This window comes from Mobula hypostoma, chromosome 29 (genome assembly GCF_963921235.1).
Source record: "Mobula hypostoma chromosome 29, sMobHyp1.1, whole genome shotgun sequence".
In the NCBI taxonomy this organism is placed as follows: Eukaryota; Metazoa; Chordata; class Chondrichthyes; order Myliobatiformes; family Myliobatidae; genus Mobula; species Mobula hypostoma.
The window spans coordinates 23056024-23128112 of record NC_086125.1 but is presented as its reverse complement, the minus strand read 5'-3'; the positions used below and the strand labels follow the sequence as shown (position 1 = coordinate 23128112).

The 72089-nt window shown below is 45.1% G+C and overlaps 1 protein-coding gene across 1 annotated transcript; it reads left to right on the top strand.

Annotated features, from left to right (window-relative positions):
- The first annotated feature begins 13281 nt into the window (after positions 1 to 13281).
- LOC134339348 (adhesion G protein-coupled receptor E1-like) lies at positions 13282 to 67026 on the top strand. Its single transcript, XM_063035764.1, has 17 exons — positions 13282 to 13321; positions 18457 to 18549; positions 19061 to 19192; positions 21146 to 21277; positions 26839 to 26921; positions 28337 to 28423; positions 34481 to 34655; positions 36569 to 36670; positions 37344 to 37531; positions 38260 to 38430; positions 43099 to 43293; positions 44611 to 44846; positions 46369 to 46435; positions 51202 to 51293; positions 61448 to 61616; positions 63602 to 63688; positions 66020 to 67026. Exons 1-17 carry the CDS (start codon positions 13282 to 13284, stop codon positions 66035 to 66037), a joined length of 2067 nt encoding a protein of 688 aa, XP_062891834.1. The 3' UTR covers positions 66038 to 67026.
- Positions 67027 to 72089: the final 5063 nt, after the last annotated feature.

The following is a 72089-nucleotide window of genomic DNA, read 5'->3' as shown; positions in this document are numbered from 1 at the left end:
ACATACAGTGACAGCCCACAAGCCTGGCACGTTCCAGTGCCAGTATAGCAAGGCCGCAATGCTCAGCAGAGCAACATATAGCACAAGCAAACAGAACACAGCAAGCAACAGACAACAAAAGCAGAACAAGCCCATTTCCTTTCTCCCAACTACCCATACACCCATTCACACACACACAGACAGTCCTCCAAATGCAGGCCTCCACCCTCCAGTGAACTCACAGACAACCAGCCTCTGATTTCGCCTGTGTACTTTCAGATTCATCAGCCGAAGGCTTCAGCCATTGGGCTTCAACTTCCAGACTTCTGATAGAGCTTTGGAAGACATCAATGCAAAGTGTTGTTGGAGGGCTAGTGTGGGGGGTAGGGTATCTTCGTGGTCCCCCTACCCCTGCCCCAAGCTGTCAGCATCAAGTCCATCTGTAAACCCCCTCCTTTGCCTCAGCCGCCCCTCCAGACCCTTGAATGCTAAAGAACCAGAACAAAAGTGCGTCCTTCAAACTCCTGCACTGTTCAACAGGACCATGGTCGATCGTCTACCTCATGGCATTTTCCTGCTCTCTCCTCCATCAATCCCAGTTCTGAATCTGTGGTCTTCCTGGATAGAGAGTTCCAAAGATTCACTCCTCTTCTCGTGAAGTAATTTCTCCTTGCTCCACTCGAAATAGTAGTATCGTTCTTCTGATGCTCTGGTTCTAGACAGAGAAAACATTCTCCCCGTATTTGAAAAAGGCTGACAAGCGAATACAACCCATGCAAGTACAAAAATAAGCAAATAAGCAAATAGATAGATAGAAAGACAGACAGATAAATTGAAAGATAAATAAATAAACAAACAAACAAATAAATAAATGCATCCACACTGAGAACATGAGTTGTAAGTCCTTGAAAGTGAGATCTTAGGTTATGTTCAGTGATCTGTTCAGTGCTGAGATGAGTGATCACCGAACACAACCTACGGACTCACTTTCAAGGACTCTACAACTCATGTTCTCAGTGTTATTTACTTGTTTCTTTTTTTTTTTGATTTTTCACATTGGTTGCTTGTTTTTCAGTTTTTCTATTGTACTGTATTTCTTTGTTCTGCTGTGAATGCCTGCAAGTACTGGCTAGTACTGTTTATCATGACAGATACATATTTTGATAATAAATTTACTTTGAACTTTGAACAGAACTCCTCTGTCAAGACCTCTTAACAATGTTTTAACTTTCAATAAGGTTTCCTCTCATTCCTGTAAGCTTCAATGAATAATGGACATTTCCTCATAATCACTACTCATTTGGCATTCTCATAATCTCAGGAACCCATCTGGTGTATTTTCTATGCTCTCTGGCAAGTATTTCTTATTCTTGGTAAGGTAAATAAATTACATGCAGTCCTCCAAATGCCTTATGTAATTGTACTGAAATCCTCTTATATTAAAGTGAAAATGCCATTTGCTAAATAAATAATACCTAGAACATTGAAGCTTAGGTTTTGATACCTGCTGCTGTCGATAAGGAATTTGTACGTACACTCCCTGATTGTGTCGATTTCCTTCAAGCACTCCAGTTTTCTCCCACATTCCAAAAGCATACGGATTAGGATTAATAAATTATGGGAATACTGTGTCGGTGACTCTTGCTGTCCAACACACCCCTCGCTCACTTGATTTGGAACAAACGCGGATTTCAGTTCATATTTCCGTGTACACATGACAAAGCTAACTTTTAAAAAGAAACCTTTAAATTTGTGCTGCACCTGTATGCAGGTTTTACTAATGCTTAAGGACATCCGGATCTTAGAGTCATACAACTTGGTAATGCCCACCTGTCCATGCCAACCTAGAGCCAGTGCTATTTGCCTGTGTTTGAGCCATATCCGTCAAGCATGGATATCTTACTGAACTTCATCACTTCCCAATCTCCCACCATTTATAGAGGTTTTCACCATTCTCTCTTTCCCTACTGGACTGGATGGCCTTGTGTTTTCCCACATTGTTGCTGCCAATTCACGCAACATGCTCTCTTTATGCCTTTTTAACATCCTCGTCATTGTTTCCACCTAGTTTTATGTCGTCATCAAGCTCAGAAACGAGTAATTTGGTCCCACTTAGCCAGGTTACAACAATGCATTGTGAATAGCTGGTGCCCAAACACTGATCATTGTGTTACCCACTCACCATTATCTGCCGACCCATGAGGTACACATTTATTTCTACTCTTTGTTTTCGATCTGCTAAGCAAAGACTAACCCATGTTGGTGCATTTGCTCCAATTCCCTTTGTTCTAATTTTGTCAGGCAATCTCCTGTATGGGACCTCTTTCTAGCCTCTCATATATAATGGCTCCCCTTCATCTGCTGTCCTAGCAGATACACCCTCCAGGTACTTTATTAAATTAGTCAATTGATTGGTCAAATATGATTTCCATTCCATGACTCTGTGTTAACTGTGTTCATGTCTTCCCCTCACCCCTGGCCCAACCTGTCAGCAGCAATCCAAATGTAAGAAGCCCACCTTCACTTCAGCCACTCCTCCAGATTGTTGAGCATTAAGGAATGGAGCATATTTATACTTTATACTTTATTGTCGCCAAACAATTGATACTAGAACGTACAATCATCACAGGGATATTTGATTCTGTGCTTCCTGCTCCCTGGATTACAAATCGATAGTAAATATTAAAAATTTAAATTATAAATCATAAATAGAAAATAGAAAAATGGAAAAAATAGAAAAAGTAATTCCATGAGTAATTTCATGAAACTAGTGGTTCATTCCAGATTAATAATCACTTGCCTCTACACCCTAATTTCCACCTCTCTCTGTAATCCCTTCCGTCCACACCCTTAGTCCCTCTCTCTAACCCCATCCAGTCCACAACCGTCCCATTCTCCATAGTCCTTCCCAGCCCTGATAGCTTCTTCATCTGAACCCCCTCCAACCATGCACTCTCCCCAAATGTAACCTCCTGCAGTGCCAGAACTTGCTCGTCTCTGTATCCTTCCAGCTCCACACACTCCCCATCCGTAGCGCTCCTCTGTCTCTAGAACCCTCAAAGATCCTAACACCTCTGCACCTCCTGATGACCAGCCGAGATACTTATGGTTTCATTACCAGAAAGTTATTTTGGTCACAAACGTAGAGACCTATTGATGAAGTTGGTGATAGTTCTTGGCTTAGAAAAGGAAATGGTTAATGGGTTTGAGTCACTTTTCTGGGCTCTCAGCAGTTCTCAGTAGAAATAAAGATCTCAGATGACGTCATGGGATCCAATGAATCTGAATAAGTTAACTTAGCTGGCTTTGTCAATGCTGTGACAGGGTCTTGAGATTACAGAGATGTTGACTGATGCAGTGGGTCAATGAATGATTGTGTTGGAAATGATGAAGCTGTTTAGACCTTACAAAGATCAGGATCAGAGGTCCGATGAAGCCTGGAGAAAGGATTTAGAATCCCAGCACTAGAATAATGAGCAATCAGAAATAGAATCAGTTTTATTGTCCCTGGCACATGTCGTAAGATTTGTTGTCTTGCAGCGGCAGTACAGAGCAATGCATAAAAATTACCAAGTTACAATAAGAAATACTGTACAGTGTATAAAAACGTTGTTGTTGAGTGCTGTCAAGTTGTCACCAGCTCATGGCGACCCTATGGATAATGTAATTGTTCATTGGGTTTTCGTGGCAAGATATGGGAGTAAATTGCCGAATCTTTCTTCTGTACAGATACACCTGCTGCAGAGGTTGGGACCCAGCCGGATTCGAGCTCAGGACCATCCACCTTGGAGTCCAGTGCTGATGCCACTACACCACCAGCCAGCCCAATATATAAACAATAAATATTGGAAAATAGTGAAGCAGTGTTCAAGTATTTATGGACTGTTCGGAAATCTGATGGTGGAGGGGCAGCACGATAGTGTATTTGTTGGATTAACACTACTATAGTGCCAGCAGCTCCGTTTCAATTCCACCGCTGGCTGTCTGGGTAGGTCTATTGTCTCTGCCTTCTCCAGCCCCATTGAACTCATGTCCTCATATCTCAATTCCATTCTATCCTCCATGGTTCAGACCCTTCCAACTCTCATCTGCAGCACTTCTCATGCTCTTGATCTCCTCTGTAGCTCCTAATTCCCTGGCTCTGACTGCCTCATTTTCACCATGGACGTTTAGTCTCTATACACATCAAGAAGGCCTTAAAGCTCTTCGCTTCTTTCTTGACAAAAGAGCCAATCTGCTCCCCTCCACAACCACCCTCCTCTATCTGGCAGAACTGGTCCTAACCCTCAACGCTCTTTCCTTCTGCTCGTCTTACTTTCAGGGGGTAGCCATGGGCCCCAGCTACACTTGAAACTTTGTTGGCTACATAGAACAGTCCACGTTCCAAGCCTTCCCCACGAATACTCCCAACTCTTCCGCCGCTACGCTAATGTCTACATTGGTGCTGCTTCATGCACCCACGCCGAGCTCATCAATTTCATCAACCTTGCATCAAGCTTTCACCCTGCCCTTAAACTCATTTGGTTCATTTCTGACACCTCCCTCCCGTGCCCAATCTCTCTGTTTCTATCTCTGGAGACAACTGTCAAACAACATCTTTTATAAACCTACCAAATCCCACGGTTATCTTGTCTATACCTCTTCCCATCCTGTCTCCTGTAAAAATGCGATTCCCTTTTCTCAGTTTCTTCACCTCCACCGCATCTGTTCCCAGGATGTGGCTTTCTGTTCTTGGAAAGCAGAGATGTCCTCCTTCTTCAAAGAGTCGGTTTGCCTGCCTTCAATATTGATACTGCTCTCCCCTACATCTCCTCCATTTCCCAAACATCTGCGCTCACCCCGTCTTCCCGCTGCCTTAACGGTGATAGAGTTCCTCTCGTCCTTACCTACCACCCCATATCATCCAACCACCAAACATATCTTTACCTAGCCTTCTCATATTCCGCAAGGATCCCTCCCTCGTGATTCCCTTGTCCCTCCTCACTAATCTCCCTCCTGGCACTCATCCCTGCAAAGCGGTCTAATTGCTACGTCAGCCCATTCACCTCCTCCCTCAGCTCTATTCGGGACCCCAAGCAGTCCTTCCAGGTGAGGCAACACTTCACCTGCAAATCTTCTATGGTCATCTATAGTGTTGGTGCTCTCGATGCGGCCTGCTCTGCATCAGTGAAACCCATTGTAAATTGGGGGAACAACAGGAATTCTGCAGATGCTGGAAATTCAAGCAACATACATCAAAGTTGCTGGTGGACGCAGCAGGCCAAGCAGCATCTATAGGAAGAGGCGCAGTCGACGTTTCAGGCCGAGACCCTTCAGCAGGACTTTGGGGGGAAAATTGGGGGACCCCACTTCATCGAGCATCACTGCTCCATCCGCCAAAGGTGCGACTTCCCGGTGGTCACACACTTTGCTTCCCATTCCCATTCCTGTAGCGACACGTCAGTCCGTGGCCTCCTCTTGTGCCAAAGTGAGGCCACCCTCAGGGTGGAGAAGCAACACCTGATATTCCATCTGGGTAGCTTCCAACCTGATGGTATAAATATTGATTTCTCCTTCCGGTAAAAAAAATCTTTCCCCTCTCCTCTTCCTCTATTCCCCACTCTTCTCTCCTTCCTATCACCTCCCCCTGGGTCCCCTCCTCCTTCCCTTTCTCCTACGGTCCTCTATCCCCTCTTATCGGATTCCTTCTTCTCCAGCCCTTTACTTTTCCCACCCATCTGGCTTCACCTATCACCTTCCAACCACCTTCCTTCCCTTCCCTGTACCTTTTCATTCTGACTTCTTCTTCCTTCCCTTTCAGTCCTGAAGAAGAGTCTCGGCCTGAAACGCCAACTGCTTATTTATTTCCACAGGTGCTGCCTGATCTGCTAAGATTCCCCAGCACTCTGTGTGTGTGGATTCAGAATATGGTGCTGCAGCTACAGAAAGCGTGCAGCACAGGTAGACAAATAATGTACAAGGATCATGTCAAGGTAGATTGAGAAATCATGTGCTCATCTCTACATATAAGAGGCCTAGTCAAGAATCTGGTAACAGTGGGATAGAAACTGTCCTTGATTCTGGTGGTATGCCCTTTCAATCTTTTGTATCCTCAGCCTAATGGAGGGAGGGGTGTGGTTGGCGAAGAGAGGGGTCCTTGCTTACATTGGTTGGTTTCCTGAGGCAGCAGGAAGTGTACTTGGAGACCGTGGATAAGGAGGTTGGTTAGCATGATGGACTGGGTTGCGTTCACAACCCTTCTGCAATTTGTGGATTGAGGAGACAAAGGCATGTTGTGACCATGGTCAGAACCCACACGCCCATGTGTGAAAAACCAGGGCACAGGCTCAATGGCACCACTGGAAGGTGGTAGGTGGAAGAGGTAAAGGCTGAAGAAGATGGAATCTAGTAGGAGATATTGCATTAGACTATACGATTGTTATTTTCTCTGTAGTTTCATGATTTATGGCTATTTGTATTTTACAACTGTAGGACAGTGGACCATGGAATAAAGGAAGGAGAAGGGAAACCAAAGAAAGGTGATAGGCAGAGAGAAGAAAAGAAAGGGTGAGAAGGTAACCAGAATGGGGAACGGAAAAAGAAAGAACTGGGGGTGGGGTGGGGAGAGAAATTAATAGAAGTTGGAGAAATCAACTTTCATGCCATCAGGTTAGAAGCTACCCAGACAAAATATGAGGTGTTGCTCCTCCAACCTGAGTGTGGCCTCATCATGGCAGGAGAGGAGGTCATGGAAAGGCATGTCGGTCTAGGAATGGTAAGTCAAATTGAAACGGGTGGCCACTGGGAGATCCCACCTTTTGCAGTGGACGGAGGGAAGAATCTCAACACCTTCATTGGATCAAAGGTTGGAGAAAGGGTTTGATTTCATAGACAGCTCTTAAAAAGAGCACCACAATGGCATTAGGCCAAGTGTTAGTGAAGTAAATAAAACTATTTCTGGACTTCCATTTAGAAGCTCCTCCCAGATTGTGAATTGTTTCAGCAACCGGAACTTGATAACATCTCTTTCTTGTTTGGCTCCTGTGAACCCCTACCCTTGAGTGACAATGTTTTCCTGTTGCTGCTAATCGGCAGCTCTTCTGCTGCATACTCTAATCCAGTCACTGAGCCAGAGAGTGTTGAGGTACCACACTCCCATTTCCCAGGCTGGTGACGTTGATCCAACAGCCCTGACCCATGGGTCAATACCATGTCCACACTGTTTCCAACCAGGTATTCAGGTTCTTGCTGAAGTGATCATTTGGAAATGACCCCAAGGTAGAATACAGATCATAGAACAGTACAGCACAGAACAGCCCCTTCTGATTACAATGTCTGTACCAACCACAATGCCAAATTAAACTCTGCTTATCTCAAAATCATGCTTATCGTTACTGACAATGTCAGGAAATTTGTTTTGTTTTGTACAGTGCAATACATAAACATTGCTATAAAAAATTATAGTAAGGATATATAAAATAAGTAAATAGTGCAAAAAAGGGCAAAGTAGTGAGATAGCGTTCATGGGTTCATGGATCATTCAGAAATGTGATGGTGGAGTGGAAGAGGCTGTTCATAAAATGTTGAATATACGTGTAGTCCCCCCTGGCCAGCCTCAGGGTCGCTCGGCTCGCTGTCGTCTAGGGAAACAGCCCTCAGCCCCGCCAAACTGGGTAATCAGTTTGTGTGGATGCTGTGTGATGTACCCCACCCCGCCCAAATAACAGACAATACACCAGATATGATTAAATGATTTACAGTTTATAGATATTACTGGAACTATGTAAATAATAGAGAATAAAATACCAAAGAAAAATAAAAGGCGCCAAACTTATCAAACTTCAATCTCTTCGTGCACCAACAGTTGGAGATCAGGACCCTTCTCCTTCACCCTGCGACCCTTCGGTCCACCTCAACCAGCCGCCTGGGACCAACAACGGTGGTCAACCAGACGCTCCACACGAGTCCATCTCCGTCTCCTCTCCTCGCCGAACGCCCTGCTCGGGGTCCAACCCCGTTAGTGGACATCACAGCACCTGGTCCATCCTCTGTCTCTCTCTCTCCCGCCTTCTCCCTCAAAACCCCACACATACAATATCTTCAAATAGACCAAAAACATAACAACTATCCCAATTGGCTCATAACATATTCTTATCACACTCTAACCCAAAATAAATTGCTAGCGCAAGAACTTTCTCAGCGTTTAACATAACAAAGAAGCACTCCCAAGTATAACATAACAAAGAAGCCATTTTAATTAACCTACGCAATAACAGAAGAGACAAAACCCCCTCTTTAGACTTCTGTGCCTCTTGATTGATGCTAGTAATGAGAAGAGAGCATGTCCTAGATTGTGAAGGTCCTTCATGTTGGATGTCACCTTCCCAAGGCATCACCTTTTTAAAGTATCTAAAATGCTGGGAGACTAACGACCATGACAAATCTGGCTAAGTTTACAACCCCCTGCATCTTTTTCTGATCATGTGCATCGTCCCTCCATACCAGACAGTGACGCAACCAGCCAGAATGCTCTCCACGTATAGAAACTTTGAAGAGTCTTTGGTGACATACCAAATCTTCTCAAACTTCTTATGAAATATAACTGTTGGTCTGCCTTCTGCGCAGATGCTGTCCACACATGATCCATATCGCTTCATTTTCTGCATGTTCATGAGCCTGTCTAAAAGCCTCCTAAACGCCACTATTGTGTCTGGTTCTACCATCACTCCTGGTAGTGTGCTCCAGACAGCTATCACTCTCAGGATAAAAAACTTAACCTGTACATCTCCTTTAAACTTTTCCCCAGTCATCTTCAAGCTATGCCATCCAATATTTCACAACTCTACTCTGAGAAAAAGAACCTTGGTATTCACCCTGTCTAATTTGATATATGTACTTCCAGCAAGTCTTTACTTGGCTTCTACTGCTCCATGGTAAACCATCAAGTTGGTCCAGCCCTTCCTTGTAGTCAATCTCTAGAATCCAGGCAGGATCCCGGTGAATCTCCTTGCCATCCTCTCCAAAGCCTCCACATCCTTCCTGTAATCGGGTGAACAGAATTGCACACAATACTTCAAGTGAGACCCAACTGATATTTTATACATTAGACCATAAGACCATAAGATATAGGAGCTAAAAAGGCATCCATTATTCTTGCGAGACCATGGATCTGTGCCTGGAAATTCTTCACTCTCCAGGGCGCAGGTCTGGGCAAGGTTGTATGGAAGACCAGCAGTTGCCCATGCTGCAAGTCTCCACGACACCGATGTTGTCCAATATGGCTTGGCACCAGTGTCGTCGCAAAGCACTGTGTGGTTAAGTGCCTTGCTCAAAAACACAACACGCTGCCTCGACTGGGGCTCGAACTTACAACCTTCAGGTCGCTAGTCAAATGCCTTAACCACTTGACTACGTGCCCACACAGATATAGGAACAGAATAGGCTATTTGGCTCATCAAGTCTGCTCCCCCATTTCATCATGGCTAATTCATTTTTCCTCTTAGCCCCAATCTCCTGCCTTCTCCCAATATCCATTCATGCCCTGGCCAATCAAGAATCTATCAACCTCTGCCTTCAATATAGACTTGGTCTCCATAACTGCCTGTGGCAAAGAATTCCACAGATCTACCCATCTCTGGCTAAAAATATTCCTTCTCATCTCTGTTCTAAAAGGATGCCCCTCTACTCTGAAACTGTAGCCTTAGACTCTCCCCCCCATAGGAAACAGCTTCTCCACATCCACTCTATTAAGGGTGTATGGGGTGTCAGGGAGGGGTAGCACCTCTGGTGGGCGAACATGTCGCGTCCTTTTCAAGGCAGTTAGCCCACCTTTGGTCCCCACCTGGCACTCAGCTCTCACCTGTGGCTCCCCATAGCTGTTTGCATGCGTCAGTGGCCATACCCTGGGCAACAGCTTCATCAAGCTGGCTAAACCAGGTGAGGGTAGCAATCAGTCTCAAACCCTCGGTGAGATAGGGAGTTGTCTATCCCAGCATGTGAAGGCAGACTCCAGCGGATTGAGCGGACGAGACCAATGGAAGGTCCAACGGTCAAGAAGGCGGTCTCTGCAAGCGTTATGGAACGTGTAGAGCAGGACAAGGCACAGAAGATGTCCTGGTCATCCACTGGGCCTAGTCCCATCTCCAGCCATCTCGACTCTGTCTTGCCACTGGATCCAGATGGGAATTGGGAAGAGAGAGTGAGACTGACGCTGCACAACTCTCCCTCACTTAAATCCAAATCACATGCTAGTCTCGACACCATCATCATCATAATGGTGTCGAGGTCTTTATCGACGGCGACGATGGACAAACAACAACATTAAGGCCTTTCACCATTTGATAGTTTTCAATGAGGTCACCCCTCATTCTTCTGAATTCTAGTGAATACAGGCCCAGAGCCATCAAATGCTCTTCATATGACAAGCCATTCAATTCTGGAATCATTTTTGTGAATCTCCTTTAAACTCACTCCAATTTCAGCACATCCTTTCGAAGATAAGAGGTCCAAACCTGCTCAGAATACTCCAAGGTGAGGCCTCATCAGTGCTTTATAAAGTATCAACATTACATCCTTGCTTTTATATTCTAATACTCTCAAAATGAAAGCTAACATCCCATTTCCCTTCCTCACCATAAACTCAACCTGAAAGTTAACCTTTAGGGAATCCTGCATAAACACTCCCAAGTCCCTTTGCACCTCTGTCTTTTGTATTTTCTCTCCATTTAGAAAATAGTCAAGAATATATTCTTCCAAAGTTCATGACCATACACTTCCCAACATTGTATTCCATCTGCCATTTCTTTGTACATTCTCCTAGTCTGACTAAATCCTTCTGTAGCCTCTCTATTTCCTCAAAACTACCTACCCCCCACCTATCTTCAAGTTGTCTGCAAATTTATGAACAAAGCCATCAATTCCATCATCCAAATCATTGACATATAATGTAAAAAGAATCGGTCCCAATACAGACCCCTGTGGAACACCACACGTTGCCAGTCGCCAGCCAGAAAAAGCTGCAGTTATTTCTACTCTTTGCCTTCTACCAATCAGCCACTGCTTTATCCATGCTAGAACCTTTCCTATAACACTATGGGCTCGTAGCTTGTTAAGCAGCCTTATGTGTAACACCTTGTCAAAGGCCTTCTGAAAATCCAAGTACACAACATCAACGGATTCTCCTTTGTCTATGCTGTTCATTATTTCTTCAAAGAATTCCAACAGATTTGTCAGGTAAGATTTTCCCTTGAAGAAACCATGCTGGCTATGGCCTATTTTATCATGTGCCTCCAAGTACTCTGAGACCTCATCCTTAATAATTGACTCCAACATCTTCCCAACCTCTCACTGGCCGATAGTCTCCTTTCTTCTGCCTCTCTCCCTTCTTGAAGAGTGGAGTGAAATTTGCTATTTTCCAGTCTTCGTGTGATCTGCAACATGATTTCCCAATTCACACACAGTGCACCAAGCAATTAAAACAAGCATGCAGCCCACACAAAATGCTGGAGGAACTCAGTAGGCCAGGCAGCATCTATCAAAAAAAAGTACAGTTGACGTTTCAGGCTGAAACACTTCTGCAGGACTGGAGAGAAAAAGCTAAGGAGTAGATGTTAAAGGTGGGTGGAGGGAAGAGAGAACCACCAGGTGATAGGTGAAACCTGGAGTGGGAGAGATGAAGAGCTGGGAAGTTGATTGGTGAGATGAGGTGAGAGAGGAAAAAGGGGATGGGTCTTAGAGAAGGGGGTGGGTTGGGGGGCATTACCCGAAGTTAGAGAAATCAATGTTCATGCCATCAGGTTGGAGGCTACCCAAATGGAATATAAGGTGTTGTTCTTCCAACCTAAGTGTGGCCTCATCATGACAGTGAAGGAAGCCATGGATGGGCATATCGGAATGGGAATGGGAAATGGAATTACAATGGGTGGTCACTGGAAGATTCTGTTTTTTTCTGGCAGATGAAGCGTAGGTTCACAGTGAAGTGGTCTCCCAATCTCACCGATGTACAGTAGGCCACACCATGAGCACCGAACACAGTAACTGACACCAACAGGCTCACAGGTGAAGTGTCACCTCACCTGGAAGGACTGTTTAGGGCCTCGAATGGTAGTGAGGGAAGAGATGTAGGGGTGGTGTAGCACTTGTTCCACTTGCTGTACTTTTTTTGATAGATGCTGCCTGGTCTGCTGATTTCCTCCAGCATATTGTGTTTGTTGTTCGGACTTCCAGCATTTGCAGATATTTTCTTGTTTGTAGTTTAAAAACAAGCATGCTCCACTACCCTGTCCACCTGTGCTGACACCCTCAGGGAGTTCTAGAACTGGGCCCTGCAAATCCCCCATCCCCATGCATCAATGTTCCTAAGGTTCTTGCCAATTTAATCTATACCTTCTCTTTGCATTTGACTTCCCCAACCATCCAACATTCCTCTGCCTATATCCTTTGCCAACTCTTCCCACTATTCACTCCTCCTGTGTCATCTGCAAACTCACCAGTCAATCTATCTACATCTTCATCCAAGTCATATATAAATATGGCGCAAATAACAGAAATCCCAGCATTGATTCCAGCAGAACATCGCTGGTCACAGATCTCTAGAGAAGCAACCCTCCACCACTAACCTCTGTCTGCCATGGCCAAGCCAATTATAAATCCAATCTACAAAATCAAAATCTCAATCTTCTGTATCAGCCTACCATGAGGGACCTTGTCAAATGCCCCAGTGAAGTCCCAGTAGACAACATCTACTACTCTACCCATATCAGTCATCTTCATTACCGTCCCAAAAAACTCAGTCAAGTTTATGAACACAAGGAATGCTGGAAATACAGAGTAACACGTTCAAAATGCTGGAGGAACTCTGTAGGTCAGGCAGTATCTTTGGAAAGAAATAAATAAGAAGCCCCCATTCCTTTCCATCAATACTGCCTGACCTGCTAAGTTCCGATCAAGTTTATAAGATGTGATCATACACTGAAAAAACCATGCTGACTATCCCTAATAGGTCCAAGTTTTCCAAATATCCTATCCCTAAGAATCTTCCTCAGTTGCTTCCTTATCTCTGACGTGAATGAGGCTCATCAGCCTATAAATAATCCCTATAACTCTACTTAAATGAAGAAACAGCATTGGCTATTCTCCTGTCCTCTGAGACAAGGCTGGGGTTAAGGATGCCCAGCACATACAAGTGTTGTTATGTTTGTCTTAGAGCTTCAAGAGAGTTTCATTTCCTTCCCCTATAGATGATGTCAGTGTGATGGAGAGATTATACAGTGTATAAAACCCAGATGTGACAGCTGACAAAAGAAAGGACAAAGTATGCAGAGAATGGGTCTCGGCAATGTGAGTAGCTTCCTGCTTCTTTTGGGTAAGTGTTCACTCTAGAGTATTTCCTTTCCCTTCCCTGCTCCACTCTTTTCCCATTCATTTCCTTCCCCTCTTCCCATCACCTTCCCTTTGTTTGTCCATCACTTTCCACTCTCAGCTCCCTTCCTTCTTCTGCAATTGTATCCCGTCCATTCCTTTCACTCCCCTTCCCGACTGAAGGCTGGGACGGAAGCGTGGGGTGGGGGTGAACTGCTTGAGGAGAGCGCCCAGTGGCGTCTTCACTCAGTTGCTGCATGAGCGCGCTCCTTTTGAGCCTTTGCGATCGAGAAGGCAACGTATGAGATGTATGTCACTGATTGAGTCTCCGGCATTTCAGTTCACCAAGAGAGCAGTCAATTTGTGGAATTCAATGCACACACAGCTGTGGAAGCCAAGTCATATGGTATATTTAAAGTGAAGTTGATAGGTTCTTGATTAGTAAGAGCATCAAATATTAAGGAGAGAAGGCAGGAGAATGGGGTTGAGAGGGATAATGTTCATATGGCAGAGTGGACTCAGTGAGACGAATGAATTAACTCTGCTTCTATGTCTCTTGGTCAAATTGATGCTTTCTAGTTATGGGAATCATGTCAGCACTGGAAGAATTTGGTATAACTTTACAGAGTAAACTTTACTCTGTATTTGAGCTCAGCTGTCCCTGCTCTGGGAGTGGCTGATGAGGAATGTGAAGAGGGACGCTTTACTCTCGACATAACTTGGAATCTTACTTTTCTTTTTGTGTGAGCACAAAGTCCTGGAAAGTTTGGCAACAGTGAGCTTATCATCGGAGCCAGCTAGAATGGTTGAACGGCCCGATTTTACGATTGTCCCACGTGGAAGACTGTTTGTCATTGAGCAGTTCCTTCCCACTCCCAAGGATACGGGGGAACTGGTCACTGAAACTTTTCCTGACTATAGCTGTGTGGTAGGACAGAGTTCAGACGGTAAGGAAGTGGTTGGGATACCTGGGAGCGCTCTGAGTGCCAGCGTCAACTCGATGAGTAGAATTGCCTGCACAATGATATGAAAAAAATATCTAAGAAATATAAGTAAATTCTGAATCTAGATACCTTCTGTACACTTGTGAAATTATGCCACTTTGCCACTGACCATTGTTCATCAGCACGGAAATAATAAACCACTTCTCCAAGTGACGTTGTTTATGAAAGGGAACCATGCACTTGCAAAATAATATGAATTGCAGCAACATCTATCTCATGTCCTGAATAACATTTCCAAGTACCCTCACTGGACTCTGCCTCTTGTTTGACATTTAAGTCTGTGATGGTCTAAAGCAGACAACATTGTCTCAGAATCACTCCGTGGGATACTGGGAATAATGGGATTTACGCATGGCACTTGGGTGAATGTCGGAAATAAGCTGGTTAACAGGTTTGCTAAAATTATTGGCAAATAAGTTTTTACTTTCACATTTTGCTTTTATCAATTCTTTGTCACCTCACTTATTGTCCCAACTCACTGCCTGTGGCACCATTAAATTCTCCAGCAATATGGAGAAAGCAGACGTTGTTACGGGAATGGTGTCCATGGTAAACAGGAAACCGCAATATGGTGTTGCTGGAGTAAATTGGGCTCCACCGGAACTTGGAAGGAAATTCTGGGACTTCTTTTCATTAGCAGAGTCACAAGCAAAGGGATTTAGTACAAAAGAAGTGACTGACATCTTATCTTGCAACCGTATCCCCTTGTCCATTTCTCTCCCAGATGAGAAAAATTCCAAATCTTTCCTTCCAAGTTCCAGGGAAATCAAATTTACCTCCAGTGGCGCCATGTTGTGATGTATGGAAATTTTGGTGAAGGCTGGATCATCAGGACTATTTAAGGTGGAAATAGATAAATATTTACAAAATCGAGCCATTGAGGCCTTGGGGAACTAGCGTTGAAGAGGACTTGAAGCCGGCAAAGATCCACTATGATTGTTTTGAATGGTGGGACAGGATTGAGGGGTCGGGTGGTCTACTTCTGATCCTGTTATGTTTGTTCACACCTCTTCCACGGCAATCAGCACTGAAGTAAACTGATCAGGTTACCTGCCCTTACTAGCTTGGACTGAGGCTGGTCATCGTCATAGTCATACTTTATTGATCCCGGGGGAAATTGGTTTTTGTTACAGTTGCACCATAAATAATAAATAGTAATAAAACCATAAATAGTTAAATAGTAATAAGTAAATTATGCCAGGGAATAAGTCCAGGACCAGCCTATTGGCTCAGGGTGTCTGACCCTCCAAGGGAGGAGTTGTAAAGTTTGATGGCCACAGGCAGGAATGACTTCCTATGACGCTCTGTGTTGCATCTCGGTGGAATGAGTCTCTGGCTGAATGTACTCCTCTGCCAAACCAGTACATTATGTAGTGGATGGGAGACATTGTCCAAGATGGCATGCAACTTGGACAGCATCCTCTTTTCAGACACCACCGTCAGAGAGTCCAGTTCCATCCCCACAACATCACTGGCCTTACGAATGAACTTGTTGATTCTGTTGGTGTCTGCTACCCTCAGCCTGCTGCCCCAGCACACAACAGCAAACATGATAGCACTGGCCACCACAGATTCGTAGGACATCCTCAGCATCATCTGGCAGACGTTAAAGGATCTCAGTCTCCTCAGGAAATAGAGATGGCTCTGACCCTTCTTGTAGACAACCTCAATGTTCTTTGACCAGTCCAGTTTATTGTCAATTCGTACCCCCAGGTATTTGTAATCCTCCACCATGTCCACACTGACCCCCTGGATGGAAACAGGGGTCACCGGTACCTTAGCTCTCCTCAGGTCTACCACCAGCTCCTTAGTCTTTTTCACATTAAGCTGCAGATAATTCTGCTCACACCATGTGACAAAGTTTCCTACCGTAGCCCTGTACTCAGCCTCACCTCCCTTGCTGATGCATCCAACTATGGCAGAATCATCCGAAAACTTCTGAAGATGACAAGAATCTGTGCAGTAGTTGAAGTCCGAGGTGTAAATGGAGAAGAGAAAGGGAGACAAGACAGTCCCCTGTGGAGCCCCAGTGCTGCTGATCACTGTGTCGGACACACAGTGTTGCAAGCACACGTACTGTGGTCTGCCAGTCAGGTAATCAAGAATCCATGACACCAGGGAGTAAGTAGTAAGAGTTGGGGCAGCAGAGTTGTAAGAGGCACACAGTGGTGAGGTTAGTAGAGCTGTTGTCTCTCAGCACCGGAGACCAGGGTTCAATTCTGACCTCCGGTGCTGTTTATGTGGGATTTTCACATTCTCCCCATGACGGGTGGGTTTCCACGAGGAGCACCAGATTCCTGGTTTATCCCAAAGGTGGGTGAATTAGTAGGGTAATTGGCCCCTGTAAATAGGCCCTAGTGTGTACGTGACTAATAAAATTCGGGGAGGGTTGACAAGAAAGTAGAAAGAAATAAAAAGTGGGATTAATGTAAGATTGTTATAAATGATCCAGTCAGCTGAAGGCTGAAGACCAAAGTAGACTGCCTGTATTGGGGTTAGAGGTCAGAGGTTAGAGTTCAGTGTATGTGCACAGGTAGGAGGAGGCTTGTTTTGCTGTGGTAGTTTTGTTGCATTGTGTTTTGTTCTGCCTATCATGCTATGTTCGCACAGGAACGTGTGGTGGCACTTGCGGACTGCCTCCCATCTCACCCTCGGGTGTGTTAATTGTTAACAAAAATGACACATCTGGCCCAAAACGTCAACTGTTTATTCATTTCCATAGATGCTGCCTGACCTGCTGAGTTCCTCCTGAATTTTAGGAATGTTGCTTTGGATTTCCAGTATCTGCATAGTTTCTGTTGTTTATGATTTGACACATTTCTCCGTATGTTTTGATGTACTCATGATAAATAAACTTGAATCTTGATTCTTGATGATCGGTGCAGACTCTGTGGACCCAAAGGCTTCTTTCTGTTTTATGTCTCTGTCTTTCTGTCAATCTTGGTACAAGCAATATCTCCCCTGTTCTCCCTCTTAACATTTTATCACCCAACAGCCGACACTAGTGGGGCTGCACTCCAAACGCTAGAGGCTGTCTTTTGGTTGGTAATTACTGGGAACAGTTTTGACCTAGGTCTAAATTGTGAAATTGGAAAATCATCCAATTGCCATCTGAGCAGATCAAATGCACATTCGAATCTTCATTGGTCTTTCATATTTCACATCAATGTCTAAGGGTCCATTAACATGATTTTAATCAGTCTTAACTCTGTGAGTGGCTGCTTCATCAACGATAATCCCATCCCTGCTGGGCTCAGCAGGGGTGGCAGGAGTCAACACAGAGTGGCCTTGGCAGAGCTAGGAGGATGTGACAGAAAATACCTATGTAACCAGGGCTTGCATTCAAACTTGGCTTGTTAGTTAACTCTGCAAACAACTACATTACTTAGTGGTGAGACGGCCACCTTGCATAAGCAGTACACGTCTAGGGTCAGTATAATTTGGGTTCAACCAAACAGGAAAGTTGGATTGTTCCGGGAAGGGACATGAATTGTTGTGAATGCTGTGTAAATTCTGTCCTATGCAAAGTTAGTGTTTGCCAGAGAAATAACAGATAGTACACCAGCATAAAATTACATAGGGAATATATTTACCAATATTTCAACATGAATAAATAGTTAACAGAAAAAGAAAAGAAAACTAAAAGGGCTCATTAGTTAAACCAGTCCAATGTGCACATAAAAGTTGAAGCTCAGTTTTGGAGTAGTCAAATGTATCACTTTACTCACACGCTGAACCCACATTCTGGGTGAGCGACCCCATCCTCAGTTTGAACTTCCTCGAAAACCATCTTGAATGAATTGGCTGCCTGTTGACACTTTCTCCTGTTTATGGCTGAGAAAAAAAAATTAACAAGCTGAAAACCTTAAACAAGTGATACAGAGTCATCTGTGCTTTGGACAACACCAAAGGAAGTTAGTTCTGGTGGCTGGATTTTATGAAGCACCATGGATCCAAAGTCAGGTTTTGCAGATCTTAGGCAGGGAGACGGGGTAGCTATTGGCTTCAGTCTCTCTCCCTCCCATGATTAACATCAGCACTGGCTTGGTTCAGTATTGGGGTGCTTAACTTTCAGGACAGAAGGAGTAAAAATAAGGGCACAGAAGGTCTAACTGCTTTATTCTCTTTCTTCTAGTTATCTTGAGCTGTACTGTTTTCAGAGACATTCTGTCCCAAGATCAGAAGTGCAAATCAGCTTTTTTATTTGAATCATTAAATGGTTGCATAGGTAAGTGCTAAATTGCCTCAGGTCACTGCTATTAGGTTGAGGTTTAAGTGGGGGAAAAGTTTAATGATGTGTGTGTGTGTGTGTGTGTGTGCGTGTGCGTGTGTGTTTGTACTCTGGAGATGGAAAGAACAACCAGAAGACAGCAGGAGAGAGCCAGGAGAAATGCAGCCATGGTTGCCACCACTACCACATATACATGTCCTACCTGCAATAGAGCTTGTGGGTCCAGGATAGGACTGTACGGTCATCAAAGATCTCACCGTTAAAGGAGTGGACGTCGTCATCGGATTTCGACGGACAACCAAAGAAGAAGAAATTAATGTGGGTGCATAGTTTGAACGTGACACTGAATTAAAGAACTTGTAGTGCGAGATGGAGCCAAGAAGGGGTGGGGAGGGAGAAAGTGGATGCGCTGCTGGAGGTTAATGGGAGAAACACAAAGGGCTACTAATGCTGGGATTTGATCAGTAAGGAAGGTGATACAATTGTGAGATTTTTCCTCTTCACACAGATGTCACAAATAGTTCATGTGGACCTCACAAACAGTGTGCCAGTGCAGTTGGTTCCTTCTGGTGTCAATGCAAGGCAGGGCTTAACGCTTCAACAACCTGTTCTGATGATCGACTCATGAGAAAATGTGAAGGTGAGGACGATGAATAACTGTGAAATGAGGACTGACTCTCATGATGGGAATTACTAGTTGTGAATGTGTTAGAGGACTGGGAAATAAATGTATTGACCCGGTGTGATCTTAGGAAAGAGGGGAGTGTGCGATGTGAGCTCTTGAAACACATTGGACAGCCCAGACTGGAATGCTGGTCACTGTCCAATCATGGGTCTCAAACTCCTACCTGGTCTGATCACCATCTAGCACATGTTCAGTGGGGCATGGGAAGAAACTGTGAACAAACTCAGCCTAGGCTCAGGGCTACGTCAAAAGCTCTACAGATGTTAATAGGCAGCTTCTAGGTCCAATAGGATGGATTACAGGTCCACAGCCATCTCATTTTCTAACACTGGCCTATCTGAGTTCTCATTAAAGGAGAATCTCTTCCTTCACTGCGTCCCACTTCCTCAACCCTTAATGCCTTTCACAAGAAATTAACTCGATTTTAACTTTAATCTCTGCATCAGAATCAGAACGATGACATTTGTCATGAAATTTGTTGTTTTGCAACAGCAGTACAGTGCAAAACATAAAATAGACTATAAAAGGAGACTGTTGCCAGAAACGACCAGGATTGAAAATCAAGTGATTTCACTACTTTAACAAATTAGGAACTATGAAAAATCTGAGGTATCAGCAATCATTTTGAATGTTACAGAGGAAAAGAAGATCTGAAGGATGCAATCATGAAAAGCATTGTACGAAGGCAGACCATTATCTGCACTAGGTGTCTGTGTTGATTTTATTAGCTTAGTCAATCAAAAGAACATGGTAGCGTACACTGAATAACTTCTATGTTATATTGACTGTCCTGTTGTACATACTATTTATTATAAATTACTATAAATTGCACAGACGGAGACGTAATGTAAAGAACTTTACTCCTCATGTATGTGAAGGATGTCAGTAATAAAGTCAATTCAATTCCTCCATCAATAACTATTAAGAAGCTACAGCTTTGTTACAGTACTTTATTAGTATTGTTAGTGTTCAGGTTTAATATCACTGGCGTACATCATGAAATTTGTTAACTTTGCAGCAGTAGTGCCAGGCAATGCATGATAAATACAGGAAATAAAACTGAATTACAGAAAGTGTATACATGTGTATTAAATAGTTAAGTTAAAATAAGTGGAGCAAAACCAGAAATAGTTTTCAAAAGCAGTGAGGTGGTGTCCATGGGTTCAGTGTCCACTCAGAAATCAGGCGGCAGAGGGGAAGAAGCTGTTCCTGCCTCGCTGAGTGTGTGCCTTCAGGCTTCGGATGAGAAATGGACATCCCCTGGGTGTTGGAGATCCTTAATGATGGACGCTGCCTTCCTCAGGCAATGCTCCTTGAAGATGTTGAAGATATACATTTAATTTATAGATACACCCCATAACCCCAGATTAGATTATGTCACTGTTAATGTGTCCCAATGCATCCTAGAGCGTATCTCAGCATTATTATAAATATATTTCTGTCTATACCTCGGTGGCCACTATTTAAGGGACTGTACCTCCGTACCTAATAAAGTGGCCATTCAGTGCGTGTTCATGCTCATCTGCTGCTGTGGCCCATCCACTTCATGGTTCAACATGGTGAGCATTCAGAGACGTTCTTCTGCACACCACTGTCGTAATGCACTGTTACTGGGGTCACTGTCGCCTTCCTGTCAGCTTGAACCCCATTCTGGCCAATCTCTCTAACTCCCCTCTTCAACAAAGTCCTTTCACTCACAGAACAGCTGCTCAATGGATTTGTTTTTTTTTTTGGCTTTCGGTACCTCTCTCTGAAAGCTCCAGAGACAGCTGGCCATTGAGTATATATTATGGAATACTAGCATCCGCGCCTGTGGGGCTCAATGCACCATTCACTTTTCACTGATGGTCTGACGCTCCTCATCATCTGTGTTGGTAATATTTCTACCTCATTTCCTTTCTACAACAGATGTGGATGAATGCCAGAATAAAAGTGCGTGCGGAGTGAACACGACCTGTCACAACTCCTATGGGTCTTTTTACTGCGTTTGCAATAAAGGATATCACCAAGGGCAGGGAGACACCCATCCGCCCTGTAGAGGTAAAAATCAAATGATTACTGTGAGCAGCTGGGAGCTGACAATTCAAACTGAGATGCCAGAAACACTGAATGGGTCAGGAAGAACTTCAACTTGACTTTAATTTGAAACATCAACTCAATTTCTCCCTACACAGATCCTGGCTGACAGGCTAAGTTTTGTTGCTCTGGATTAACAGCGCCTACAGAATCACATGTGTCTCCAAAGGTCTCTGAGTGCCAATGATAGTAAAGGGGACACTTTGGGGTGTGTAGGGGACAGAGGGGAGTGAGTCTGGGTCAGTGTGGGGTGCATAGGGGACAGAGGGGGTTGAGTCTGTGACGGGGTCATTGTGGGGTGTGTAGGGGACAGAGGGGAGTGAGTCTGGGTCAGTGTGGGGTGCATAGGGGACAGAGGGGGTTGAGACTGTGACGGGGTCATTGTGGGCTGTGTAGGGGACAGAGGGGAGTGAGTCTGTGACGGGGTCATTGTGGGGTGCGTAGGGGACAGAGGGGAGTGAGTCTGTGACAGGGTTATTGTGGGCTGTGTAGGGGACAGTGGGGAGTGAGTCTTGGACTGGGTCAGTGTCGGGTGTGTGGGGGACGGTGCAGAGTGAGTCTGGGACTGGGTCAGTGTGGGGTATGTAGCGGACAGTGGGGTGTGAGTCTGGGTCAATGTAGAGTGTGTAGGGGACAAAGGGGTGTGAGTCTTGGACTGGGTCAGTGTGGGGTGTGTAGGGATGGTAGGGAGTGAGTCTGGGATGAGGTCATTGTTGGGTGTTTAGTGGACCGAGGGGAGTGAGTCTGGGATGGGGTCATTGTTGGGTGTTTAGTGGACCGAGGGGAGTGAGTCTGGGATGGGGTCATTGTTGGGTGTTCAGTGGACCGAGGGGAGTGAGTCTGGGACTGGGTCAGTGTGGGGTATGTAGCGGACAGTGGGGTGTGAGTCTGGGTCAATGTAGAGTGTGTAGGGGACAAAGGGGTGTGAGTCTTGGACTGGGTCAGTGTGGGGTGTGTAGGGATGGTAGGGAGTGAGTCTGGGATGGGGTCATTGTTGGGTGTTCAGTGGACCGAGGGGAGTGAGTCTGGGACTGGGTCAGTGGTGGCGCCAGAGATTTTTTCTTGCTGGCGCTACAGTGGGGCTGAATTATTCAGTGATGGTGCTGAGGGATGTACTGTATGGTAATATGTATTTGCAAGGCCAGACGCGTGGCATTTAAAAGTCAGTTTCAAGCATTATGTGCCTACTATAAGTGCCTCTGTTGATTCACAAGCAACAGCAATTGACAAATCTAATATAGAAGTGAACTGTGACAGTGTTAACAGCATCGGAAACAACCCGGAGCATAAACAAACAAACCAACAGAGCATCCGAACCACAGTGCACAACATTAATCACGCACCAATCCTGCAATCAGCGTCAAATGTGTGCTCTTCAACCGAAAAACACAACGCTAACCCACAAAGTCCACTGCTATTCACATTACATAGACAGACAATGCCAAAAGATACACCATTATTAAAGTCAAATAAGGCAAACAACAGATGCAAGGCTTTGCCAGGAGTTGGACAAATCGTACTCTGACCATGCAATACCTCAATTAATTTGGCTACTGAATTTAAAACAAAAATCAACAGAATCACCGCTTGGAAGTCTAAGCAAAACCAGTAGGCTTAATAGCAGTAAATGTAATAGTTTAGGATTTACAGGAAACGTAAGGACTATGGGGTATCCACCACAAAATAATAATAATAATCAGCATTAGTCTTGGCCCAAATTTTTAAAAAATCAACTGCACTCACCATTGATGTTTTCAGAGAAGCACAATCTGTCTGTTGTTGTGATTGGTGGTGAAAACATCAATGATTTTCTGGATGTCAAGTGCTTTGGTCTTCCGGCTGTTTATGGCCAACAGGGCCAAGTTGCTGTTCTGAGCATTGCCACTGCTATTCCTTAGGTAGTTTTTGAGGCGTCTGAGGCTAGAGAAACTCTGTTCGCATGAGGCAGATGTCACAGGTAGAGTCAGTGATATGCAGGTTAGTTTGTATAAATCTATAAATGCATCACGGTAGGGTCTCATCGGAGCTAGAAATTCCACTGGGTCATTCACTGTCTGTCCTTGCTAGAGACTCAACCACTGCTCACGATTTTCTTGGACAATCTTTGCATGTCCTTTATCAAGCATATTTCCCAATCTTGAGCTGTCTCATTTTCTCAATCTGAATTTGGCCCATGCCTCCATAGCAAACTTATGAGCTGCACTTACATGGTGGGTTTTGAAAGCTGTTGTAGCTTTCCGCCAGTTGCAGTAACCGGTGACAGTGAAGGTAGACTCAGAATGGAACCCATGTCCTCCACACAGGAAATATATGCATGCGAAGCAGAACGTAGTATTTTTTGTGGTCGAATAATCCAGTCAGTCAAACCAGCCACGACTAAATCTCCTTTGCTGATTGCCAAACCATTGAGAGTAGCGAAGGGTACTTTTTCAATGTTGGCCGACTGGGTCCTTCCTCAGGCTGCTGGCTAACATCGCTAACAGTATTCCCACTAGCACTAAGAGCAGCTTCATCCACGTTCTCTTCCAAAACTCGCTCCATCTCTTGTTCCTCTACTTCGCCCTCACACTCCTTCGACGAACTGCTGTCGTCCTCATCCCCACTTACTTCTTTCTGCATGTCACTTTCAATTAAGACATGCTCAGGCTGAGACATCACTGATTCCTCTGGACGAGGTAATTTTCTCACTAAAAATCGATCCATTTTTCACGCTGGCCAGAATAATGCATGTGCCAGGCCCATGCTAGCTTGTAAAAGCACAATGTGTGTGTGTGGGTGTGTGGCATCCATTAGTCTCGCAAGACCATGGATCTGCGCCTGGATGTATACTATCAATCTCTCGTGTGAGAGAGAGTGAGTGACATCACCACCTTAAGTGATCTTAGATCAGCTTAACTGACCTGAGTGAGGACAGCAACGACAAGACATTGACAACGAACTAAGTGTAGAGTGGATCTGACAGAGTTTATAACTTCATTGCTGTGTGGGTGCTATGGTAACTTGGGGCGCTGCTTCACTAGATCAACTGGAGAAACAAGCTGTATTCAAAACTATACAGAGAAAGCAAAGCAGCTGCAATTTGTATGTGAAATTTCAGTTAATTTCTTGGTGGTGCTATGGTGGTGCTATTGCAATTTCAGCTAGCACCACGTTAGCGCCGCCCCTGTACTGGGTCGGTGTGGGGTGTGTTGGGGACAGTGGAGAGTGAGGCTGGGTCAGTGTGGGGTGTGTTGGGGACAGTGGAGAGTGAGGCTGGGTCAGTGTTGGGTGTGTTGGGGACAGTGGGGAGTGAGGCTGGGTCAGTGTGGGGTGTGTTGGGGACAGTGGAGAGTGAGGCTGGGTCAGTGTGGGGTGTGTTGGGGACAGTGGAGAGTGAGGCTGGGTCAGTGTGGGGTGTGTTGGGGACAGTGGAGAGTGAGGCTGGGTCAGTGTTGGGTGTGTAGGGGACAGTGGAGAGTGAGGCTGGGTCAGTGTGGGGTGTGTTGGGGACAGTGGAGAGTGAGGCTGGGTCAGTGTGGGGTGTGTTGGGGACAGTGGGGAGTGAGGCTGGGTCAGTGTGGGGTGTGTTGGGGACTGTGGGGAGTGAGTCTGGGTCAGTGTGAGGTGTGTAGGGGATGGTGGGGGGTGAGTCTGGGTCAATGTAGAGTGTGTAGGGGACGGTGGGGAGTGAGTCTGGGACTCGGTCAGTGTTTGGTGTGTAGGAGATGGTGAGGTTGAGTCTGGGGCTCAGTCAGTGTCGGAGATGGTGGGCAGTGAGGCTAGGGCCGGGTCACTTTGGGGGACTGAACTGCACTTAGTAGAGTTGCAGAGAGTTTCAGTCTGGTGTTCATCCTGAACTCTTGACACAGGGTAAACTCAGTGTCTTTGGCTTGTGAACAACCTATAAAATCATAATATATGGGAGCAGAATTAGGCTATTCGGCCCACCTAGTCTGCTCCATCTTTCCATCATATTTGATTTATTATCCCTTTCAATACCATTCTTCTGCCTTCTCCCTGTGTCCTTTGATGCCCTTACTAGTCAAAACCTATCAATCTTCGTTTTAAGTATACCCAATGACTTGATGTCCACGGTTGTCTATGACAATGAATTCCACAGACTCACCCCTCTCTGGCTGAAGAAATTTCTCCTCATCTCTGTTCTGAAGGAACATTATTCTATTCTGAGGCTGTGCCCTCTGGACCTAGAACCCCCCACCCAAAGGAAACATCCTCTTCATGTCCACTCTACCTCGGCCTTTCAAGCCATTATAAGTATATAGGAGCAAGGGTTAAACCACACGCTCTACCATGCGATAGGGTCATTGCTGATCTCTACCCAACCCCCACCCACCTTCAAATCCACCCCCCCCACCCCCACCACCGCTTGATCCAGCAACTATGGTGTCCAATGAACTATCAAAGTCCTCCTTGAATTTACACAGTCAACTGAGAAGTTCCTCAAGTCAGTACTGGGTGGGACAGGTTAGACTGGTGACTGTGAGTGGTGGTAAGGTGAGGAGAGAGCAGATAGTAGGATTGCGTAGAAGGGGGAGGAGAGACAGCTATTTATTTAATGTATAAAAGAGATAATTAAATTAAACTCCTTGTCAATTGGTGGTGCTGAAGGACCACCACACCTAGCCTTGAGTTCCTCCAGTATTTTGTGTGGTCATTAAAATATTTGCAAGGTTTAATGACCGTGGAGATGTCTGCAGTCTAGCCCATTACAGGAAAAGAGCAGCTCTCCATTGAGCATATCAACAAACAGTACTTCCACAAGAAAGCAGTATCTATTATCAAGGACCCCACCATCCTGGCCACGTCCTCTTCTCTCTGCTGTCATCAGGAAGGAGGTCAAGGAGCCACCAGGTTCAGGAACAGATATTACCTCCTGAACCAGCAAGGATTACTTCACTCAGCTCAACACTGAACTGATTCCACAAACTAGGGAAACACTTCCAAGGATTCTGCAACTCAATGTTATCAGTATTATTTATTTCTTCTCTTTTTTTTTGTATTTACACTATTTGTCTTCTTTTACACATTGTTCGTTTGTCAATCTTTGTGTCTAGTTTTTCATCAGTTCTACTGTATTTTTGGTCTAACATGAAGGCCCGAAAGAAAATAGATCTCTGGGTATCATTTGGTGACATATACATACTCTGATAATAAATTTACTTTGATCTTTAAATAAATTGTCCTCCCTGAACCCACGACGAGGTCTATGCCAATATTGCCCCATTAGTGTGGCTTGTGCCAATATTACAATTGCAATGCCCACTAGGTATTGGTTCCTTCGGGTGCCAGTGGGCGTGGGCTTGGGTAAGACATTCCCAGTCTTTCTTGTGAGTCTGTAAGATGTGTCAAGTCACACACAGAGTGCATCCAAGTCTGACACTCCACCTTGTGGGAGCACATAATTTTGGAGTTACGGCTGAGAGGCGGAGTTCAGACCTTCCTTTGCCTGACTGGTGAGTATTAGGCAGCGGTGGCAGAGTTGACAGATGGACGCTAAGTTCTCTACAATCTCATTTTCATTCCAGTGGATCCACTTTCCTGTGACTCTGAGAAGCAGAACTCTACGCTGTCACAGTGCAAATGGTATTATGCAGCAAACTCCAAGCAGGTATGTCCACCAAATCTGATGCTCACTCACTCCATTTCTTCAAGGTGTAGACTTAACTTCCATTAGAATGTTTTCCTCACTAGATGTATCACTCTCCCTGCTTCTCTCCTTCACCCTCTTCTACATACGTGTCTTCTCCTCACCCACCAGATTAAACACTCATCTCACTTCTAAATGCTGCACGTAAACACCTGTTGGCATCCTGACTTGTACTTGAATATTCATAGAATCAGGCAGGTTCTTTCCTGACCTCAGGCACAGTCTGTGTGGAGTTTCTCTGCGACCACATGAACTTCTGCAGGGTGTGCCAGTTCTCTCCCACAGGCATGGTGTGACATGCAGGTCAGTAGGTCAATTGCCCTGTGAGAGTCAAATCTGGGGGAAATTGATGGGAATGTAGAGGGAATATAGTCTAGGATCAGCATAAATGGGTGTGTGAGTGTTGGCATGGACTTGATGGGCTGAAGGGCCTGTTTCTGTGCCGTCTACATTTATGACCCACTTTGTTCGAACTTGATCAGCTTGGTCCAGACCTTTAATAGTTAAGCCAAGATCTGACCACAGTTCTACCAGATCCTATCTACTTCCTGAGGAGACTGACATCCTTTGGAGTAAGCAGGCCCCGCCTTCACATGTTCTACCAGTCCGTTGTCACCAGTACAATCCTCTATGTGGTGGTGTGCTGGGGCAATGGCACCAACACGGGTGACACCAACAGGCTCAATAAAGGCTGGCTCTGTTAAAGGAGTCAAACTGGACACACTAGAGGCTGTGACAGAACAAAGCACCCTACAGAAAATCCTGGCAATTCTGGACAATGTTCTTCACCCTCTGCATGCTGCCTTGGCTGAACAGAGGAGCACTTAGTAATAGACTAAAACAACTGTGCTGCTCCAAAGGGCACCATATGAGGTCATTCCTACCCTCGGCCATTAAGCCCTATGAGCCAGGGAAATGGTGACCCCTGCTGTTAGACTGTTCGAGGTAAATTATTTTTTATTCTTTCTACTTTTCTTTTAATATTAATTTATTTGTACATCTGTGCATTTGTAATGTTACTGTGACACTGTAATTTCCTTTGGGATCAACAAAGTATCTATCTATGTATCTTTAAATGCCAGTGGAATGCATTGATATTGGGAAAGGCAAAGCATAATGTCTTATTTTAGGGAATTCCTCCCTACTTTTCCATGCTTAGAGGTGTCCTTTCATTGACCTCATGACCTCCAGTAGGAATTGCCAATGGGCATGATGTTATAGTTATCTCTGAAGCCAATAGGTTTTAGAATTTCTGTTTTCTGACAATAAAATTTTGATTCAGAAGACCTTTTTTTCAGATTGCTTGTTATTTTTGATTATTTCTATTTGTTTGGTTGTTCCAGTATATTTAACTGTTGTTTTGTTTCACTGCCCAGTTAAACTCTGCAGAAGATATAGTGAAATGGGTTAATTGCTACCATGAAAAACTCTGTCAGAATTTCAGTAGGACAACCGATGCCAAGGTAAGGAATTAGAAGCCTGACAATTTTATCCTGGGGCAAAAGTGGTGTGTTCCTGAGGTGGAGAGAGTAAAGTGGATAAGGAATGATTTCAAAGTTGGCTTCCTTGAAACAGAGGGAATTGAGGAGAGGTGGAACGAGATAGCGCAGAAATGTCACAGAAACATCAGTAACAATGAAGCACGATGGAGACCATTCAGACTGGTTGCATCACCACCTGGTATGGAGGCTCCAATTCAAAGGATCGAAAAGGGCCACAGAGGGTTATACACTCTGACAGCTCTATTGCAAACAAAAGCTTACCCACCATCAAAGACATCTTCAATAGGTGGTGCCTCGAGAAGGCAGCATCCATCATTGAGAACCCTCACCTTCTGTGACATGCCTTCTTCTCATTGCTACAATCAAAGAAGGCACATGCACAATATTTTCATCCCCTCCACTACCATATTTCTGAACTGACAATGAACCTGTCACCACTACCTCACTGTTCCTCTTCTGCACTATTTAATTTTTATTGGAACTTATAGTAATTTTTTATGTCATGCACAGTACAACAAACTTCATAATGTACTCTATGTCAACGATAATAAACCTGATTCTGATTCTGATTTTGATGGATAAAAATATTTACTAGAAGGATGGGAGGTGATCTTGAATTCATTGTTAGGAAGAGTGGCAAAGGCAGAATATTCATTGTGTTTAACAAGTACTTGGATGCCCGGTTAACGCGATGTGATTTGTTGTTGTTTGCAAGACATTACAGAGAGCTGAGCAAATGGGGACAACCAACTGAAAGGTGAGGGAGAATGGAAAGTGGAGAAGGTAGGAAGGAGACAATAAGGTCCAGGACTGGAGGACATCTGAAATTAGAGCCAAGCAATTTGGAAAGACTTGTCCACCCAGATGGTGGTGGAAACTCAGAACACCCGTCAATGACCCATCAATGCTGCATCAAAGGTTGATTCTAAAACCAAGAAGGATGGATTTTGTTAACTGGAGGTAGCAAAGGGATGCAGGAATTGTCACAAGATGGAGTTAGGTTGCATGGGTGTTACGGAATGGTGATAGGTTCTTACAGAACTTTTCTTATGGAATCATAGGATATTCACAACACAACAGGAGGCCATTCTGCCCATTGTATCTGTGTTGATTCAACCCAATCCCATCTCAGTGTTGGCATTGTACTTTCTAAAAGTGGTGAGGGTTTCTTCATTCGCCAGCCTGATGTGCCTTGTATTTCTACCACTCTGTAATAAGGGCAGTTGAGCAGATGTATTGGAGATACAGGTATCCTGAAGCAGACATTGAATCTGGATAGAGTTGAGTAACATCATAAGATGCTCCCACATCCTCCCAAGGCCAGTGGATTGTGACCACAGCATGGTGCTCCTGAGAACTGTTAATCACCTGGTGTTGCATTTGATGCTGATGATGCATTATGGGAGGCACCATCTTCTAAGTACAGGTCCCAAAGAGTCACAAGAGTTTGAAGAAGTAACTAGGGCTCAGATCATCAGGGTCAAAGATCTGTATGAGTCCAGAAGTCAAGGCCCCTGTTCAGCATCCTGGAGTGAATTCTAAAGTTGGAGGCCCGATGTCTGAGAATCAGGTGACAAAAATCTAGCACCCTGAGGTGGCCTGTCCCGGGATTGGAGGATTGTCTATGCGTGCGAGTGAATGGTGGGTGGGAGGGATGGGAAATGGGCTTGTTTACTTCTGTGGTTGTTGTCACTGTTTGTGTTGCTCTGCTGAGCATTGTTGCCATTGTGTCTGTGTTAGCACTGGAATGTGGCGCACCACTAGCACGTCCTCAGATGTGTTGGCTCCTAACACAAATGTCACATTTCACTGTGTGTTTCGGTGTATATGTGACAAACAAACCCCAACCCGAATCCAGAGCGGTGCGGGTTTAGAAATGACAGCTTTATGCGACAGAGTTCCTCTCTGTTGCCAGCACTGCGTCTGCACGGAGGCAGTGACCGAAGGATAAGGAAAAAGGGAAAGAGAGAGGGGAAGAGGTGGAGAAAGAGTGGAAGGGTGAGAAAGTCAGAATCAGAGTTATAATCACTGAAATTTATATACTGTGATATTTGTTGTTTTATTAAATTTTATTCAGAGATACACCATCAGACAGGCCCTTGTGCACCAACTTTCTCATGACACCCAGTTATATCCATATAGAAGCATAGAAAATAGGTGCAGGAATAGGCCATTCGGCCCTTCGAGCCTGCACCGCCATTCAGTACGATCATGGCTGATTATCCAACTCAGAACCCTGTACCTGCCTTCTCTCCATAACCCCTGATCCCTTTAGCCACAAGGGCCATATCTAACTCCCTCTTAAATATAGCCAATGAACTGGCCTCAACTGTTTCCTGTGGCAGAGAATTCCACAGATTCACCACTCTCTGTGTGAAGAAGTTTTTCCTAATCTCAGTCCTAAAAGGCTTCCCTTTTATCCTCAAACTGTGACCCCTTGTTCTGGACTTCCCCAACATCGGGAACAATCTTCCCGCATCTAGCCTGTCCAATCCCTTTAGAATTTTATACGTTTCAATCAGATCCCCCCCTCAATCTTCTAAATTCCAGAGAGTACAAGCCTAGTCGATCCAGTCTTTCATCATATGAAAGTCCTGCCATCCCAGGAATCAATCTGGTGAACCTTCTTTGTACTCCCTCTATGGCAAGGATGTCTTTCCTCAGATTAGGGGACCAAAACTGCACGCAATACTCCAGGTGTTGTCTCACCAAGGCCTTGTACAACTGCAGTAGAACCTCCCTGCTCCTGTACTCGAATCCTCTTGCTATGAATGCCAGCATACCATTCACCTTTTTCACCGCCTGCTGTACCTGCATGCCCACTTTCAATGACTGGTGTACAATGACACCCAGGTCTCGATGCACCTCCCCTTTTCCTAATCGGCCACCATTCAGATAATAATCTATTTTCCTGTTCTTTCCACCAAAGTGGATAACCTTACATTTATCCACATTAAATTGCATCTGCCATGAATTTGCCCACTCACCTAACCTATCCAAGTCACCCTGCATCGTCTTAGCATCCTCCTCACAGCTAACACTGCTGTCCAGCTTTGTGTCATCCGCAAGCTTGAAGATGCTGCATTTAATTCCCTTGTCTAAGTCATTAATATATATTGTAAACAACTGAGGTCCAAGCTCTGAGCCTTGCGGTATCCCACTAGTCACTGCCTGCCATTCTGAAAAGGTTCTGTTTATTCCCACTCTTTGCTTCCTGTCTGCCAACCAATTCTCTATCCACATCAATACCATACCCCCAATACTGTGTGCTTTAAGTTTGCACACTAATCTCCTGTGTGGGAATTGTTAAAAGCCTTTTGAAAATCCAAATATACCACATCCACTGGTTCTCCCCTATCCACTCTACTAGTTACATCCTCAAAAAATTCTATGAGATCGTCAGACATGATTTTTCTTTCACAAATCCATGCTGACTTTGTCTGATGATATCACCGCTTTCCAAATGTGCTGTTATCACATCTTTGATAACTGACTCTAGCATTTTCCCCACCACCGATGTCAGGCTTACCGGTCTACAATTCCCTGGTTTCTCTCTCCCTCCTTTTTTAAAAAGCGGGGTTACATTAGCCACCCTCCAATCCTCAGGAACTAATCCAGAATCTAAAGAGTTTTGAAAAATTATCACTAATGCGTCCACTATTTCTTGGGCTACTTCATTAAGCACTCTGGGATGCAGATCATCTGGCCCTGGGGATTTATCTGCCTTCAATCCCTTCAATTTACCTAACACCACTTCCCTACTAACATATATTTCCCTCAATTCCTCCATCTCACTGGACCCACAGTCCCCTACTATTTCCGGAAGATTATTTATGTCCTCCTTAGTGAAGACAGAACCAAAGTAGTTATTCAGTTGGTCTTCCATGTCCTTGTTCCCCATGATCAATTCACCTATTTCTGACTGTAAGGGACCTACACTTGTCTTAACCAATCTTTTTCTTTTTACATATCTATAAAAGCTTTTACAATCAGTTTTTATGTTCCCTGCCAGTTTTCTCTCATAATCTTTTTTCCCTTTCCTAATTAAGCCCTTTGTCCTCCTCTGATGGACTCTGAATTTCTCCCAGTCCTCAGGTGAGCCACTTTTTCTGGTTAATTTGTATGTTTCTTCTTTGGAATTGATACTATCCCTAATTTCCCTCATCAGCCACGGGTGCACTACCTTCCCTGGTTTATTCTTTTGCCAAACTGGGATGAACAACTGTTGTAGTTCATCCATGCGATCTTTAAATGCTTGGCATTGCATATCCACTGTCAACCTTTTAAGTATCATTTGCCAGTCTATCTTAGCTAATTCATGTCTCATACCTTCAAAGTCACCCTTCTTTAAGTTCAGAACCTTTGTTTCTGAATTAACTATATCACTCTCCATCTTAATGAAGAGTTCCACCGTATTATGGTCACTCTTACCCAAGGGGCCTCGCATGACAAGATTGCTAATTAACCCTTCCTCATTGCTCAATACCCAGTCCAGAATGGCCTGCTCTCTAGTTGGTTCCTCAGTATGTTCATTCAGAAAACTATCCTGCATACATTCCAAGAAATCCTATTCCTAAGCATCCTTACCAATTTAGTTCACGCAATCTATCTGTAGATTGAAGTCACCCATTATAACTGCTGTTCCTTTATTGCACGCATTTCTAATTTACTGTTTAATGCCATCCCCAACCTCACTACTACTGTTAGGTGGCCTGTACACAACTCCCACCAGTGTTTTCTGCCCCTTAGTGTTATGCAGCTCTACTCATATCGATTCCACGTCCTCCCAGCTAATGTCCTTCTTTTCTATTGCGTTAATCTCCTCTCTAACCAGCAATGCCACCCCACCTCCTTTTCTTTCATATCTATCCCTCCTGAATATTGAATATCCCTGAATGTTGAGCTCCCATCCTTGGTCACCCTGGAGCCATGTCTCTGTGAAGAATTAATCCTAACCCTACATTGGAGGAAACTGGAACACCTGGAAGAATTCCACACAGTCACAGGAAGAATGTACAAACTCCCTAGGGACAGCGGTGGAAATTGAACCTGGGTAGCTGGTGCTGGAAAGTGTTACAATAGCAACTACATTACCATGTTGTGGCAGCAGTACACTGCAAAGACTATATACATATATATGAAAAAAATAACAAAATAGTGCAAAAAAAGTGCTGGAGGGCTCATGGACCATTCAGAAATCTGATGATGGAGGGGAATAAGCTGTACTTGAATCATTGAGTTTGGGTCTTCTGGCTCCTGTACCTCCTCCACAATGGTAGTAATGAGAGGAAGGCATGTCTTCAGTGCTGCCGAAGGATTTCGGCCCAAAATGTTGACTGCACTCTTCTCCATAGATGCTGCCTGGCCCGTTGAGTTCATTCAGCACTTTGTGTGTGTTGCTCAGATTTCTAATGTCTGCAGATTTTCTCTTGTCTGATAGAGGGCATGCTCTTGATGGTGAGTGATGGTCCTTAGTAATGAATATTGCCTTCTTGAGAAACCAGTTCTTAAGCATCCTCAGTGGGGGGAATTTGGGCTGAGAAGGTGTAAGAGAAGGATGGAAAGAAGGAAGGGAAAGAGAAATGAGAGAAATAAAGAATGTTGGTGGAGAATACTCAACAACTGAGGAAGAAGGAATACAAAAACCCTCAGGAAGAGAAAAGCTTCAAGACAGGTCTATGTGGCACAGTAACTGCAGAGAATTCAATGGTTATGGAAAAATAGTAGAACTGCAGATGCTGGAATCTGAACCTAAAGCAGAAAATGATGGAAAAATTCAGCCAATCAGGCATCATCTACGGAAAGAGAAATTAGTTAAGTTTTTGTGTCAGTCACTCTTCCAACGAACTGGAGGAAGAGCAAATAGAACATGTTAGACTGTGGAGAGGGAACCAGAATTAATGTTCTTGCTCAATGACCCCTCATCAGAAAAACAGCATTTTCCATTTTAATTTCTGACTTCCAGCATCTGCAATACTTTCCTTTTCAGTTGCTGAAGTGTTCCTTTTTCATCTGTAGGATATGACGACAGTTGCCAACGATGTTCTTAGTAGTTCACGGCTGGATAACATGAGCACCACTCAAAGGCTGGAGGTGGCAACGGCCATAGTGAAACTCTTGGAGAACATGGCAATGGCGATTGCTCTTAAACTACCCAGTTCAGAACACCATCCCATAGAAACAAGCTCTTTTGGTAAAGTATTGGACACTGAAAACATTGACCACTGGAGCAAAGGTCCTCGTTGCTAGTTATCGAGTCTGTGAAACTGGTTTCAAGTTAAAGGAAGGAAAGGTGGAGATTAGTTTCTCAATAATCAGCTTTGAGCCTGAAAACATAGTCCATCAGTTGATATTGATCATCAATATATGATTGATTAATCATGTAGGCTCTTGCAAGAGATCCTTATTTAATATTTCTGAAGGTTAAAAATCAACCAAGCTACAGGAAATGTGGAAGAAAGGAAAATACTGGAAGTAGTCGGCAGGTCAGGCAGCATCTGTGGAAAGAGAAACAGTTAACACTTCATGTTGAGGAGGTTAACCATTTCACATTCTATTGCTTCTGCCTGACCTGCTGAACTTACCAACATTTTCTGCTTTTATTTCCGATTTCATGAGGTTGCTTTGAAAGGCTGTGCTGAAACATGCTGTGTCACTGATAGTCAGTTCTCATGTGTTGCACCTGTTATAACATCATCCCAGGAAGTCTGATAAAGAGATCACTGTCAGCCAGGTTTCCTGTTTCCCAGAACTCTGCAAAAATGATCAATGAAAGAGGCTGTTACTTGCCTGAATATAGCCCAATTCTCTCTGTTCTCACTCTCACTGCTGTCTGCTGAGCACAGTATCTAGGGTCCCATCCAGTGCAGAACTGAGGGGGTGCCGCACTGTCAGAGGTGCTTTATTTTGCATGGGGCATTCTGTCATTTGCCATGTGGGTGGGAATACAAGAGACTATATTGCAGAAGACCAGGAGAATTATACTGACAGGATGTATCCCCCAAAACTCCCCCACATTATACAATGATTTATTGAACTTCTTTGTAACCTTACTGTCTGAAAAATTTCTGCTCCAAGGTTTCCATTAGAACTGTAGTATCATAGAAACATTGCTGTGCAGAAGGCTATTCTGCCCATTGAACTCATGCTAGGTCTCTACAGGGAAATTACAGTCTAGTCATCCTCTGTTTCTTGATTGCCCTGTAATTACTATCTCTCCAACACTCCATGTATTTTCCCATTTGAAAACTTGGGATGAAATGCTTCCACTTCCTATCCAAGCAGTGAGTTTCTTGACCACTCTCTGTGTGGAAATGATTTCCCTCCTGGCACCCTGGGTTCAACAATAGTCACCTTTAAACCTTTGTTTATTGGTTCTCCAACCTTCTTCAATGAAAGAGCTTTCTCTTCGTTAACTCTTCCCAAACCACTGTTAATCTTGAAGATCTTTTTTCAAATTATCTCTCAACCTTCAATGCTGCAGAAGAACAACGTCGTGTTCTGTGGTCTGTCCATAGAACTGATGTTCTTTATCGACTGCATCTTCCTGTTCTATCTACTTTGCACTCCCCCAAGCATGGTAACTGAACACAAACTAGCTCAATCATCTTTTATAGAAGTTACATTTCAAAAATAACATCTCGAAGGCCGTTCTAAAGTCAAGAAATAGATTGAAGCCGTGAAAAGCCAGTGTAGGTTCTGTGCTTGTGATATGGGAGCTGGAATCCTAACTACCTCTGGCAAAGAGGCAAGATCTCTGTCTGTATCATGGCTAACAAGTACTGGTAAGCTATTCGATCTGAAGAACTAACACATTGAGCCAGAATCATCCTTTTACCTTCTTTTGATCAGAGCCACCAGCCAGTGAAGAACAGGTATGCATTTTTTTCTCACAGTTCTGTGGGTGCTGAGATTGATTTTCTTCTCTGGCTACATTAAGCTAATTCAACCCAAGAAAGCTCTGTCACAAATTATATCCATCAGATGGAATTCTCAGGAAGTCTGCAAAAGAGAAGTGTTGTTCAAAGAATTATCAGCAGAGGTAGAGAGCAAGTGAACTTCCATTTTGCTGCTGAATGCTTCAGATTACTTTACCTTTTCTCATAGTTCTTAAGGTCCAGGTGAGCACGAACCCATTGGTGAAATTAGAAATGCGGAATAATTCCTTGGAGACTTACCAGAGAACCATCGCTGGAGAAAATAACACTGGTAAGTTTCCTGACCCTTTTCCATCCTTGTGTACACTGCAAAACAATGAGTTTGGCCAGAAACTTACAAACATACCGCAGGAGATGTTCTACCTTGCCCAAGTTCTTGCCTGTTGGTCCATTCTTCTGGTAGTACCAGCCTGTATGTCTCGCCATCAGAATACGTTGCTGCATTTGGTCTTATTGTGTAATACTCAGAGAAGGCAATTCAGTCTTGAGTAGAAGCCAACTGTAGTTCAGAATGAATAGAGTGTGGCTCTGTGAATTCAACCTCAAGGTGCAACTCCTGCTATCAAACTTACTCAGCGTTCTAGTATTCTGAGAGACCTGTGTATGTGACTTGCACATTTCATAGTGACTGAGATTTGCTAAATTCAGAGTATCTGGTCATTATCTCTTTTCCAAGAAAGATACCATCTTCTGTCAGGAATGAGACAGACTGCCCCTTTCCTGGAAGAGTGTACCTCCATCAATGAAAATTAAATTGACACCATCCATGACAAAGTATCCACTTGATGATCTCTTAGTCCATTCCTACTTAGAGCCGACCTTAACTCTTAAAGGCTTACAACAAATCACTGGAATGGGTCGATTTTATGGTAACCCGCCTTTATGTCCAGTTACTGGAGCATTTCAGGTAATGTTCACCAAAGGCTGATCTATTATCTCCACAGAGTTTCAGGCCGTTTCCTTAATTGTATTCAATGACTTGGGATCCCTACTGAGCCAAGAGATTAAAGGCGGCCGTCCATCTCAGAACAATGTCTCATTAAATTCCAAGGTGATAGCTGCCACCATCAGCAACAAAGCCGCCAGCTCTAATCTGAAGGAAAAGTTCAATTTGACTCTGAGACTCAACCAGGTTTGTAGTTACGATCTGTGATGTTCCCCAATTGAAAGTGAACTTTCCATTAAAATGCAAAATGGGAGGTTGAGCAGGTACTGAGCTTGGCTGTGTAACATTTCTAAGGAAACTGGGTTTGAATTGTTTCATGTTATTTTTTAGTGGCTTCTGCAGTCAACATTTTTCAGGGAGAGTACTCAGGGCTCTGAGAGAGGAACTGGAAATGGTAAAATGTTTAAAGACTGATGTTGAGACACATCAGAATCCCTTGCCACCACTTCTCAGGTCGTTGTGTAGTGGTGGTTATATATTGCTACTGTCATTTCACGGAAGGGAAAATCCACATCACTGTAGTGTTGGAATTATTACTCAACACCTGACAAGTTTTATGAGATATTGTAGAAAAAGCTTCATTCTCCATTTACGTTGACTACCCCTCCCAAAGCAGGTTTCATAGGGTAATGAAGAGGGAGCTTCACTCTGTTTTTAATCAGTGTCTCCTGTCCTGGGGCTTTTTCATGGGATAGTGTTGTGTGATTGGTCGAAATAGTATTCCCTCTGTTGTGTTAAGTGTGGTTCTGTGATTCATTTCCTACCTACAGAGATAATTCAGTTTGTGTATCTATGGGATTGCGACGTTCCTAACGATTTCTGCATTTGTACTGCTTGGGGACATGTGAATGTAGCTCATGTTATTAAAAGGCTTTCAATGATGGCTAAAATCATTTGTTCTTATCTGGAAACAGGAAAAAAAAGTCGGGGAAGAGCTAAAATGTGTCTATTGGAGTAATACCAAAAAGAACAGTGTCTGGAAATCTGATGGTTGTGAACTGATCAATTCCAATCAGACACATGTAATTTGCCAGTGTAACCACCTGACAAGCTTTGCTATTTTAATGGCTCCAGTTAAGATTGAGGTAAGAAATCATTCAATAGAAAAATTTGTAGTCAAATAAAAAGGGGTGAATGAAGAGATCAGAGTGAAAGAGACACAAACACAGAAACAGACCCTTCAGCCCACATTATCCTTGCTGACCATCAGGAGTCATCTATATTAAGCAACACACAAAATTCTGGAGGTACTCAGCAGGCCAGGCAGCATCTATGGAAAAAAGTAAACAATCAGCTTTTTCCAGCCGAGACCCTTCGTCGGGACTAGAGAAAAACAATGAGATGAGGAGAAGTCAAAGTAAGAAGGTGGGGAAGGGGAGGAAGATATACAAGTTGGTAGGAGATGGGGTGAAACTGGGAGAGAGGGTGGGGGAAGTAAAGAGCTGGGAAATCGTTTGACAAAGGGCTGGAGAAGCAGTATCTAATAGGAGAGGACAAAAGGCCATAGAAGAAAGGGAAGGGGTACAAACAGCAGAGGGAGGTGATGGGCAGGTAAGGAAATGTGAGAGAGGGAAATGGGAATGGACAATAGTGAAGGAGAGGGAGTCAATTATCAGAAGTTCAAGAAATTGAACTCATTCAATCAGGTTTGAGGCTACCCAGACAGAATGTAAGGTGTTGTTCCTCCAACCTGACTGTGCCCTCATCACGACAGTAGAGGAGGCTATGGGCTGACATGTTGGAATGGGAATGGGAAGTAGAATATAATGGGTGGCCACTGGAAGATCACGTATTTTCTGGCAGATAGAGCGTAGGTACTTGGTGAAGCGGTCTCTCGATCTACGTTGGGTCTCACCGTTATACAGGAGGCCACAGCAGGAGTACCAGATACAGTAGATGACCCCAAGAGACTGACAGGTGAAGTGTCGTCTCACCTGGAAGGAGTGTTTGGGGCCCAGAATGGTAGTGAGGGAGGAGGTTTAGGGGCTGGTGTGGCACTTGCTTCGTTTGCAAGGATAAATATCAGGAGGGAGATCAGTGGGGAGGGGATGAATGGACAAGGGAGTTGTGTGGGGAGCGATCCCTGCAGAAAGCAGAAAGTAGATGGGGGAGGACGCTGTGCTTGGCGGTGGGATCCTGTTGGAAATGGTGGAAGTTATGGAGAATTATGTGCTGGATGCAGAGGTTGGTGGGGTTGCAGGTTAGGTCAAGAGAAACCCTGTCACTGGTAGGGTGGCGGAAGGATGGGGTAAGAGCAGACGAGTGTGAAATGGAAGAGATGCAGTTGAGGGCAGCGTTGATGGTGGGGATAAGGGAAGCCCATTTCTTTGAAGAAGGTGGACACCTTCTTAGTTCAAGAATTAAAGCCTTATTCTGAGAGCAGATGCGGCGGAGACGGAGGAATTGCGAGAAGGGGATGACATTTTTACAAGTAGCAGAGTGGGAGGAGGTATAGTCCAGGTAGCAGTGAGAATCAGTGGGTTTATAAAGGATATCAGTAGATAAGGTATCTCCAGAGATAGAGACAGAGGGTTCAAGAGAGGGGAAGGAGGTGTCAGGAATAGAATAGGGTGGAAGTTGGAGGCAAAGTTGATGAAGTTGACGAATTCCGCACGGACTCTGGAAGCAGCAACAGTGCAGTCATCGTTGTAGCGTAGGAAAAGTTGGGAGTGATACCAGTGTAGGCTTGGAGAATAGACTGTTCCATGTAACGGATAAAAATGCTGGGTCCTGTGCAAGTGCCCGTGGCTACACCTTCTGTTTGAAGGAAGTAGGAGGAGCCCAAGGAGAAATTATTAAGAGCGAGGACCAATTCTGCCAGATGGAGGAGAGTGGTGGTGGAGGGCAATTGATTGAGTGTGCTCCCATATAGAAACAGAGAACTTTGGGGACAGAGGTGTATAGGGACTGGACATCCATAGTGGAAATAAGATGATCAGAGCCAGGGAACTTGAAACCATTGAAAAGATCAAGAGCGTATGAAGTGTCATAGATATAGGTAGGAAGGGATTGAACTGGGGGGGTTGGGGGGGGAATAAAACTGAGTCAAGGAATCCAGATATAAGTTTGGTGAGACAGGAACAAGCAGAAACAATGGGTCTACCTTGACAGACAGGTTTGTGGATCTTGGGTAGGAGGTAGAAACAAGTGGTGCAGTGCAAGGGAACTTGAGGTTGGTGACAGTGGATGGGAGATCCCCAGAGTCGATAAGGTGGGTGATGGTGTGGGAGACAAAGGCCTGGTGCTCCTTGGTGGGCTTGAGATTTGACTCTTGGCCTCAGCAAATTAAAGGTCAGTCTGCCACACAGACGTATATTAAACCTTATTCTGTTGCTTTCTGTACGTTGGTGATACAAATCCTCCACCAGATACAGCTGAAATATGGTGACTGACCTGCCTCTGTGAACTCCTCAATCTACTCCACCTGCTTTTAAACACTTCTGCTATGGTGCAAACTTCCTCAGTCATTATCCCTTCCATGCTACTTATAATTTTGTGAAGCTCAGCCTCCTTGGCTCCAACGAAAGCTGAATAATGTTGTCATATAAGGTGGGAATGTGGTTAAGAAGGTATTTGGTGTGATGGACTTTGTTAGTCAGGAGACAGTTTCCACCTTCAAGAATACATTGACTCGTTCCTCCACACACCAGGTCCTCACCATTCACTCTGTAAGACCTACCCTTATTACAGATCCTCGAGGGACCACAGACACTGGACTGAGGAGCAACAAACAATCTGCTGGAGGAACTTAACGCATCGAGCAGCGTCTGTAGGGGGGAAAGGAATTGTCAAAATTTCAGGTCCGAACCCTGTATCAGGACTGAGGTGACATTCTGGTTCTGATTCAGGGTTTCAAACCAAAACACCAACAGTTCCTTTCCTCCCGCAGACACTGCTCGACCCACTGAGTTCCTCCAACAGATCAATTATGGCTCCGACCTTTATTAGACATGCCAAGGTTATGGTACGGTATTAGTTATGGGTGGCACTGTGGCGTTCCAACCTTTATTAATTGTGCCAGGGATACAGTACGGTATTAGATGTGGATGGCATGGTAACGTAGCAGTGAGTGCAATCACTTTATAGTACCAGTGATCACCAGTCATGGGTTTGATCCTCATCACTGTCTGTAAAGGTTTTGTACATTCTCCCCATGAGTTTGGTTTCTTTCAGCTATTCCGGTTTCCTCCCACAATCCAAAGACATATAGTCTGCGCTCGAGTTAGTGAGTTGTGGGCATGATATATTAGTGCCAATCCTCGGCCTGTGCTCGTTATTGATGGAAATTAATGCATTGCACTGATGTTTCAATGTACATGTGACAAATAAAGCCAATCTTGCTTTAAGTTTAGAGAGCAAGGGGTCAGAATCAGAGATCCCAGATTGGCATGATCTAGTAATCTATAGTGAAGGAACTACTGATAAGTGGTGGAGGGGTGTATTGATGGGTTGGATAAAGAGGAGAGGGTGGAGCCATGTGTGGAACAGAATCACCAACACAGGACTGTAGGGGCTGGACATCCCATGAGTGTGAACTTGCAGTAACTCTGTCTAATGCTGTCCCTGGAGACTCTATCACAGTAACCCTGTCCCTGGAGACTCTATCACAGTAACACTGTCTAATACTGTTCCTGGAGATTCTATCACAGTAACTCTGTCCCTGGAGACTCGATCACAGTAACTCTGTCTAATACTGTCCCTGGAGATCCTATCACAGTAACTCTGTCCCTGGAGACTCAATCACAGTAACTCTGTCTAATACTGTCCCTGGTGACTCTATCACAGTAACTCTGTCCCTGGAGACTCTGTCACAGTGACTCTGTCCCTGGAGACTTTATCACAGTAACTCTGTCCCTGGAGACACTATCACAGTAATTCTGTCCCTGGAGACTCGATCACTGTAACTCTGTCTAATACTGTCCCTGGTGACTCTATCACAGTAACTCTGTCCCTGGAGACTCTATCACAGTAACTCTGTCTAATGCTGTCCCTGGAGACTCTATCACAGTAACTCTGTCTAATACTGTCCCTGGAGATTCTATCACAGTAACTCTGTCCCTGGAGACTCGATCACAGTAACTCTGTCTAATGCTGTCCCTGGAGACTCTATCACAGTAACTGTCCCTGGAGACTCGATCACAGTAACTCTGTCTAATACTGTCCCTGGTGACTCTATCACAGTAACTCTGTCCCTGGAGACTCTATCACAGTAACTCTGTCTAATGCTGTCCCTGGAGACTCTATCACAGTAACTCTGTCCCTGGAGACTCTATCACAGTAACTCTGTCTGATGCTGTCCCTGGAGACTCTATCACAGTAACTCTGTCTAATACTGTCCCTGGAGATTCTATCACAGTAACTCTGTCCCTGGAGACTCGATCACAGTAACTCTGTCTAATGCTGTCCCTGGAGACTCTATCACAGTAACTCTGTCTAATGCTGTCCCTGGAGACTCGATCACAGTAACTCTGTCTAATACTGTCCCTGGTGACTCTATCACAGTAACTCTGTCCCTGGAGACTCTATCACAGTGACTCTGTCCCTGGAGACTCTATCACAGTAACTCTGTCCCTGGAGACACTATCACAGTAACTCTGTCCCTGGAGACTCGATCACTGTAACTCTGTCTAATACTGTCCCTGGAGACTCTATCACAGTAACTCTGTCCCTGGAGACTCTATCACAGTGACTCTGTCCCTGGAGACTCTATCACAGCCTATTCCTGAACGTGGTTCCCCACTTTGTGCTTGCAGACTGACGACTGGCACTTGGAGGTGATCACCTACATCGGCCTCATCATCTCCCTTTTCTGCCTCGCCGCCTCCATCGCCGTATTTGTCCACTGCAAATCCATCCAGAATGCTAACACCAATCTTCACAAGCACCTGAGTATCACCCTCTTCCTGGCACAGTTCATCTTTCTGATCGGAATGCGGATTAAACAGCCGGTAAGAAAACCAAATTCCCGCCTCTAATTCTCATAGAGTTTCTGAATGTGCAGTTGGTCAAATTCTGCAGCAAAGCCAGACTTAACGTGGGTGTAGTGGTATCTCAGCCCCTGCTCTCCCACCACTCTCCTCTGGTGTCCTCTCCTTCCATTGGCTCATCGTGACCAGCGTGTCATCCCTTTAATCAGATCCTCATTGCAATGGTAGCCAAAGCCTCCGAGCATTGGAGACTCACCCCTTCCCCACGGTCTTGTCACCACAGAACGTTGCCCTTTCCCTCCCTCTGCCCTCCTGCCCAATGACCTCACTGGACACTCCAAACCTCCTCATTCACATTCACCCTGGGGTGCAGTGGGTTAACCCTGTCACTGAGTTTCCCGGTCACTGGAGAATGAGTGACATCAGCACACTTTGCAGATCTGGTGCTGCAACAAGATATTTTGTAAAAAGTACCAAAGTTGTTCTCAGTTTATGGACTCACAAGAGTTTGTATCACTGGAGATCTGGGGCAAATCACAAAGGAGCTGAAGGAACAGAGGAGGTCAGGCAATGTGAAACGTCTAATGTCCGTGTCCCTTCATAGATACCTACTGACCCTTGGAGTTCCTCCATCTCCTCTGTTTACTATTCTACCTTTATGACTAAATTTCTGCTCATTAATAAGTTATTGTCAGTGTTTATCACCAATGTATCCTTTATAAGTTTGCACATCAATTCTTCCATTGTGTATTCGTATGTTTGCGTACTTATTTGCTTCTGAGTGTCCGTTGTGTCTCTGTCTGTGTTTCTGTTTCTGTTCTAGGACAAAATATCTTGTTCCATTTGCTGAAGCAATATATTTTGTAAAGGTTACCCATGATCATCTATTTTTATGTCTGTATCTGTGTTTAATTGTAAGCTATTATATGTGTATATCTTCACTGTGTTTCCTAATAAGTTTAGACAATATTGCCTCCACTCTGTGGGTGTGCATATTTGTGCATGTGTGCACACGTTTGTGTGTGTGTGTGTGTGTGTGTACGCACATGCATGTTTCTGTATATTTATTTGTTTCTGTGTCTCTGCACCAGTATCTCTGTTGTGTTTCTCTCTGTGTTCCCGTTCCAATGTCAGTCTGTTTCTGACTGTGTGTTTTTCACTGTGTCCATGTGAATGTCTTTAGCTGTGGTTTTCTCTCTCTGTTTCTGTCCACTTGTGTGTAACCGTCTGTGTGTCTCTGACCCGTCTCTGCATGTTCCTGCCTGCGTCCCTGTCTCTGACTGCCCTCTGCTTTTACCCCGAGCTGCCCACTATCCACTGTGTTGCCTCTTTCTTTAGGTTGTGTGCGCCCTGATTGCCGGGTGTCTGCATTATCTCTTCCTTGCCGTCTTCATCTGGATGTTCCTGGACAGTCTGCAGCTTTTCATCATGTCCAGAAACCTGACAGTCACCAATTTCACTCACACACATATCATCAAACGAAGATACCTGTACGTTTCTGCTTATGGTGTTCCTGCTGTGATAGTCATTATCTCAGCGGCAATATACCCCAGAGGCTATGGAACAGAAACCGCGTGAGTATTAAATGATAAGGAAATGTGATAGAGTGATACAACTGACTGTGACGCAGAAACAGGCCATTTGGTCCATCAGGTCCATACTAGCTTCCTGCAGACTTAGCCCATCAGTCCCATTGGCCTCTCCTTATCTCCCTCTACCCCTGAACCTTATCCTCCCACACATGGCCATCAACTCCCCTTTGATGCTTCCCCACCCACCCACAACAAGGGGTAATTTACTGTCAATAACATACCGTTGGGATGTGGGATCAAACCGGAGCTCTAAGGGAAATCCTGGCACGGTGATGGAGACAATATGCAAACTCCACTTGGACAACAACCAAGGTCAGGATTGACCCGGGTCCCTGGAGGCAGCGGCGCAATTGGCTGCACCACTGCCCTAACGCAGGACGTGGACTGAGTCCTGTACCAGCTCTGAGAGCAAAGCATTCAAGTTGTCTGACACCCTTCCCCATTCACCTCCCCAGCACTACCCATAATGGGTCTGAGTGTGCCCTCTCTGTGAGCAGCACAGTCCAGCTGACCACTGGGCGAAGCTTGAGGTTTTCTGCCGACCCCCAAGGGGTTTTTTGTAATTGTTTTTGAAGGGGTTTTTGAAGCGAGGAAAAAAAAATGTTCACAAGTGGGGATAACAGTCCTGGGGATTGGGGAGGGTTTGACTTCACCCAATGACAGATCCTGACTGAACTGATCTCAGCTTCCGTACCACTGAGAAGTCTGAGATGGTCCGTGTGAGCCACAGGAGAATCCTAGGAAGGCATGGAGGCAACAGGAGGAGACCATTTGTCCCCTCAAAGTGTCTACCATTTCCCTAGTCTAGGTCCACAGCTCTTTACACCTTGATCCTTCAGATGTCCACCCACCTTGGCAATCTACTGACCTGTGAGCAAAGTAGAGCGATTGCTTTTAGAGCATTGCAAAGCAGATGCTGGCAGGTCAGCTAATGGCCAGCTTAACTTCCCTCAAATTCTGCTAGCATTGACCGTAATGAAAGATGCAATCAAGGCTTCAGTCAAAACACTAGCTACCTGATGCTGTCAGACTTGGTCACTATCAGTGGCAGTCTATGCATGTGGGACTGGGAAGGAGAGAGTGGTGGTGCCCCTTCCCATCTCTCTCGACTGCCCTGTGACTTCGCCCTCCCAGTTTTATGACAGAAGCCCGACTCTGGTGACAGAGTTGAGTTCCAGACAGAGCTGAGGGGGAGACACACAGCCACACTGCCACTGGTGTTGTCATTGGAGGAGATATCGGAGCAAGACCTGTCTATCATCTCGACGGACAGCACTGATCCCAACAAACTATTTTGAAGAGGAGCAAGGGCCATTCTCCCTCACACTGAGGCCAACACTCACCCCATGGACAATACCATTGATGGTCAACTCCATAGTGCTATTATGGGATCTTGCCCTGCAGAGATTGGCTGCCGTTTTCCTGCACTGTCGATCCACTGACGTTCTCAATGTATTTCACAAACTGACTGCCACCCAGTGACGAAACTCTTCCATCCTCACAGCTGTTGGCTGAAGCACGAGTCGGGGTTTAACTGGAGTTTCCAAGGCCCGGTCTGTTTCATGATTCTGGTAAGCTTCCCGTTTCTCTCTGCACTGCAACCATTCCAGACCGGGATTCTCCAAAAGCTCAGTGGGGAAGGATCACAGTCAGGGGTGGTGCCTCTGCTGTGGGGCCGTGTCCAGTGTCACAACCCCTCACGAATCACTCATGGACTGTGAGAAGCATCGGTGTCCTCTCAATGTTAATGTGTCTGACACTCAGTGTGGTCAGCACATTTGATAACTGAAGAAATATCAGAGAACCTGGCCCTCAGGTGTGTGTGTCAATTGCACCTCTGACCTGGGCACGGAATTCCGGCATGGCATCCCCAGCTCTCGGATACCACTGACTTATTGTGTTGGTGAAGGGTAAACAATTCCCGTTTCATCCCTGTCCTGGGTTTCCGAATCATGCCAATGCATCTGGACCCTGTGGAAAATCCAGTCCGCCTCGGTTAAAGCGAAATAACGGTGGAATAGGTTTGGATTTTCCAAAATATATGAATGGATAAAGTAATAGGGGTGGGGATAGGGGCAAACATGGGGAATGAGCAGAATTTTACACAAGGAAATAAAGAGGGTCACGGGGAAACTACAGTGTGGTGAAGAGAAATTGTGAGGGGCAACAAGAGATGAGGGGAGTGGGAAGGGAAACTTCAGTGTAGAATTTGGAGGATCCATTCTGTCTTCCCCATGAATCTTGTCCCTCTCTCCCTCCCTCCCTCTCTCTCTCCCTCCCTCCCTCTCCCCCTCACACTCCCACTCCCTCACTCTACCACTCTCTCTCACCTTCTCCCTCTCTTTCCCTCTGTCCCTCCCTCACTCTCTCACTCCCACTCTCCCTCTCCCTCTCTCAAATCTCTCCCTCTCTTTCCCTCTCTCTTACTCCCACTCTCTCTCCTTCTCCCCTTCTCCATCTCTCCCTCTTTCCCCCACTCTCTCCATCTCCCTTTCCCACTCTCCCTCCCTCTCAATCCCTCTCTCTTTCTAACTCTCTCCCTCCCTCTCTCTCCCTCTGTCTCTCACCCTCAACACCTCTCACTCTCCCTCTCTCCCCCTCTGCCCCTCACCCTCAATCTCTCTCACTCTCCCTCTCTCCCCCTCTGTCCCTCACCCTCAATCTCTCTCACTCTCCCTCTCTCCCCCTCTGGCCTTCACCCTCAATCTTTCTCACTCTCCCTCTCTCCCCCTCTGGCCTTCACCCTCAATCTCTCTCACTCTCCCTCTCTCCCCCCTGTCCCTCATCCTCAATCTCTCCCACTCTCCCACTCTCCCCCTCTGTCCCTCACCCTCAATCTCTCTCACTCTCCCTCTCTCCCTCTATCTCTCACCCTCAATCTCTCTCACTCTCCCTCTCTCTCCCTCTGTCCCTCACCCTCAATCTCTCTCACTCTCCCTCTCTTCACCTCTGTCCCTCACCCTCAATCTCTCTCACTCTCCCTCTGTCCCTCACCCTCAATCTCTCTCACTCTCCCTCTCTCCCCCTCTGTCCCTCACCCTCAATCTCTCTCACTCTCCCTCTTTCCCCCTCTGGCCTTCACCCTCAATCTCTCTCACTCTCCCTCTCTTCACCTCTGTCTCTCACCCTCAATCTCTCTCACTCTCCCTCTCTCCCCCTCTGTCCCTCACCCTCAATCTCTCTCACTCTCCCTCTCTCCCCCTCTGTCCCTCACCCTCAATCTCTCTCACTCTCCCTCTCTCCCCCTCTGGCCTTCACCCTCAATCTCTCTCACTCTCCCTCTGTCCCCCTCTGTCCCTTACCCTCAATCTCTCTCACTCTCCCTCTCTCCCCCTCTGTCTCTCACCCTCAATCTCTCTCACTCTCCCTCTCTCCCCCTCTGGCCTTCACCCTCAATCTTTCTCACTCTCCCTCTCTCCCCCTCTGGCCTTCACCCTCAATCTCTCTCACTCTCCCTCTCTCCCCCCTGTCCCTCATCCTCAATCTCTCCCACTCTCCCACTCTCCCCCTCTGTCCCTCACCCTCAATCTCTCTCACTCTCCCGCTCTCCCTCTATCTCTCACCCTCAATCTCTCTCACTCTCCCTCTCTCTCCCTCTGTCCCTCACCCTCAATCTCTCTCACTCTCCCTCTCTTCACCTCTGTCCCTCACCCTCAATCTCTCTCACTCTCCCTCTGTCCCTCACCCTCAATCTCTCTCACTCTCCCTCTCTCCCCCTCTGTCCCTCACCCTCAATCTCTCTCACTCTCCCTCTTTCCCCCTCTGGCCTTCACCCTCAATCTCTCTCACTCTCCCTCTCTTCACCTCTGTCTCTCACCCTCAATCTCTCTCACTCTCCCTCTCTCCCCCTCTGTCCCTCACCCTCAATCTCTCTCACTCTCCCTCTCTCCCCCTCTGTCCCTCACCCTCAATCTCTCTCACTCTCCCTCTCTCCCCCTCTGGCCTTCACCCTCAATCTCTCTCACTCTCCCTCTGTCCCCCTCTGTCCCTTACCCTCAATCTCTCTCACTCTCCCTCTCTCCCCCTCTGTCTCTCACCCTAAATCACTCTCCCTCTGTCCCTCACCCTCAATCTCTCTCACTCTCCCTCTTTCCCCCTCTGGCCTTCACCCTCAATCTCTCTCACTCTCCCTCTCTCCCCCTCTGTCCCTCACCCTAAATCTCTCTCACTCTCCCTCTGTCCCTCAACCTCAATCTCTCTCACTCTCCATCTCTCCCCCTCTGTCCCTCACCCTCTATCTCTCTCACTCTCCTCTCTCCCCCCCGTCCCTCACCCTCAATCTCTCTCACTCTCCCTCTCTCCCCCTCTGTCCCTCACCCTCTATCTCTCTCACTCTCCTCTCTCCCCCGTCCCTCACCCTCAATCTCTCTCACTCTCCCACTCTCCCTCTGTCCCTCACCCTCAATCTCTCCCACTCTCCTTCTCTCCCCCTCTGTCCTTCACCCTCAATCTCTCTCACTCTCCCTTTCTCTCCATCTGTCCCTCACACTCAATCTCTCTCACTCTCCCTCTCTCTCCCTCTGTCCCTCACCCGCAATCTCTCCCAGTCTCCCTCTCTCCCCCTCTGTCCCTCACCCTCAATCTCTCCCACTCTCCCTCTGTCCCTCACCCTCAAAATCTCTCACTCTCCCTCTCTCTCCCTCTGTCCCTCACCCTCAATCTCTCTCACTCTCTCTCTCTTCCTACCTTGCTCCCTTTTGCTCTCTCACTCTCTCCCTCTTTCTCCCTCTCTCCCTGTCTCTCTCTCCACCTCTCTCTCCTTCTCTCCCTTTAATTCCCACTTTCCCTACCCCACTATTCCCCTCTCCATTTCTGTTTCTCTTTCTCCTTCTCTCTCTCCCTCTCTCACCCTCCTTCCTGATCTCACTTTCCCTCTCTCTATACTTCGCTCTTCATCTTTCTCTCTTACTCTATCTCCCTCTCATTCCCTCTCTCGCACACTCTCTCTCCCTCTCTGTCTTGATCTCTATCCCTCTATCTCACTCTCTACCCCTCTCTCTGTCTCCCTCTACCTCCCCCTCTCCCTCCCTATCTCTCCCTCTTTCTCCCTCTCTCTTCCTCTCGCTTTCCCTCACTCTCTCCCTTCTTTCCCTTTCCTTCACTCTCTCTCCCTTGCTCCCCCCTCTCTGTTCCTCTCTCTCCCTCTCTCCCTCTGTCTCCATCCATCTCTCGCCCTCCCTTTCTGTCTCTCGCTCTCCCACTCCCTCGTACTCTCTCTCCCTCTCCTTCACTCACTCTCCTCCACCCTTGCACACTCTCTCCCTCTCTCTGTCCCTCTCTCTCTCTCTCTCTTTCTCCCTCTATTTCTATCTTCCCTCCCCTCTCTCACCCACTCCCTTTCTGTCTCTCTCTCCCCTCCCATTTTCCCTCTCCCTCTCCTTCCTCGCTCTCACACTCTCTCCCTCTCTCCATCTCGCTCTCTCCCTCTCTCTCTCCGGCTCTTTCTCCTTTTCTCTCTTCCTCTCTCCCCTTCTCCCACTCCCCTCTGTCTCTCTCCTTCACACCCTCTCTCGCTCTCTCTGTCCCTCTCTCCCTCCCGGTCTCACTTCCTCTCCCATTCTATCTCACTCTCTCTCTCTCGGCCACTCTCTTCCCTCCCTTTCTCTCCCCTACTCTCTCCTTGTCTCTCCTCTCTCCCTCTCTCATCCTCTCCCCTTCTTTGTCTTTCTTTCTCCCCTCCCGTTCCCTCTCTCTCCCCCTCTCTCCCCCTCCTTCCCTCTCTCTTTCCCTATCTCCCCCTGTTCCACCCTCTCTCTCCCTCTCTCTCCGTCGCTCTCCCTTTCTCTGCTTTTCTCGCCCCCCCTCCACCTTTCTTTTTCTCCCTTTCTACCTCATTCTCCCTCCCTCTTTCTTCCCTCCCTCTCCACCTCCCATTCTCCCTCTCACTCTCTCACTACTTCTCTCCTTTCTCTCCCATTCTCTCCCTCTCTTTCCCTCACACTTTCCCATTCCCTCTGCCCTCCTTCCCCTCACTCTCCCTTTCCATCTCACTCTCCCTCTCTCCCCATCTTCTTCTCCTTCCCTCACTCTCCCTCTCCCTCGCACCCTGCCCCTCCTCTCTTTCCCTGTCTTGCTCCCTCTCTCCATCTCTCCCTCTTCCTCCCTCTCCCTCTCTCTCCTTTCTGTCTCTCTCTGCCGCACTCTTCTTTCTCTATCTCTCTCTCCCTCTCCCTTCCTCCCTTGCTCCCTTTCTCCCACTACCTCTCTCCCTCTCTCTCCTCTCTGTCTCTCTCCCATTCTTCCACTCTCTCTCCTTTCTCTCCCCCTCTCCCCTTCTCCCTGTCTCTCCCTCTTTCTCACCATCTCTCTCTCTCTGTTTCTCTCTTTCTCTTTCCAGGTCAACTCTTCCCTATTAATCTGGACCCTCTACTTACTGAAATACCATTTTGACTCACGCAACAAGGAGATATCGAAGCTGAAAGAAACCAAGTAAGTGACTTGATGGGGTTGTTAAGATGATGAGAGACATACTGTACCTGTAGATAGAATGGACAGCCAGCTCCTTTCTCCCAGGGCCGCAATCGCTGATATGAGAGGACACAATTTTGAGGTGACTGGAGTAAGATGGGGGAGATTTCAGAGGTAGGTTTTTTTTAACACAGATAGTAAGTGCCTGGCATACATTACAGGGTTTGGTGGTGGAGGCAGGGGCAATAAGGATATTTACAGGAAGAGACTCATACGAATCATGGATGAAAGGAGTGTTGAAGGGAAGTTTAACTTACAGTAATCTTGGATTTCGTTAAAAGGTCAGCACAACACTGTGGGCAGAGAGGCCCAGACTGCGCTGTGCTGTTCTCTGGTCTATGTTTTAAGTGTCCAGCACCATCCAGCCTCTCTGGTCCTTCACATGGGGCACAATTCTTTCCCAGAAGGTGCTGTTGTTCATGACCTCGCAGAACACAGAGACACTCTGACTTCCAGCCCATGGTGCTCGACCCATACGGGAATGTGCCAATTCTGTCGGGTGTATCTGACACTCCAGGGTAAATATATGCACTTGCATCAACAACCTCACTTTACACACATCACTAGGACCTCGAGTGGTCCTCGGGCTGGGAACCCCTGCTCGAGATAATTATAGGGAGGGGATGCCCCTGTCACCCTATCCATGTACGTACCCCACATCTCAGAATCAAGGTTTATTATCACTGACATATACCATATTTGCTGTTCTATTGGAGTAAATGAGCTCTGTATTTTATATTAGAACTTTTTTGTTGCAATGGATCCCTGGTGAGTGAGTGGGCTGAGAGTGAGCTGGGTCCCAGGGAGTGTCTCTGTCCATGGTGCTGATCTCTGCTGGTGTTAACGGTGGAAGTGGGGAGGGAGCTGGCCAGAGCTTGGGCCAAAGGCTGCCCAAGAGGAATGTCCTTGTGTCCATGCTGAGTAAGGGCATCATCAGGATTGGCTGTAATTCCGCCACTCTTCCTCTGGTCCCACTGCCAGGAACAGATTCACAGACAATATAAGTCTGACAGTCTCACCAAAAGCTGGGATCCATCACTAAGGTCCCATTAAGATTGTACTTCTAAATTCTGAGAGAGAGCAAGCAGAGGCAATATGGTGTTATGAAGGGAATCTCAAGTAAGGTAAAGAAGCGGGGGGCAGAGGGTTTTCAGAAGGCACTTGAACATTGCTCTCCAACAGAAGTACTCATTCTGGGGACAGAGCTGCATGGACGGAGGAGGTGATTCTGAGCAGCCTGGTGTAGGTCATGGGGCCTGAGGGTGAATGACAGCCTCACAGCCAAATCCATCAGTCACCCTGAATACCATTCATGCATCTCTAACCCTGTCTCCCCAAGCTCCATGAACATGGGATCCTATCAGTCAGTGCGTTTAAACCTGTTAACCACCATTGAAGGAATTTCACAGGTTAAGGACTATTGGTCTATCCTAAGTGTCTGACACACCAGGCAAGCCAAACCCAACTCCTGGCCTCTGGATTCTTCAAGAAAATAAAAAGTCAGCTTAGTCAAACATCAATATGACCTGATGATCTGAACCCTTCTTATGTTACTGTTTGTGGGAGCTTGCAGGAAGCAAATTGGCTGCTGTGCCCTGCAGAACAGGTTCATCAAGTTAACTCCTAGGCTGGATGGGGCGATGTTTGAAGAATATTTGCGTAGTTTTGATATTTGGTTACTTGAGTTTATAGGGTGAGAGGGGGCACTTTGTAACGTAAAACATTCTGAAGGAGATTGAGAAGGTAGGTGTTAAGATGACGCTCTCCCACTGGGGGCATCTAGTTTCAGCATAAGTGGTGACCCCTTTCAGAATGGAATGAGGAGGGACTTCTTTACTTGGTAAAGTGTGAATCTATTCCCCAGAACAGTGTGGAGGTAGAGATATTAAATATTTCAAGACAGAAGTTGACAGACGTTTGAATTATGAAAGAGTCGAGTGGTTTGGGGGAGTACGAAAGGCAAGATTGGACTGTGCATGATCTTTACAAATGACTGAGCTGGATCAAGGGAGTGGTTTAAACTAATATAACAGTGGGATGGGAACCAGGATGACAGAGCTGAGGATGAGCCGGTAGGTTTACAGTTAGATAATGGATGTAACATGAATGTAACGAAGGACAAGCCAATGATTGGGTACAAATGCAGACAGAGCAAAGAGTTAAATTGTACCACAGAGGCAAAATTCAATAGGATGAGGAATGCAGGACTGAAGGTGCTATACTTAAATGCACATAGAATTCAGAATAAGGTGGACGAACTCATGACGCAATTAGAGATTGGTTGGTATGATGTTGTGGACATCACTGAGTCCTGGCTGAAAGAAGGCCATAATTGGGAGCTTAATATCAAAGGATATACTTTTTATCGAAAGGACAGGCAGGAAGGCAGTGGTGATGTGGCTCTGTTGGTAAGACATGTAATTACATCTTTAGAAAGAGGAGACATAGGGTCAAAGAATGTTGAATCTTTGTGGGTGGAGTTAAAAGATTGTACGCTGTTACGTACCCCGTAACTGGGTTGCCAAACCAGCAGAAATGGATCACTCAGTTGGAGTCTGGAGTACTAGAACTAAGAAAGTTTTATTAAAGAAACAAGCAACACAGTAATCGAAAGGATAATAAATGCAACCGTTCAGCAATGATAGCCACACATGTGCACAGAATTAAGATAACAGCATCAATCAAGCTCTATCGTTGTCTAGGGGTAAATGACCAAAGTTCAAAGTGACTCAAAGTTCAGTCCAGTTTAGTAGTTCAGTTCGCAGTAATCGTTGCCATGGCGATGGACAACATGGGGGGAGAGAGAGAGAGAACAGGAACAACTGATCATTCAGAAACGGCTTCACTCACAGACCAGCGAGATGGCTCACAAGCAGCTTTTGGGCGGGTCCTTGGTGATGTCACCTGAGGTCACCGACTGTGACCCCTCCTCCAGATGCGGTCGATCCTCTGCAGTGAACCCGGCACCCAGGCAAGGGCGGACACACACCGGGTTCCCGCTGATCGTACCTTTCCACCCCGGGCGTTGTCTGATACTTCTCACCGACTCGTGAGAGGCGTACCGCTTCCAGGGTCTCGTTACCTCGGGTGTCGTGTGTCCTGCCTTAGGAAACCTGTCCCTTTTTATCCCCCTGCTGGGGCATCGCCTGTCCACCACTTCAAACAGTTCAGGGTTCAAAGGGGAAGCCGCTCCCGACAGCTCTCTCTCCCACGTCCCTTCATTACACATCTCCAGACGCTGCTCCATTGTTCCTTATCTCTCCTTCCCCTGAGGGCAGGTGGCAGACCAACTGCTGATGCCACTGATGCTAGCCCAGGCCAGCAAACATCTTAATTTTATGTGTATTCTCGTCACAACGCTTAAAAAAAAACCATTATGGGGATCATATATAGGCCTCCGGATAGTAGCCAAGATGTGGGGTTCAGGTTGCAAAGGGAACTGAAAAAGACACGTAAGAAGGGTAATGTCACAATTGTAATGGGGGACTTCGATATGCAGGGGGATTGGGAAAATCAGGTTGGTGTTGGATCGCAAGAGATGGAATTTGTGGAATGCCTATGAGATGGCTTTTTAGAGCAGCTTGTGCTTGAGCCTAGTAGGGGAAAGGCTATCTTATATTGGGTGTTGTGTAATAACCCAGATCTTCTTAGGGAGCTTCACATAAAGAAACGCTTAGGAGACAGTGATCATACTATGATTGAATTCATTCTGCAGTTTAAGAGGGAGCAGCATAATTTACATCTATCTATATCGCAGTGGAATACAGGGAATTACAGAGGCATGAGAGAGAAGCTTCCCCGGTGGATGGAGGGGGATACTGGCAGGAATGATGGCAGAGCAGAGGTGGCTGAAGTTTCTGGCAATAGTTCACAAGGTGCAGAATAGATATGTCCCACAGAGGAAGAATCCAAATGGCAGGGGTAGGCAACTGTGGCTGACAAAAGAGGTTAAGGACTACATAAAAGCCAAGGAAAGGGCATATAAGGTAGCAAAAGTGAGTGGAAAGTTGGATGATTGGGAAGCTTTTAAAATCCAACAAAAGGCAACAAAAAAAACTATAAGAAGGGAAAAGATGAAATATGAGTGCAAACTAGCCAATAATATAAAGCAGGATACCCAAAGTTTTTTCAGTTATATAAAGAGGAAAAGGGAGGTGTGAGATGATATTCGATCACTGGAAAATGATGCTGGTGAGGTAGTAATGGGGGACAAAGAAATGGCAGATGAACCTAATGGGTATTTTGCATTTATCTTCACTTTGGTAGACAGCAGCGAAGACAAAGGATGCTCTTGAGCATCATGGTGCAGGAGTGAGTGCCATTGCTATTACAAAGGGAAAAGTGCTAGGCAAACTCAAAGATCTTAAGGTGGATAAGTCACCTGGGCCAGATGGACTACATGCCAGCGACCTAAGAGAGGACTGAAGAGATAATAGATACATTGGTCATGAACTTTAAAGAATCACTTGATTCCGGCATGATCCTGGAGGACAGAAAGATTGCCAATGTTACTCCAGTCTTTAAGAAGGGAGGAAGGCAAAATAATAGTCCAGTTAGCCTAACCTCTCTCATGTCGAACTTAGAAGGATCGAAACAGAAGAGCTAAGAGACAAGTTCAAGTCAGCAAAGAAGAATCTCTTTGCCACCTACGAACGACTGAAGGAAGAGGAATTAGCTGAGAGGATTAGAGAGGTAGAGGCTGCTAATGAAGACAAGCAGTATGGAGAAGCATGGCACCTAGTCAATGAGATCAGCAGACCGAAGAAGACCCCATCAGGTCAAATAAATGGTAAAACAGCAGAGGACTGTGTCCAAACATGGTTTACCCACTTTTAGAACCTGCTGGGAAGCCCTCCAATGATCACGGAAGAAGAAGAGGACATACCCACGATACTAATGCAAGTCGACATCGGTGACGACCTTCACAATTGCGGAACTGAAGAAAGCCAAATATGCACTCAAACAGGGCAGGAGAGCTGGACCAGATGGGATACCACCAGATGTCTTGAAGAACTGCGACCTGGACAACATCTTGCTGGGCATATGTAATACGGCAAACCAGAAGGCGATAAACCAGAATAGTGGTCACTCTCAAACATTATCCCAGTCCCCAAGTCTGGATCCCTCACGAAGACAGATAACTACCATGGTATCAGCTTGACCTGCATCTTAGCAAAGTTATACAATCGGATGATCTTGAACGGGCTTCACACCGCCATTGACCCTAAGCTAAGATTCAATCAGAATAGTTTTCGGCAGAAGCGCACAACAGTAATGCGAGTACTTGCTGTCTGCAGAATCATCGAGGAAGTCAAGAAGAACAACCGACCAGCTGTGCTTACTTTCATTGATTTTCGCAAAGCTTTTGACTCCATTCACTGAAGTAAAATGCTGAAGATCCTGAAAGCTTACGGAGTGCCAGACCGTCTACTGAGAGCAATAGAGTCCAGCTATACCAAAACCATGCGAAAGTTGTATCACCAGACCGAGAAACAGCAGCGTTCGAGCTCCTAGCTGGTGTGATGAAGGAGACACTCTGGCACCCTACATCTTTATAAACGTCCTTGATTATGCTCTAGTCAAGCTACCAAAGATCATGACAAGCTTGGTTTTACCATAAAACCAGGGCGAACCAAAAGGGTCAGACCAGTTACGCTCACAGATCTCGATTTTGCAGATGACATAGTCCTGCTCTCTGACCAGACGGAGGAAGCACAGCAGCTACTGACAAAAGTGGAAATTGAGTGCAATAAAGTTGGACTTCACCTAAACGCTAAAAAGATAGAGTACATGGCATTTAACTGTGACAAAGGTACTCTCAAGACTGTAAAGAATGATACCATTAACAAAATCTTTGACTTCAAATACCTCGGGTCAAGAATGATGAGTTCGGAGAAGGACATAAAGATATGGAAGGCGCTGACGTGGAGGGCTATGAACGACATGAAGGAAATTTGGAAGTCAAACCTGACCAGAGGGCTTAAAAAGAGGATCTTCATAGCAGTCATAGAGTCCATTCGCACGTACGGATGTGAGACATGGACATTCACCAAGGCGATGCGAAAGTCTCTAGATGGTTGCTATACTCAAATGCTCCGGTTGGCTCTTGACGTGAGTTGGCAACAGCACATGATGAACATTGAGCTCTATGACGACATACCGATGCTCACCACTAAAATCGAGGCGAGAAGACTGCAACTAGCGGGGCACTGTCTACGCCACCCCGAGCTACCTGCCAGCCTAGTCATCATATGGGAGCCCAAGCACGGAAGGATGAACCCTGGGCACCCTCCCAAGACTATGGTCAACACGCTCCTAGAAGACAGCGGCGCAGCTAATGTAGATGAACTGAACACACCGATGAGGGAGAGGGAGAAGTAGAGAGTCTGTCATCGTGCCCGACGCCGGCCCCCTAGGCCTGAGTCGACGTAGTAGTAGTAGCCTATCCTCAGTGGTTAGGAAAGTTTTGGAGTCTATTATTAAGGATAGGGTTTTGAGATACTTGGAGACTAATGATAAAATAAGTTATAGTCAGCATGGTTTCTCCAAAGGGAAATCTTGCCTGACAAATCTGTTAGAATTCTTCGAGGAAGTAACAAGTAGGATTGGCAAAGGAGAGGGAGTGGATGTCAATTACTTGGATTTTTAGAAGGCATATGATAAGGTGCCACACATGAGACTGCTTAACAGGGTAAAATTCTATGGCGTTACAGGAAAGATACTGGCATGGATAGAGGAATGGCTGGCAGGCAGGAGGCAGTGAGTGGGAATAAAAGGGGCCTTTTCTGGTTGGCTGCCAATGACTAGTGGTATTCCTCAGGGGTCAGTATTGGGACTGCTACTTTTCACATTGTTTGTCAATGATTTAGATAATGGAATTGATGGTTTTGTGGAAAAGTTAGGTGAAGATAGGTGAAGGGGTAGGTAGTGCTGAGGAAGCAATGCGATTATGGTAGGGCTTAGACAAATTGGAAGAATGGGCAAAAAGTGGCAGATGGAATACAGTGTTGGGAAATGTATGATAATACATTTTGGTAAAAGGAACAATAGTATGGACTATTATCTAAATGGGGAGAAGCTTCAAACATCAGAGGTGCAAAGGGATTTAGGAGTCCTTGTGCAAGACTCCCAGAAGGATAATTTACAGGTTGAGTCTGTGGTAAAGAAGGCAAATGCAATGTAGGCATTTATTTCAAGAGGAATAGAATACAAAAGCAAGGAAATAATGCTGAGCCTTTATAAGACACTAGTCAGGCAACACTTAGAATATTGTCAACAGTTTTGGGCCCCATTTCGCAGATGGATGTGTTGTCTTTGGACAGAGTCCAGAGGAGGTTCATGAGGATGATACCAGCAATGAAGGTGTTAACATATCAGCAGCATTTGGCAGCTTTGGGCCTGTACTCATTGGAATTCATAAGAATGCGTGGGGATTTCATTGAAACCTACCCAATGTTGAAAGAATTAGATAGGGTGGATGTGGAGAGGATGTTTCCTATGGTGGGGGTATCCAGAACTAGAGGGCACAACCTCAAAATTGAGAGGTGACCCTTTAGAACAGAGATAAGGTGGAATTTTGTAGCCAGACAGTAATAAGTCTGTGGAATGCTCTACCATGGACTGTGGTGGAGGCCAAGTTGGTGCATAGATTTAAGGAGGAAGTTGATCATTTCCCGATCGCTCAGGGCATCAAAGGGTATGGCGAGAAGTCAGGTGTTTGGGGTTGAGTGGAATCCAGGGTCAGCCATGATGGAATGGTAGACCAGACTCGATGGGCTGAATGGCCTAATTCTGTTCCTATGTCTTATGGTCTTAAGGGGCTAAATAGCAGCTCCTGTTTCTGTTTCTTCTGTTTTATACAATATACTATGTACTGTGGAGAGCATTCTGACAGGCTACATCACTGTCTGGTACGGGGGGCAGGGAGGGATCTACTGCACAGGACTGAAAGAAGCTACAGAAAGTCATAAAATTAGTTAGCTCCATACTGGGTACTAGCCTCCGTAGTATCCCAGACACCTTTTTAAAAAAGGAGGGAGAGAGAAACCGGGGAATTATAGACCAGTTAGCCTAACATCGGTGGTGGGGAAAATGCTAGAGTCAGTTATCAAAGATGTGATAACAGCACATTCGGAAAGCGGTAAAATCATCGGACAAAGTCAGCATGGATTTGTGAAAGGAAAATCATATCTGACGAATCTCACAGAATTTTTTGAGAATGTAACTAGTAGAGTGGATAGGGGAGAACCAGTGGATGTGGTATATTTGGATTTTCAAAAGGCTTTTGACAAAGTCCCACATAGGAGATTAGTGTGCAAACTTAAAGCACATGGTATTGGGGGTATGGTATTGATGTGGATGGAGAATTGGTTGGCAGACAGGAAGCAAAGAGTGGGAATAAACAGAACCTTTTCAGAATGGCAGGCAGTGACTAGTGGGATACCGCAGGGCTCAGTGCTGGGACCCCAGTTGTTTATAATATATATTAATGACTTAGATGAGGGAATTAAATGCAGCATCTCCAAGTTTGCGGATGACACGAAGCTGGGCGGCAGTGTTAGCTGTGAGGAGGATGCTAAGAGGATGCAGGGTGACTTGGATAGGTTGGGTGAGTGGGCAAATTCATGGCAGATGCAATTTAATGTGGACAAATGTGAGGTTATCCACTTTGGTGGCAAAAACAGGAAAACAGATTATTATCTGGATGGTGGCCGATTAGGAAGAGGGGAGGTGCAACGAGACCTGGGTGTCATTATACACCAGTCATTGAACGTGGGCATGCAGGTACAGCAGGCGGTGAAAAAGGCGAATGGTATGCTGGCATTCATAGCAAGAGGATTCGAGTACAGGAGCAGGGAGGTACTACTGCAGTCGTACAAGGCCTTGGTGAGACCACACCTGGAATATTGTGTGCAGTTTTGGTCCCCTAATCTGAGGAAAGACATTCTTGCCATAGAGGGAGTACAAAGAAGGTTCACCAGATTGATTCCTGGGATGGCAAGACGTTCATATGATGAAAGACTGGATTGACTAGGCTTATGCTCCTTGGAATTTAGAAGATTGAGGGGGGATCTGATAGAAACAAATAAAATTCTAAAGGGATTGGACAGGCTAGATGCAGGAAGATTGTTCCCGATGTTGGGGAAGTCCAGAACGAGGGGTCACAGTTTGAGGATAAAGGGGAAGCCTTTTAGGACTGAGATGAGGAAAAACTTCTTCACACAGAGAGTGGTGAATCTGTGGAATTCTCTGCCACAGGAAACAGTTGAGGCCAGTTCATTGGCTATATTTAAGAGGGAGTTAGATATGGCCCTTGTGGCTAAAGGGATCAGGGAGTATGGGGGGAATGCTGGTACAGGGTTCTGAGTTGGATGATCAGCCATGATCATACTGAATGGCGGTGCAGGCTCGAAGGGCCGAATGGCCTACTCCTGCACCTATTTTCTATGTTTCTATGTTTCTATCTTCAAGGAGCAGTGCCTCAGAAAGGCAACGTCCATTATTAAGGACCCCCATTACCCAGGGCAGGCCCTTTTCTCATTGTTACCATCAGGCAGGAGGTACAGAAGCCCGAAGGCTCACACTCTGCGATTCAGGAACAGCTTTTTCTGATATGCCATACAGTTCTTAAATAGGCATTGAACCCATGAACACTACCTCATGTCTTTTATATACTATTTTTAAACTATTTAATATACATACATATATATATTTACTTTTTTTCTTTCTATATCATCATATATTGCATTGAACAAGTTAACAAATTTCACGACAAATGCTGGTGATAATAAACCTGATTCTGATTCCTCTATCATAACTGGGTCTAAGTTCTGGGACTCACTCATCCACCTCCCCGTGGGAGCACCTGACCCAGAAGGGAAGCAGGACTTCAAGGAGGCAGTTCACCACCAACCTTCTCAAGGGCAATTTTGATGCAATAAACAACGTCCTTTCTAGTGATGCCTGGGGGACCAGCAATGTATCCAATAAACACTTTAAGAATATGCTGTTGGCTGCTGAGAAAACGCTGAGGGTATGAAAGATCCCCTATGAAATGCATTTCTTCATTCCCGTGCCTTTCATTCACATGGGTCTGTTTTTCTTCTTTTCTACAGAACCCTAACCATTAAGGCGGGCGCACGGATATTTGTTTTGGGATGCACGTGGATCTTTGGAATATTTCGTGTTGATGAGAGCACTACGGTGTTCGCCCACTTATTTAATGTTTTTGCCAGCTTCCAGGGTCTATTCATTTTCCTTATTTACTGTGTTTTCAATCGCCAGGTAAGGACCTCTTCCCTACGGAAACATATTCTCCTCTGGTCCTACTCTCTGCACACTTGTCATTGTAATGAAGGCTTACATAATCTTTTAATGAACTGTGAATTGGGAGCAAGAATCCAACACGTGGACCTTCACGTTTCCACTGCTATTTAATAAGGTCAGGCTGATCTGAATGTGACCTCAAATCTTTATTCCTCATGATGACCTTTCAACCCCTTTCCTATCCAAGAGCTCTCTACATCTTCCTAAAGTTTTTCAAAGACTCAGAATCCACTGCCTTCTGGCATTCTAGTTAGAGCGGAGGGCAGTCTCAGGCTACAGACAGACCTTGATCAACAGGTAAGATGCACAGAGCCATGGAAGTTAGAATTTAATGATGATGAGTGTGAAGAGATGAGGTCAAGTGTAGAGCCCTACTCTACAATCATCAGGCTTCTAAATAGCTTCACTCGTCTCAACTCTGAATCGATTCCACAACCTACAGACTCACTTTCAAGGACCCTACAACGCAGTTTCTCAGTATTTTTTTATCTGCACAATTTGTCTTCTTTTGCACATTGGTTGTTTGTTGGTGTTTATGCGTCATCTTTTTTCATAAATTCTGTGGTATTTCTTTAATTTCCTGTAAATACCGGTAAGAAAATGAATCTCATGTGGTGACATGTACATACTTTGATTATAAATTTACTTTGACTTTGACGTTGACAATGAATGTCAGGTTTTAAGGGAGTATTGAGGGACAGGGATACCTTGGTGTACAACTCCATAGATCCTTGAAGGTAATGGCACAGGTTGTAAAGAAAATATATGGGATGCGAACCTTAGGACATAGAATAGAAAAGCATGGAAGTTATCGTACAGCTGTATAAATCTTTGGTGAGGTTGCACGAGGAATACTGAGTGCAGTATTGGTCACCTCTATCTAGAAAGGGTATGATTCCTCCGGAGTGGGTGCAGAGGAGTTTCATCGGCATAATGCCATAAGACCAGAGTTAGGAGCAGAATTGGGTTATCTGGCCCATCGTACCTGCTCCTTCATTCCATCATTGCTGATATATTTTCCATCTCAACCCCATTCTCCTGCTTTCTCCATGTAACCTTTGACACCCTTACTATTCAAGAAACTATCAGTCTCTTCTTTAAATATACCAAATGACTTGGCCTTGACAGCCGCCAGTAGCACAGAATTCCATAGATTCACCACCCTCAGGCTAAAAAATTCCTCCTTGTCTCTGTACTAAAGTGATGACCTTCGTTTCTGAGACTGTGCCCTTTGGTCCTAGGCTCTCCTACTATTGAAAACATCCTCTCCATGTCCATTTTATCAGGGTCTTCCAATATTCAGTAGATTTCATTGATGTCCCTCTTCATTTTTCTAAACCCCATTAGAAGAATTAACTATTAAAATAATCCAGATTTGTATGGCATAACACCTGCTGCTAAAAACTAAGAAGTTTCTAGAAAAATACAAAATCAGCTGTATAGTGATTATTGGAAATTTCACTGAAAAAACGTATGTATGTACCTAGGTGATTAAATAAAAAAAAGTAAGAATAGACAAATTAAACTACAAGAAAATTAACAATTCTACAGTTGGGATGTCCTGACGAAGGGTGTCGGCCAGAAAGGTTTCTGTGGATGCTGCCTGACCTGCTGAGTTCCTCCAGCGTTGTGTGTGTGTGTGTGTGTGTGTGTGTGTGTGTGTGTATTGCTCTTGATTTTCAGCATCTACAGAACTTCTTGTGTTAACAATTCTACACCCCAATCCAACAGCCCCAAGGGACTTTGCATAGTTCACATGGAGGCTGAGGGTAGAAAGTCCAACCCTAATTGACCGACTGAATAGGAAGTATCAGTGAAGCTGCCTGTAGAAGAGGTTATTACATAAATTTAAATTCTTTCCTGATTTTTGGACACAGCATGTTGAACAGATGAAAGTGTTCTCAAAGGCAATAATTGGCTGAATTAATCTCATCTCATTGAAGGTCGTTAATGAATTCCGGAAATGGGTGACCAGTAAGCACAAGAGTTACACCACTGAATCCGTACAGACTGAGGTGAACACAAACGAGGTAAGGAGTTTTTATGCTAAAGGACAGAAACTTTTAGTAGCATGGGCTGCATCTGTAGGAGAAATATTCAGGTTGATGATCTTGCATCTGAACTGTTCCTGTGGAAAGCCATCTATCCGAAAAGTTACCTGTTTCTCTTTACACATCTGGGGAAGTAGAAAGAAGGGGTTGGTACTGGGCCCATTGTTATTTGTCATCTAGATCCCAATCTGGATAAGAATGTACAAGACATAGTTGGTAAGTTTGCAAATAATACTAAAATAGGTGAAATAGTGGACAATAAAGCAGATAGTCAAAAATCACAAGGGGATCTTGACCAGCTGAGTAAATAGACCACAGAATGGCAAATGGAGATGAATTTGGAGAAGTGAAATTTGGAAAGTCAAATCCAGGTAGGATTTTCACAGAGTATGCAGGGCCCTGGGGCCCTGGGAAGTGTTGAAGAACAGGGAGATCCTGGACTGCAAGTAGACAAGTCCAAGTCCATTGGAAGCTGGAGACTGGAGACCTGTCATGGAGTTAAAGGAGTGTGTATGTGCAAGGGTCAGAGGGTATTGCAGCTCTTTTATTTGTTGTGTTCTGTTTTATTCTGCCGAGTCCTTGTGGACATGTTAAGTCAGAATCAGAATCAGGTTTATTATCACTGGCATGTGACGTGAAATTTGTTAACTTAGCAGCGGCAGTTCAATACAATGTTGGCACTGGAATGTGTGGCAACACTTGCGGGCTGCCCCCAGCACACCCTCAGGTGTGTTGGTTGTTAATGCAAACAACGAATTTCACCGAACAATTTGATATACTGAACATGTGGTAATAAACTTGAATATTGAATGATTCTCTGATGGTGGAGTCATGGGTAGAGAGGGTTGCGAAGAGGGCTTTTGGCATGGAGTAAAGTGCTCAGTTTTGGTTGCCCTGAGAGAGGAAAGATGTTATTAAACTGGAGAGAGTACAAAAAATATCTACAAGGATGTTGCCAGGACTGAAGGAACTGAGTTATTGGAAGAGGTTGGTTCAGCTAGGACTTTGCTCCTTGGAGTACAGGAGACTGAGACTTACAGGGATGCGCAAAATAGAAGGGCAAAGAAAGGGTGAATGCCTTGTCCTTTTCCCAGGTTAGGGTCTCAAGAACTGGAGTGAAAAGGTTTAAGGTAAGAGGGAAAATATTTAATAGGAACTTAAGGGAATCATTTCATTCAAATGGTGATAAGTGTGTGACAGGAGCTGCTGGAGGAAGTGGTTGAGTTATGCATTATGATAGCTTTTAAGAGATAGATGAACGGGTATATGGATTGAAAATGTTTAGAGGGATATGGGGCAAACATGGGCAAATGGGACTAGCTTGGATGGGGACATCTTAGTCAGCATGGACCAGTTAGCCAAAAGCCTGTTTCTACACTGTATAACAGAGTAGAGCAGTAGGATAAGCACACATCTCTGAGGTGCATCTGTGTTGATTGTCAGCAAGGAGGGAATAGTATTACCAGTCTGCAATGACAATGGTCTCCTGGTAAGGAACTCCATGAGTATGAATTACATCGTGAAAATAGCTGATCCAACACACTTTTGGATTCCAGCAGTCTTCTGTCATGATCTCAGCTCCAGACAAGCAGAGCCCCTGCAACCAGCCAGTTAGAGTTCTACGGTAGTAGAACTGAAGTTCAGAACCATGGAGATGGTGGGAATGTTGCTGCCTCCACTTGTCTCTCTGCTGCTGGCTGAGACCCCCGATGATTGAATAACAAGGCAGTTTGCTCCCCTTGCTGGGAGTGGTGTGTGCAGGGTCATGGTAAGATATCTCAGCCTTGCCCCATCCTCTTCACACCCCACATAAGTGGGCGCCAGTCCAACAGACTATTATGGGCCACTGTAGGTGATGACCACACTGTGGCTTTTGTTCCCATTTTTAAAATTTAGTTTCATTTGGATATTAGCGTGGAACAAGCCTACGAGCTGCATCGCTCAGCAACCCATCTATTTAACACCAGCCTAATCACAGGACAATTTACAGTAACCAATTAATCTACTAACCAGTATGTCTTTGGACCGTGGCAGGAAACCGGCACTCCCGGAGGAAACTCTAGCAGTCACAGGGAAACTCCTTACAGACAGAGTTGGAATTCCAAATTCTGGAAAGTCCAAACTGTGATAGTGGCACCCCTGTGGCACCCCTCAGTCCTTCCTGCTGACAGAGAAACCTCAGGGTCCTGTCTCTCCTGGCAAGGCGACCAGGGCAAAGAACAGGGAATTTTCACCTCTGTAAAGATGGTCTTAACTGTATGTGGACTGGATCAACACAATTAATGGCAATCTCTGTTTTGTTTTATCCAGACTTATAAAACAATGTAATCAGAGGGATGGTTCAAGACCCAATGACAAGACTTGTCTCAGTGGAGATTCTTTCTTTAATGGTGTCTCACTCTTGTTGTTCCTGGCTCTGAGGATTGCGGGTTTAAGTTCCACTCCCAATGACAAAAGTTACATTTCAGGTCTGGTTACACCTCCAGAGTTAGTTGACTTGTCCTGAATTTGTTGAAAATGCTCATTTTTAATTTAGTCTTTAAGTGTATGTATGAAATTGAGTCTGCATAGGAATGTGTGTGAGAGATGGTATTTTTGTATACATGATTATAAATTTACTTCTGGACATTTACTAACTTTTGCAAAGCCATCCTCTGTTATTTTGCTTGTTGTTCCTTATGACTGCAGTGCTAACAAGGTTGAGAACATGTTGCAAACTGTAAGACCATAAGAAGTGGGAACAGTATTAGGCCATTTGAGTCTGCTCTGCCATTCGATCATTGCTGATTTATTATGCCTCTAGCATCCGTTCTCCTAGCTTCTTTCCATAACCATCGACAGCCTTACTAATCAAGAACCCATCAACCTCTGCTTTAAATATGCCAACGACTTGACCTCCACAGCCATCTGTGGCAACGAACCACCTTCTGGCTAAAGAAATTCTTCGTCTTCTCTTTTCTAAAGGGACGTCCGTACAAAGTCCAGACTGGTGCATCTATACAGCTCAGACACATACAGATCAGGCATACACATGTAGACCTGACTGACAGATACCAAACCCATGTAGTAGATTGATACACAACTTGGATATATACACAGTCCGCGTTCACACAAAGACAAACACATACACAGACCTAAAGCACATGCGCACTGGTCACGTACACACACACACCACTTAGGGTACTGAGGGCAATTTAGCCAGGCTGTGATTGGCTAACTTATGCACCAATAGAACAAATACCACACCTTCTCTTCTTCCTTTATGCAATGAACCAACATGTAGAAGATACTTGCTACTATAGTTTAAAAACTATGTGTATAAGAACATGCTTATGTGATATTTTCAATTGAAGTAAAGTTGTTTATTTACAAAGTTGTGCATGCTTGAAAATCACTGTACGTTGATCAAAATTCATTTAATCAAAGTATCTTAATAAATAAATATCATCATAGCAACATTGTCAACTGCAATGTGTCATTATTCAGGGTGAATTGTAGAAAGAATGGAGATGATTGGATAATTCTCCTGTCAGTCAGACTCAGATCCAGCTCTGCCGAGACTGAGGGGGTTGATTTTAAGTTCAGAATTTGTAAACACAACTGGTCTTTCATTAATGTAGATGCAGACACCATGTCCCAGAGAGAATGGAGGCAACAGATCTGCTTGCTGTAGAACTAATCCCTGATTTTAAATATAGACAAAAGAGACAGCAAATGAGCCCATGGACATTATCTTACTATTTTTGTTCTCTTTTTGCACTGTTTGTTTTTTTATACATATTTCTTGTTGTCTATTTTATATCTTGCCACAAAACAACAAATTTCACAACGTATACCAGTGATAATAAATCTGATTCTGATTCTGACTCAGATGCTGGAATGGGACACAAAAAACTGCTGTGGGGGGTGGGGGGATGTTCAACAAGTCAGTCTGCATCTATGAAGGAAAATAGACAGTCAATGTTTTGGATCAAGACCCTTCACTGAGACTGAAAGATAAAGGGGACGTAGCCAGTGTTATGAGTCAGGGGAAGGGGGCGAAGCAGATAGGTGTATTGTGACTGACTAAAACTAAGCAACACAGAAGCTGTAAGTGGGGAATATAAATGTCTTTATTCTTACAGCAAACTTTCAGGAAAGTAATCTAAGAAAAAAATGGATTTATGCTTCTTCAATAGTTCAATGGTTCCATTTAATATCAGAGAATGTATACAATACCTAACCTGAAATTTTTACTCTCTGCAGACATCCTCAAAACAGAAGAACCCCCCCAAAAGAATGAATGACAGAAAAAGCACAAGAACCCCAAAGCCTCCTGCCCTCCTCCCACAAACGAGCTGCATCGACCCTCCCCCTCCCCTCCCCCCTCACTTATTCTAGCATAAGGCAGCAGCATTCCCACCAGCCACCATGCAAAAGCAAAGCCCCCAACTTTGTAGATCATGATTGACAGTCCATGAAAAATTAACTGTTCACTACAGCATTTCGACATCTCGCCAGAAATTGCTCCTTCCACAGTAGTCAGTGGCAGGAGCAGGCCACAGTGTCGAGATTTCTCACAGATCGGTGGCACGTGTGTGAAAGGAGACCTTCGCGGGTGTTGGGGCTCATTCCGGCGGCCCAGTCAGTGGCAGAAGCATGCCACAGTGATGAGGTTTCTCACAGGCTGGTGATGCTTGTGTAAAAATACAAAATGGACAAGTGGGGGAGCCATTGTTGGGAGTAGGCATGTCAGGCTTTGGCTCAAAGGAGGCCTCAGCTCAGAAGAGGCATTGGCTCTGGGTGAGTTCCTGTTCTGGTTCCCCTTTTCTTTTCTTAGAGTACCTAGTGTACTAAATAGCTGTTGTGTGTTCTTCATGCAGGATGCTGGAGTTCTGGGAGTCCCAGAGTCACCCAAACTACATCTACATGAAGCACACCCAGCTGCAGCTCCTTGAAGACCATGTTAGGGATCGGGAGCAGCAGCTGGATGACCATCGGCTTGTACGGGAGAGTGAGGAGATCATCGATCAGAGTTACAGGAAGTAGTCATCCCTAAGTTGCAGGAGGCGAGTAGTTGTGTGACTGGCAGAGGAAATGGAAACGTGAATAGGCAGTTAGCGCAGAGTGCTCCTGTGGCCATTCCCCTCAAAAACAAGTATCCCATTTTGGATACTGATGTGGAGGGGGTGACCTCCCGGAGGAATGTCACAGAGACCAGGTTACTGGAATTGAACATGGGTGCTGAAGGGAAAGAGGGAGAACACAGGAGTGGCAATGATAGGGGACTCAAGTCAGGGCAACAGACAGGAGATTCTGCAGATCTGAATGGGTCACCCAGATGGCATGTTGCTTTCCAAGTGCCAGGGTCAGGGACATCTCAGATCACATCCACAGCATTTTGGAGGGAGGGGGAGAGCAGCCAGATGTCTTGGTACACATTGGTACAGCACCAATAACATAGGAAGGAAAAGCAAAAAGGTCGTGAAAAGAGAGTTCAGAGAGCAAGGCAGAAACCTGAGAAGTCGGACCTTCAGGGCAGTAATTTCTGGACTGCTGCCTGTGCCATGCCTCAGTGAGATTAGAAACAGGGTGGTTTAGCAGATTAATGTGTGGCTGGGAAGCTGGTGCAGAGGGCAGAGCTTCAGGTTCTTGGATCATTGTGCTCTCTTCTGGGGGAGGTATGACCTGTTCAAAAGTGACGGGTTGCACCTGAGCACAAGGGGGACCAATATTCTCATGGGCAGGTTTTTAAGGGAGGGTTTAAGCTAATTTGGCAGGATGGGATGGGAACCAGAGTGAAGGGACTCCGGTTAGGACGGATGATAAAAAAAGCAAAGATAGCATGCAGTCAGACTGTCAGGAAGGGCAGTCAGATGATAGGACAAAATTGCAGCCAGCAGGTTGAGTAGTATTGGTGCATTAGGGATGCAGAATCGAAAGGACAGCAAATACAGTACTCAAAGTGTTATATCTCAATGCACGGAGCATAAGAAATGAGGTGGATTATATTGTTGCACTATTACAGAATGTCAGGTACAATGCTGAATCACTGAATCGTGGCTGACGTGCAGTTGTAGTTGGTAGCTGAATATCCAAGATTTCACATGTATTGGAGGGATAGGAATTTAGGCAGAAGGGATGGTGTGGCTCTGTTAGTAAAGAATGGAATCAAATCAGTGAAAAGATGTTGAATTCTTGTAGGTTGAGTTAAGAAACTACAAGGACAAAAGGACCCTGATTGTAATTATATACAGGCCACCCAAAAGTAGCTGGGATGTGGACTACAGGTTACAACAGGAAATAGAAAAGGCGAGTCAAAAGGGCAATGTTATGATAATCATGGGAGATTTCAACATGTAGGTCAATTGGGAACATCAGGTTGGTAATGGATCTCAAGAGAGTGAGTTTGTTGAATGCCTACAAGATGGATTTTTAGAGCAGTTTGTTATTGAGCCTACTAGGGGATCAGCTAAATTGGATTGGGTGTTATGTGAGGAACTGGAGGTGATTAGCAAGCTTAAGGTAAAAGAACCCTTAGGAGACAGTGATCACAATATGATTGAGCACAATTTGAAATTTGATAGGGGGAAAGTAAAGTCTGACATAGCAGCATTTCAGTGGAGTAAGGGAAATTACAGTAGTATGAGAGAGGAGTTGGCCAAAGTAAATTGGAAGGAGATGCTGACACGGATGACAGCAGAGCAGCAATGGCGTGAGTTTCTAGGAAAATGAGGAAAGTACACGATAGATGTATTCCAAAAACAGAAAATACTCAAATGGCAAAATATTACATCTGTGGCTGACAAGAGAAGTCAAAGCAAATGTAAAAGCAAGTGAGACGGCCTACAACAAAGCAAAGAGAGGACATACAATAAGGCAAAAGGTCGTGGATTGGGAAACTTTTAAAAACCTCCAGGGGGAAACCAAAAAAATCATTAGGAGGAAAAAGATAAAATATGAAAGCAAGCTAGCAAACAATATTAAAGTGGATAGTAAAAGCTTTTTCAAATATGTAAAAAAATAAAAGAGGGATGTGAGTAGATATAGGACCACCAGAAAATGAGGACGGAGAAATAATAACGGGATACAAGGAAATGGTAGATGAGCTAAGTGAGTATTTTGCATCAGTCGTCACTGTGGAAGACACGAGCAGTGTGCCAGGTGTTGAAGGGTGTGGGGGAAGAGAAGTGGGTGCAGTTGCTATTACAAGAGAGAAGGTGCCCAAAAAGCTGAAAGACCTAAGCATACATAAGTCAGCCGGACCAGATGAATGGCACCCTAGGGTTCTGAAAGAGGTAGCGGTAGAGATTGTGGAGTCACTAGTAATGATCTTTCAAAAATCATCAGACTTTGGCATAGCGCCAGATGACTGGAAAACTGCAAATGTCACTCTATTCTTTAAAAAAGGAGGAAGGTAGCAGAAAGGAAATTATGGACCCATTATCCTGACTTCAATGTTTGGGACGATGTTACAGTCAATTGTTAAGGATGAGGCTATGGAGTACTTGGTGACACAGGACAAGATAGGACAAAGTCAGCATGGTTTCCTTAAGGGAAAATCTTGCCTGACAGGTCTTTTGGAATTCTTTGAGGAGATTAAAAGTAGGATAGATAAAGGGAATGCAGTGGATGTTATATATTTGGATTTTCAGAAGGCCTTTGACAAGGTGCCACACATGAGGCTGCTTACCAAGTTAAGATCCCATGGTATTGCAGGAAAGTTACTGGCATGGTTAGAACATTGGCTGATTGGTCAGAGACAGCAAGTGGGAATAAAAGGATCCTTAAACATGAGGAAATCTGCAGATGCTGGAATTTCAAGCAACACATATAAAAAAAATGGCTGCATTCACCAGCAATTTTTATAAAAGGATCCCTCTTTTGTTGGCTACCAGTGACTAGTGGTGTCCACAGGGGTCAGTGTGGGAATCACTTCTTTTTATGATGAATATCAATGATTTAGATGATGGAATAGATGGTTTTATTGTCAAGTTTGCAAATCATAAGAAGATTGATGGAGGAGCAGGTGTGTTGAGGAAACAAGTAGGCTGCAGAAGGACTTAGACAGATTAGGAGAGTGGGTAAGAAAGGGGCAAATAAAATACAATGTTGGAAAATGCATGGTCATGTACTTTGATAGTAGAAATAAATGTGAAAACTATTTTCTAAACAGGGAGAAAATCTAAAGATCTGAGATGCAAGGAGACATGGGTGTCCTTGTGCAGAACACTCTAAAGATTAACTTAAGACCATAAGACCATAAGATATAGGAGCAGAGGTAGGCCATTCAGCCCATTGAGACTACTCCATCATTCAACCATGAGCTGAACCAATTCTTCAAGTTATCCCCATTCTCCTGCCTTCACCCCATACCCCTTAATGCACTGGCTAATCAAGA

Coding starts and splice junctions, on each gene's coding strand:
- LOC134339348 (XM_063035764.1), top strand. CDS start 13,282: ATGGGTCTCGGCAATGTGAGTAGCTTCCTGCTTCTTTTGG. Junction 13,322..18,456: donor TAGCTTCCTGCTTCTTTTGG/GTAAGTGTTCAC, acceptor TCTTTCTTCTAG/TTATCTTGAGCTGTACTGTT. Junction 38,431..43,098: donor TGGCTCCAGTTAAGATTGAG/GTAAGAAATCAT, acceptor TTGTGCTTGCAG/ACTGACGACTGGCACTTGGA.